General features: G+C 42.9%; 3 protein-coding genes across 4 annotated transcripts; 2 read left to right on the top strand and 1 right to left on the bottom strand.

The window, feature by feature from the left end:
• Positions 1-5,292: 5,292 nt before the first annotated feature.
• rxrgb (retinoid X receptor, gamma b) lies at positions 5,293-32,436 on the top strand. Of its 2 annotated transcripts, XM_084548384.1 has the most exons (11): positions 5,323-5,406; positions 20,790-20,855; positions 21,269-21,504; positions 25,346-25,490; positions 25,796-25,975; positions 26,778-26,938; positions 27,392-27,521; positions 28,419-28,551; positions 28,880-28,971; positions 29,205-29,310; positions 31,513-32,436. In XM_084548384.1, the coding sequence occupies exons 1-11, from the start codon at positions 5,376-5,378 to the stop codon at positions 31,658-31,660; spliced, it is 1,428 nt and encodes a 475-aa protein (XP_084404510.1). In that variant the 5' UTR covers positions 5,323-5,375; the 3' UTR covers positions 31,661-32,436. The 2 variants fall into 2 exon arrangements, with proteins under 2 accessions (XP_084404511.1, XP_084404510.1); XM_084548385.1 differs by lacking the exon at positions 20,790-20,855 and having other exon boundaries at positions 5,293-5,406.
• A 676-nt stretch (positions 32,437-33,112) lies between these two features.
• Positions 33,113-42,265, top strand: lmx1a (LIM homeobox transcription factor 1, alpha; the record flags this gene model as incomplete). The annotated part of the gene is made up of 8 exons (XM_084547625.1): positions 33,113-33,140; positions 33,525-33,705; positions 39,104-39,324; positions 39,909-40,084; positions 40,571-40,648; positions 41,034-41,118; positions 41,293-41,472; positions 41,720-42,265. 8 exons carry the CDS (start codon positions 33,113-33,115, stop codon positions 41,860-41,862), a joined length of 1,092 nt encoding a protein of 363 aa, XP_084403751.1. The 3' UTR covers positions 41,863-42,265.
• Positions 42,266-43,794: 1,529 nt separating this feature from the next.
• On the bottom strand, positions 43,795-59,011 carry selp (selectin P). The gene is made up of 27 exons (XM_084549005.1): positions 58,973-59,011; positions 58,795-58,855; positions 58,263-58,667; positions 58,061-58,165; positions 57,785-57,976; positions 57,468-57,650; positions 56,875-57,054; positions 56,556-56,759; positions 56,240-56,428; positions 55,961-56,140; positions 55,686-55,865; positions 55,445-55,577; positions 55,323-55,350; positions 48,485-48,962; positions 48,295-48,402; positions 47,662-47,847; positions 47,380-47,571; positions 46,819-47,004; positions 46,542-46,727; positions 46,260-46,445; positions 45,937-46,119; positions 45,610-45,795; positions 45,304-45,489; positions 44,944-45,132; positions 44,675-44,863; positions 44,315-44,431; positions 43,795-44,225 (listed from the first exon to the last, which is right to left on the bottom strand). Exons 1-27 carry the CDS (start codon positions 58,973-58,975, stop codon positions 44,164-44,166), a joined length of 4,677 nt encoding a protein of 1,558 aa, XP_084405131.1. The 5' UTR covers positions 58,976-59,011; the 3' UTR covers positions 43,795-44,163.
• Between the last annotated feature and the right edge of the window lie 5,979 nt (positions 59,012-64,990).

Below are 64,990 nucleotides of genomic sequence, written 5' to 3'. Positions count from 1 at the left end.
ATTTCTCCTGTCAGTGGTTTTAATGTTGTGGCTGATTGGTGTGCATTTGTTATACTGACATGCATATTCTCATACTGATTTACAATTCTTTATTGTGTATTGATGTATAACAAGTCTTATTATTTAGTCTTCAAATAAATAGTTGACTGAAATCCAGAGAAACCTGCATATTCTACTGCTAAACAAGTGACCACAAGTGAAGACACCAGCCATCAAAATATATCCCCTCTGCTGTAATGAATGTCAGTGATAAATCAGTGTAAAGCAATCAAATATTTATATTATCACAGATATATACAGTGTATAGTTACATTATTACATATAAAACCTCTCCACATAGCAGAAACAGCAACACAGGAACATGATAAATGTAAATGTAATATTTCAGTCACTGATTTCGTTAACAACACCTCAAAGAACTGCAACAAAGTGGGTTTAATTAATTCAGTGTCATTTTCATAATCCACAATCGCGTTTATCTTCTATAAAACGACAACACACACGCAAAAATCGCCAACAGCAACAATCTTGGGCTCCGTGGGTGGGCTTTCCTTTCAGTCGCCCTGGTACGAGCAAAACATCACGTGAGCGAGCTTTGACCTGAACGCGCGTCCACGCGGTCAGAGGAGGCGGGACAATTGAGGAGCATATTCCGACTAGAAACAGATTTCAGACGGCGCTGCCTGTCTAGGCCACAAGACGGCAGGATAGCACTGTAGACAGGTATCGCTCCCCAGTTGACCCCTGTTCTAATGAAGGCACTGAGTTCATGACCTTCATCAGAAGAGCTGAAGCGACTCAGCAAGACCATGATGACTTAAAAGTTTAATTCTAAGGTGAATTACTGAGAAACCATTGGATTTTATGGGTGCGGCCAATTTTGTCATACAGTATGACACAGGACAATATCAAAGCAGTGTTAGTAAGTACGACAGTGTATTTTGCGAGAAGAGTGTAGGAAACGTTAATTCCTGAGTCAGAAGTATTTTGTTGAAAGCGCAATGTTCTTTTGGCTATTTTGAGAGCCCACGCATCGAAACCTCTATGGGTCATTCATGCTTTTTCCTCTCATAATGAGTCATGTATTCTGTGAGCGCATGTCATGTGAGAGTTGTCACAGTCACACAGGTCAAAATCAAGATGGAAACCGATCTATTAAGCTATTATTTCTAAATATATGTATATATTCAATACACCCACTGGTTTGGCAGTTGTTTTTTTTTATTTTACCACAGTAGTTTAGGGATTGCCATTAATGATGGCTGCACTAGTGGCCGTAGATGGATGGATTGCTTCCATGGAACTCGTGCTGCTGAGGTGTCACTTCCCTGTGCATTGTATCAGTGTGTCATAACAGGGAGTGCAAGCGTCCGGCTGAGTAGGCACATTTTTATTGTGAGAATATTAAAAAGTGTACAGATCAATAGATAGATAAATAAATCCCCTTCTAAAATGAATATTCTAGGGCTTCCTGATTTTGAAAATACACGGTTACAGTATTAAGTGACACTGTTTGTTAAAAATCAGCAGCAGGTGAACACTGGTCCTAATCCCTCGTGGACGTGTCAGGCCGTGGTGAGATTAACCTGAAGTGGTCTGGTTGATTCCCTGCTGGACTGGTTCTGGTCTTTGGAAAAAAACAAAAAACAAAAACAAGTCTGTCTTAACTTCTTACTGCACGGTAAAGACTAACACAGACGTCAACCATCTGCCTGCAGTCTGCAGCCCACTTACAATGTAATAAACTTATCAGCCGTTTTGGTCATTTGAACCACATGTAAGTGGGTAAAATAGCCTAAATGGGACAATACACCTTATTGGAATCTGAAGTTGCTCTGTTCGCATACTATATAAAAAATATATTTGATTTTGCTGTCCTGATTATAATCACAAAGCAAGCACCTCCAGCTGGAGTGGCAGACATCTTTAGTCGAAGTTCAGGGCTCATCATATTGATTGTGCGTAAATCCAGTGGACAGCGGATTAACAGGTTAACCTGATATGTTGGCCGAGCGGTTTGGCAGAATATTTGCTTAAAATGGATTAGAGGCATTTGGTCACATTGCTCCTGTTGTTGTAAAAGCTGCTACAATATGCCTCCTCTTTTCTCTGGGACATGATGCTGATGGTTTGCATGCATTTCCTTTATTTTTTTTTTCACACTTTTGTAGAGAATTATTACATATATAAGACAATACCAACCATACTATTTGTGAATGTCTAAAATCGTTGGCCTATGAAGCAGACTTGATAAAATCACATAAAATTACAATACTGCAGCGCTAATACATTTATACCAATGTTTTGTGTTGGTAATTTTAGACTTTTGTAACTTTAAGTAGCATTTACATGCACTCCAACTTTTACAATGATCAAATATAATATCAGTGTCACTATTATGTTGCTTGGATGCTCTTCCCACAACATACTCACAACAAGTTTGGTGAGTCTCTATCAGCAACCAGACTGCGGAACAAAACAATCACCCAATTTGAAACAAACTTAAATGCCGTGCCAGCCGCGCTCTGTCTCTAGTTATCTGTAGCCATGATGGCTAAAGATGATAAAACGCTAGGTGCACATTAGAGAGTTGAGATGAAAAGAGATAAAGCAGCACACTGTCGTTCCCAAGAATCTATTTACCACGTGCTTTAACTCACAAATAGCAACCAAGTGTTCTGTTATAAAAAGAAATGGCAAAAGAAAATGGGGACCCCACTGTTTTCACAGATAGTGAACAAAGACAGAAAATCCCATGCTGGTAATGAGAACTAATTAGGCACAGAGGAGGAGAGACAAAAGGTAAATTAGGTTATTCATTTGACACTGGGTTTTTAATTTGAGTTTACCACAAGTCATGTAAAACTGGCAGAGGCTCCTCGTTGTGTCACTTCAACACACTTGGGGGATTAGCAACTGTTTTCAATCAGACTGAGTTCATCTGTCACTGATGTTGAAATTATGTCTGGATGCTTGTGTTTTTGTGCAACTGCATTCACGCGCTCGTGTTCTAAGAAAAAAAAGCTAACATGCATTTGCCACTTTCATCCCATGTGGCGGTGCAAGGGAAAAGAAACTGCTGGTGAGCCACTTACCCAGAAGTGAAAAGGAGCGAGAGAGCTGGAAGATGAGCTCCTTCTGAGCAAAGAGAAACCCCTTTGCGAAAGGGAGTTCGAGCCACATTTCATCTTTTGTGTGCCAGATTGATGACCTACGAGATGGATGATGTTCTGTAGTGCTGTGTGGCATTGTCTTATCCCGGCCAGCACAAAGAGGGGGAACACTTATCATCTTGGGCTTATGTATAGAGCAAGGGGGCAGGGGTTGTCAGAATGGTGAAGAGGGTCCGTGAGGGAGGGGGGTGGCGGAGGTCCCTCCCGATGGAAAAAAAAAAAAAAAAAAAAAAAAGCATGATGGAGATGGGCTAATGACAGTGGAGGCAGATGGAGAGAGGCATCTCCCATGACGACGCAGCCAGAACCTCCATCCTCAAATCACGAGGAGGATGGACACAGAGAGGGAACTGGAGAAAAAAGAGAAAATGGGCCAAAAACGAAGGAGATTGCGCGCTTGAATGTGTGTGTTTTTCCATCGGTGCGTTAATGAGGTGGTGCTCTTCGCACAAACACATGTGAAAGGGTGTTTTAAGGTGACTTGATAGCGATGGCTGTGTCGTTAAGGTTTGTGTTGGTCTTTTAGCCGCACTGTGACTTGCTAGCAGGTGGCCAAGGTTTGTTGAGCTTGGTTTAGGATTAGGCTTTAGGACATTGTTTGGTGGGAATGGGGCTGTGAATACAAAGGGATTAGTGCGAAGGGTTGCTTCACTAACTGTGAGTTTGTATGTGTGCTGGAGGTGGGGGGAGCAGGAGCCTGAAATTGATGGATGGATTGGGTAATCAGCAAAATAATACATTTGCTGCAGTTGGGCAAAAGGAATCAACTAACTCAAATTGAAATAAAGTCAGTGTAAAAACACGACAGAATTAAAACATGATTGAATAAAAAGAAGGCGTTAGGAAGCAAAGGTTTATCATGAGTTCATTTTTGGAGAGCGCTTCAAAATATAAAGCCACAATTTGTTAAAATTTTTAAATTTTCAGGTGACTCACACACCTTAATTTCCAGTTCCCACGTCCCCCCTCTAGATGCACTGGGGAGAAAAAAAGAGCCCCACCAAAACCATCTCAATGCCTTGAACCATGTGCCACCATTAGGGACACACAAAGAGAGATCTGACAAATGACCATTTTAATGCCCCTCTTTGACTTTAATGAATTTATACGTTATCTGGCCCTAATGGAGGCTGCAGCGAGGGGCTGGCGCAAGGCCATAACAAATGAAAAGCTCTGATTAGTGTAGAATGAGCTTGGGGGGGAGACGCCATTCATCTTGGTTAGCATCCTCCTGCGCTCTTTTATGGGTCGCTGTTACAAGGACGGTGGAGCTGGGGTGCTTGTCCCATTAGCGGTGCAAAGGGCCCGCTGAGTGGTCAGCAGCCCGGCGTTGACGGAGCGTCTGCCCGCTCGGCAGTTCAAGACTGTGAATGCCTCAGTGCGGCTTGACTCCTGAATAACCTTCTGAGGTACCGGGAGCCTCACCCCTACATGACCCCGCACTCTGAACAGGGGAGAGGGGGGACCACGGGGGGGGATGCCAGACCAGGACTCGCACTAGCTATTAGGTAAACACAGGAGAGATCCCCTCAGTGAAAGACGGCAGGAGACAAAAACAATGTTTTGCATTTCCTGCAGAAACAAATATAATAGTCTTTAAGCAATAACCAATGAGGGAGAGTCTGCGTAATTTTAATCAGTAGCGATTAGTTGGCGTCTGGTCGCAGCTTTTTAGTTGCACTTCAAGAAATAAATGTAAACACTGATTAAATGCACAAGATGTGAATCAGAAATGAAGCTACTAGCACTATTCTACTCAGCGGTATCCACGGTATTAGTGCTATCATACGTCTTGGCATAATGTTGTTTAAATGTGCTAATTAGACTCACTTACAGCAGTTGTTCTTAAGCAGATTTCCAAAAACTGAAGCTAGAATGTGTATTAAAACAATAGACTGAATGAAACGCGTGCTGCATTCAAATGCTCCATTTATTCTCTCTGTATTGAAACATTATTTATTTATATTTTATTTTTTTTCTGAGAAAATGTTGTGTCCCTGCAGGAGAAATGTTTCGTCACGATCGTGTTGGAGCTTGATATCGACCACTGTTGTCATTGGAAGAAGCCCTGTTTTGCCGCCCCCTCCCTCCCATGGCCCCCGTGTAGAGCCGCCTTGCAGAGTTCAGTCGGGCTGGGAGCGGAATGCGCTGGGATGCGGAGCAGCAGCGACTGTAGGGAATCGACGCAGCAACTCGCACAGTATGGACACTAATGATCCGTATTTACACCTCAGTAAGTACGCTACAGTGATTTACATAGAGCCCGCTCTGGCTGTTGTGTTCCTCCCGAAGCTGCTGCATTTTGTTTTGACTTAAGAGGGAGTGCGTTTGTTTCATGGCGTCTTCTCTCCAGTCTGCGAGCTGTGCGCGAAAGTGCTGGCGGACTTTAACCGCCTACTCCTGTCTGCCAATGTTGCTCTGTTAAAAAAAATCGCCTCGCAACTCTGCGGTTTCAAGCGAAAGCTTCGGCCACTGCAAAATCAGGTGATCGCGGTTGTGCCGGTCCGGCAAGGTCAGAGGTTGGCACTTTAATTGCGCTTATGTAATTTATGGCGCTTGTCGCGCGTCTCTTGCTAAACTGTTTGAGACAGAAACACAATTTATTGGTCTGGGATAGTCGTCTGATCCACAGAGAACTGCGTGTAGCAGCTCGGAGGAATGGCGGATTTCCACAGATAAACAAACTTAAAGCCCTTTAGTGGTAGAAAGGAGAGTAACATGTGAGACGCGCCCTGGTCAGCGCTGTGGTTATATTCAGCTGGATGACAGCAGGATGTGAATTTGCTCATAAAGCTGAACTCTGGTCTGACTAGGTGACTTTGCCCTTGAACCAGCTGATGCCTCTTTTCTGTTATCCTTTTGGTGACAGCTTTAAATCCGCAGAGACAATGAAGTGGGACATATGGAGTTTGCAACATGTTTGCAATACACCGTCTTCTCCCTAGTGCTTGGCTGTGTGCTAACTAAATCTTTTAAATCACACTGTATGCGGAATGAGGGTCTCCGGCTTTCGCTCTCATTGAGTCACACAATATATTCATCACTTACCATGTGATGTTTTTTTTTTTATCCATCCTGAAAGATACACTGATTGTCGGATCGCGGCAGTAAAAATAGGTCTTGCGCCTCAAAACAAGTCCTCTGTTGGGGGAACATGAAAGATAATGGCGGGGCATTACAAGGAGGCAAATAAAAACCAGTCTTTGAAGACGTAATTAGGCAGCCCCTTTATCACAGATATATCTGCACCATTTGGAGGGGCTGAAAATTGTTTCCATAATGAATTTGGCTCCCAGGGGAATGACAGAGACATCTGGTTGAGAGAATGTAGAGGGAAGCCCACAGTGTACAAAAGTAACACAGCAGTCCCCCCAGGGCTACGCAGTCTTTCCTCTCTGTCTTTAAAGGCCTTCTTTGTTAAGGCAGTAGTGGCATCCCGAGATTTATGCAGATATGGCAGAGGCAGACCAGTGTGTTTCAGACACTGGTCAGTCATGTAAAGACATGTCACATGTGCTGTGAGTGACACTTTGCTGTATTAAAGTTCTAGTGTACCATATAAATAGAGCTTTAGCACCCCATCACGGTCTCACAGTAATGTTGTTTTTCACACTACCCAACAAAAGCCAGCAGTCTGAACATTTGCACATTGCTTGTGTAGAAGTAGTGCACATTGCGCGTTATGAGCAAAAGTCAAAGTGCTGGTCATAAACCAGCCCCATTTGAATCACGCTGTTTTCGTGCATTTGCTTTGTGAAAATTGGTGGTAAAGCGATTGAGCTGAGCGAAAGCCGCAACCCCTGGTCTGGTTTTGTCCGTATGTTTCGGCTCACAACTATGATTTATGGTGTATTTTAACACCATCAACCTCCACAGCAAAGCATGCATGAAAACAGGGCAATAAACAGCTCCCGTTTCTGCACTACGATATGGTCACCCTTTGCAATCCGTCATAAGCCAATGCGAAGCAGTGTGGAGTCAACAAAAATAAAAAATAAAAATAAGACAGTCTGGTGATCATGAGTGGATTGCTTCGTGATCCACCTCCTCAGCTTTTCCCAGACATGTTATGTTTCAGCAGGTTTGATGCAGTCCTGCCCGGAGGCTCATGAGTAGAATCAGCAGTTTTTCTCTCTCAGCACTTCAGCATATTTTATTTTCCGTCAGTGGAAGTGATTCCAGACGAGCTGCGCCCATTCGCTACTTTTTGACTGCGCGAACTTTTTTTAGCTTGTGAATCAGGGAAGTCATGACAGAAAAGGAGAACGGGACGGGAGAGCGAAGGGAGAGAAATAAAGGGGAAATGGAGAGTGTGGAGGGAGGTGGGGGGGGGGGGCGGGGGTGGAGTGGGGTGTGGTGGAGAAAGAGGTCACCCTAGTTGATGTGAACTCTCGTCACTTGCCAGGGGTCAATGATTCACCTCCCAGGACACACACAGACGCACAAAAACATGCCTTTGCCTCATAGCGGCAGATATGCAGACTTCCTATATGCATTTCTGTCCGTGCAACAAAGTGTTGCGGTCACATGTGACTTAAAGAATGTGGGTTGTACTGTTTGAGCGTGAAGTCAGCAGCACTGAAACCTGCTCCAAAACTCTGATCCCTGTGCAGGTCATTTGACATGCAGAATTAAACAAACCACACAGGTATAGGAGGCGAGGCCCTCGGCAGGTATTTGCTCAAGGATTCTATAGAGAGAGGGAGAGAGAGAGAGAGACAGAGAGGCCCGCAATGCCTCGGTGCGGAGACATGCATTAGCACACAGTACATACAATAGGTTTATTTTAGGGCACTTGGATTGGTATTTGCGTCTCAGTGTAAAATAGTCTGCTTGTCTTGATTGTGTTGGAGTGGGTGATGTGGGAACAGGATGAGGTAAAAGAAGGGATGTAAGGAGGCCATTCTCTGGGCTAATTGCCAGTAATTAGTCATTAACGAAGAAGGTCAAAGCCTTGATTTAATTCCAGCCTTAATCAAGCAGAGAACCTTGAAAGGCTCATGTGCTGCAGCAGTGTTTGGTTATATGATGCATTAAAGTTCTTCTTCGCTACTCGTGAAATGACAGCATATATTTTCCAGCATATATCTGTTTTGGATGTTTTATTCATTCACCAGTTTTAAGGCAGAACATCTCAATATGTGACTCCATTACAATATACACACATCAGCCACAACATTATGACCACTGACAGGAGAAGTGAATAACATTGACCATCTTGTGACAATCCAGTGTTCTGCTGGGAAACGTTTGGACCTGTGGATATAGGTGGATGTTACTTAGACATATGTAGCACCCACTTAGACCAGACCAGACCAGGCACCTCTCCTTGATGTGCAGCAGCCATCCCCAGCAGGGTGCAGCCTGACACAGGCACGCACACAAAAACAGTTCAGGGGCAACTCAAAAAATCATGAAGAACAGCACAAGGTGTTGCTTTTCAAATTCACCAGATCCCAAGCATCTGTGGGATGATCCACAGAGGCCCCTCCCCTCAACCCATAGGACCCAAAGGCCCTCATCGGTGTGTTGTATTTATGTTATGTTCTGACAGTTTGCAAATGATAAGTCTATTTATTTGTTACAGCCCTGTGAGGATTATGTGAATAGAAAGTTTTTGCACCACAGGGCTCATTAACACCGTTACACAGGAGTGTGTTTACTTAGAAGAGGTTTACTCACTAGACTCCGTATTGACAGGATTGGGAGAAGAATTCTTCATTGTACTCTGTGCCCCACAGGACCACAAATAGCAGCTACAGGTTACAGCTAAGTACATTAGATCTCATTGAAACCTCTCCATTGGGAGACATGAAGAACATGCTGTAAAATGCGCCTGGCTATTTTCAGTGCTCTGAGTGCCGTTTTAGTGTGCTACTCCCGCCTCACGTACACAAATGCAAGCAGGCATTACTGTTTGGGAAAAAAAAATCTGTTATTTTTTTTCTTTTTTTCCCCTGTAAACGTAAGCCCGGATAAGTGTTCCACAATCATGTCCTTCACGCTGTCAAAATTGACTGCTGGCAGGGAGACGAGGGCTTAAACATGAGACGTTTCTCCTGAGATGACAGCATGCTGATTAGATTATTAGAAGTTCAGATTTAAGAGTGTACCATAAATTTAGGGCTGCCAATTATCTTCCTCCTGCGTCTTCACCGCTCACGATACATCTATGATTGCTAATTATGGCTCTCAGGGTTAATTTGGCCTGTCTTATGTGGGCCATGACACACTATTGTAACATAGCATGCTTTTAAGAAGTGCCGCATTATTTTAATTTAACCCCGTGGGATTTGTTGAATCTGAAGGTGAGCGTTGCCTCTCCTTCGCCGTTTTCCTCTTGTGCCGGGCCGCCAAGTCTCTTGCCAAGATACTGTCACTGGGGGGGATATGGTTACCGGGGGGCTCTCCTTCGAGCAGCGTAAAGACAGTCGATCCAGTCACATGCAGGTGCCCTGCACAAGAAAGCACTGTTGAGTCATGGAAGTAAAATAGACGCACACATGCCAGCGAAGGCTTCTCAAGGTTTTATTTCAATGCAAATGTCTGTTTCAAAAGGTGGGAGCGTGTAACTGGAGGAACACTTGATAGGATGGCAGGATAAATTAAAAGGAACAGCTGCAGACTAAAAGCGTCAATTTCACATTTATTGGCTGGGGCCATTTTCTACTGATAGTAATATGTCATACTCCCATGGCCAAGAATCCATGCGGCCTCTGTCATTACTGAACAAGATGAACTCTTGCAGTTTTTTTTTTTTTTTTTTTTTTTTTTTTTTTTAGAACTATGGTATTACTTTTTTCAAAAGCCTGTCCGGACAGATACGGTCTTGTAACAAGGGTTGTACTCCAGATTGAATCCATCTCTGCATGGGTTTAGTAGTTTATTTAGGTTCCCCCAGGATTTGTCATGTATTGTTCCCATTTGCCTTTAAGGTATATTTTGGGCCTGCGTTTCCATCTGGCTTTTCACTTTGCTGCGTGTTTTCTCGGCCATCCTAGAGCATTGAGAAAGACAATTCCTGACTTCCTGGAATGCTATAACCCTTGTTAAACACACAAACATGCTAACGCAACACAGAGGCAACTCGACACGCCATCAGCGGTACCACTAAGAATGCATGCTGATATGGCTATTTCTTGGCATGAAGGGGAATTACAGATGTTTCAAGGGAGATAAAAGAGAGAATTCTTTAGCCTCTGGCCACTTCTTTTTACTCACTTTCTCACCTCAGATCCTTTTTTTTCTTACACCGTCTACATATTTTACAAATAGCTTATATTAAGGAGGAAAAATAGAACAAAAAGAAGAAATGTCACTGATGATCAGTGTCTTAATACTGTGTTCCCATGTTCTCCCGTCTGGATCCCTTTTAAGAGGTGGTAATCAGAAACTTCTGCTCGTTCTGTACTCTGGAGCGCGTACACCCTGCTCCACCATGAACTGCCTCCACCCCCTCATGTCAGACACCCTGGTTGTGCCACTACAACAGGTGTCTCAGTTTTACCAAGACTCAGAGAGAGAGAGAAAGAGAGAGAGACATGAGTTGAGTGGGCGGTGGAAGAGCTGATTTGTGCGGCAGTCGCGCAGCAAACAGTTCCTTTGGGATTGATCTCTGGGGAAGGATAATCTGGGTAATCCTATAACCGGCGCCGGTGGACTCCGCCTCTTTTTCTCTTCACTGATGGCCCCCCCCGCGCCCCCACACCCCTCCTTCTCCACGTTGACCCTTCAGTTCCTGTCCTGAAAAGTGTTTGATTGAGTGTCCAACGATCCAGCACTTTGTCCTGAGTGACTGGCGTTCGGCCAGCACCATCCTTGCACCCAAAGGCATGTGGCACCCCATAGCATCACCCGCAACTGGAGGCAGCCCTGGCAGGGAAATAGGTTATGGTCACTGTGAGTAGATGGGTTTTGTCTTTGCCTGCGTGTGTGTGTGTCTCTGTGTGTGTATGTGTCTGCTGTTGGAAATCAGTCAGACTGCAACGCTGTTGTTCTGTGATTGTCCACAGAAGTAAAGCTTATGCACTAAAAGCTAACGCTGCACAGATGTATTACTGTAATGCCTCTAATCCCTGTGCACTCTCTGATTAAGTTATTTAGATTTTTTTCCTCCTATTGGGAGAAAACTCCAGCTTGCAGGGGAAATTCAGCTGTGGACGTTTTTCCGCATTTTCACTTCCACACGGTTTATATTTGATGTTTATTGTTATGTTTTTCTTAAAGTTTGGACTTTATTTTAGTAGGAATTTGTGATCGCAATTGCTGCTATCAGTTTAGTTCCTGCTTTGAAAATTGCTAGATTACTGTAACCAGTTGTGACAGTAACAAGGCATCTCTGCTGCATGTTACAATTGAGAGCTTGTGACTCACTTGTGGTCTCAGATGTGGTCAGCGCGGATGCCACTCAACCGAAACGACGCTTCCAGCTCTCTTTGCCTTGTCCTTCGTTATCTGTGTAGCCCTCAACACTTGTCCCTTCATATTAGCCCTCTCTGTCCTGCTCTCTCTCTATGTGTGTGTCTGCTGCCTGTCACCCTGCATCCTTCAGTCAGCGCACAATCAGCTGAGGCGTTCTTCTTTTCTTCAGCATATAACACCCATGCATTACAGTCCCTAACTGAAATCCACGAAGATGCCCAATGTCCAGGTTTGGGATCAGGATTAAAACTGATATAGACTAAAGAGTACCTTCCATTGCAATCCCCGTGATGTATGTTCATGACAGAGGGTCAGCTTTGCTGGTCCCTCCACTGAGAGCACAGCAGGACACTCAACACGGCTGTGATTAAATCCATATTATTCTGAGCTCCGTAATGTCGATGAAATGCAAAGTGCACTTGACTCTCTAATTTAATATTAAGAGTAATAAATATAAATAAACTGTCCTAAAAATAAAACCGAACAATATAAATGCGGTGGATCATAATGCACGGGTGATGCTGCTCATTTTCAGCAAGTAGAAATCAAACGGTCTTTACAGTAAAACTGGGCACACCATATGCTTTTGTACTGATTCATGTCTGAGACAGGCATTATGTTGCATAGCATTAAAATGGCATTTCACGTCATGGTTGCCTGGGAGATATGCTGTGCATCAAAGGTGGAAAATATGCTGGATGTGGATGTGGATGGATGTGCTGTAACTTGAGATGCAGTGTAATTTAAAGGGTTAAAACAACTGTAGCAGTGTGATACAGTGATGTGGCTGTTGTTTGGTCCATTGCTGTGGTGCAGACTGAAATATTTAAACTACTAATGAGTGGACTGCCATATATTATTATTGCCCCTAAGTCTCTCTCACCACTAATCTACAGCCCTTACATGGAGTTCCTTCATCATGAATTCATGAAACATCTGTTTGTCCAGTATTCAGCCTTTTGGGTTCTGATCAAATACCTGCAAAAAGTTTGAGTTTTCCATTAGTTGGCTCCATTGTTTTAACTTAGTGCTAAGTAGCAAACCGTATCAGGGCTAAACTGACATGGCAAAAATGGTAAACATTATTGATTCTAAAACTCAGCGTGTCCGACTTCAGCATGTATCTCGAAGTGTTGTGGCAAAGCAACGCCTCCGGACTTATGTGTACATGTATTGTACTGACCACCACAACAAATTCCTCATATGTGTGAACGTACCCTGATCCGCCACAACATTAAAACCACTGACAGGAGAAGTAAATAACATTGACCATCTTGTGACAATCCAATGTTCTGCTGGGACACTTTTGGACCTGGCATTCGTGTGGATGTTACTCAGACATGTACCACCCACCTAGACCAGACCAGGCACCCCCACCTCACATCAATGACACTCCTTGATGGCAGCAGCCATCCCGAGCAGGATGCAGCCTGACACAGGCACACACACAAACACGGTTTAGGTTCAACTCGAAAAACAGCACAAGGTGTTGACCTGGCCTCCAAATTCTCTTGATCCCAAACTGACCAAGTATCTGTGGGATGATCCACAGAGGCCCCTCCCCTCAACCCATAAGGCCCAAAGGCCCCCACTAACAACATCCTGTTTCCAGACACCACAGGACACCCTCAGAAGGACCATGTCCATTCTCTGATGCGTCCCAACTGTTTTGGAGGCACAAGGGAGACCTACACAATATTAAGAAGGTGGTCATAATGTTATGCCTGATCAGTGTATGTGACAGTGAAGAGAATCCTGATCCTGATTAGCATGGACGTAGTATGGAAGGTTAAGCTAGATATATACTTCTGCATCAAAAGCAAAATGAAGCTATAAATGAAGCTCTAGTCTTGTTACTACGTGTCTCATTGTCATTTAATCAGTTCAATCTTATTTCTTTTTTTTGATGAAGAACACATTTTATTTTCCAAAACGCTGGTATTGCCCTGAGGCTAAACTCAAGTTAACTCTAAGCTGGCTGTGAAGTCTGGCTGACTTTCTAGGATGTGCTCACAGGTCCAGAGGTCAGGTCGCTCTGATTACACTCTCTGGGTCACAGCGTGAGTGGGTTAGCGTGTGTGTATCGAATGTGTATTTTGACAGCACGCAGCTTCGTCTCTCCGCGGCCCGGCGTAACCGTAAAACGAATACTTCTAGGAACTGATGTGAGTCAGCTCATCAGAGCAGATGCTTTGATTTGCACTGGGCCCTTTTCTGTCCAGCTGTTTGTTTGTTTTCCATGACTGCTTGGTCAGCCTGTTCTGCGTTAGCTCTTGTTGTTTAAGCTTCAAATCTTTTTATCACTTGCAAAACCATCTTTATCTTGTCCCTGTCACAGCCCTGGCCTCTTCATTGATCCCCCCCCCACCTACCTCTGGGGAAAACGTATCGCACTGGCAGGTCTGTGTTTGTAGATTTGAGCTCAGGAGAGCGGTAGAAAAAACATGACATTTAATGTTCATGTGAAACTGTTTAGAGGGACACTGGTGTTAGAGGTGTGTGTGACTGTTGTAGAAAGATCTATAGCGCATAAGTCACAGAAGTTCAAACCTTTGTGTTGTTGTTGTGATGTATTCTTTCTCGTTTTAAGTTTTAACAAAGAGGAGTGATACTCATCTGTGGCGCCTGTTCAAGCGATATTGGAAGTTTTAATAATTTTGAGCTGAAAAAGTGGTCAGAAAGCAGAACAGGTGTCCTTGACGCAGCTTTGTGATGTTTGCTGTTTATGTAACAGTTAAGCGCACCTTCATTTTCTCTCACCAGTAACCAATTCTAGCTCCTACACTACAGCTGTGCAGAAAATAAACAAGGGCTTTTCTCAATTGATGATCTAATGTTCTCAGCCAGGCGCCCAGATTAGTGGTGTGTGTACTGGTGGGATCATTTGAGCACTGGGGAGGGACATGGGATAGAGCCCACCCCAATCCATCCATCCATCCATCCATCTTGCCATCCATCCTTCCATCTCACCAACCATTGCTCCCTTTCTTCCTCTCTGGCTCTGTTCTGCTCTCCGTCCCCTCCTCCTCCTCCTCCTCCTTCTCCCCCGGCCTCCCACCTTCTTGACAGCTGGCCCGCTGAGCTGCAGATACTTACCCGAGGATAAGAGGATTTTCTGACACAATTGATCAGACATCAACCTCATTTAGCAAAGAAATGAATGTTCAAAGTGCGGTGATTTTTCTTTTTCTTTGTATCTTCCAGTGTGACTGTGTGTGTGTGTGAGGGTTTGCGACCAGAACAAGCGAGCTGCACTGGCACTGAGCGGATTTCTTAATTACATGTCCGCTGAGTCTAATGAGCTCCGCAGGCTGTCCGTCTGATTACTTTAGGATGCATTCTGTTCCATGTCATTTGGTCGCAGCGCTGTCAACTACAGATGGACACATACAGACACATACAACAGTATTAAACAAGCTAATGCACATGCTGAGGAGTCTCCTTTTATGCGGGCTAATCTGATATATATATATATATGGAGACTTGTGTTGGTAAGGAGAGGATCTCCTGCTCAGCCCCCTGTCACTTACTCCTCACTGATCTCCACCTCATACTGTACATTCCTAGTGCTGGTCTGCTCTCCAGACGGGAGATATTATTAGTTAGTGGGCCATGGTCTTATTGAATTAACACACATGGAGCACTCCATCCAGTTACAACCCAGTAATTAACAGTATGGCATTTAGACGGTTTGTGGTCTATGATGTTGCTTTAAAACCTGTTGATCATGAGATCAGTGTGGTACAGTTGTGGTTTTGGCTCTTGTCTGCCATTGCTATCAGAATAAAGACAAGCAGCAGCTGGGTAATGGCCTTTTGCACGTAGGAGAAAGAGATAATCTGACGCTGACAACACTGAAGTTCATAGGAAATCTAGCAGTCATTTTCAGTACTGATTGATCTGTTTAATTGATTTGTCTATAAAAAGCCAGGAAACAGTATAAAATGATAATCATTATTTCCCAGAAACCAAGGAGATGCCTTCAGGTTGTTTGTTTTGTCAAATGTATTTTAATGGAAGTGACGCAACACTGAGAAGAGCAACAAATCCTGATCTATTAGAAGATGTGGTTTACCGTTTAACTAAAGAAAATAGATTGACAGAGCAATGGTGGCACAGAGCCAGAACCAGAAACAGTTTTTACTCAAATCGCAGCTGAAGACAATAGAACTGTAACGTCTGACAAACCAGAGAATTGAACATGAGCAGCTTATCAGAGGGGAGTCAACAAGAAAGTGTTATTGACACGGCTGTAAATCTTTTTATTAATATGACTTGATAAATCACAGTGGCTTTGTCAGGCTTAGGAGCCGGCCGTCCTTAATTCAAATCAAACTGTCTTTCATGGGTCATCTTGTGAGTTTCACATCGCCTCTGTGCTGCGATTTCCCAGAAGGATCAGTGTCACTCGGCTTCTGCATATAGAAGACTCGTTTGAACTTGGTTCAGGAGTTTGGCAACAGGCGACCTTTGATTTGCGACACCAGCGGTCAAAGGTGCCCTTCGCTGCTGCGTCTGTTTGCTCTCAGATAGATGCTTGAACTGCTGAAGCAGTGTACAAGTTTAAACAAAGACTGGCAGCAACCGTTGACGCTAGTGAATTCTACACTATTCCTGTGGTGATGTGTTTATTAGACCATCTTTGGAGAAACCCCCCAGGGCGTTCTAACGTATATTACTCTGAAGTGAAACAAGGGACAGGACTACATTCCAGAGTTGGTGATTTACATAGAATGGAACAGCCGGTTGAGGCGGGTCGTTCAAGGATAGGCCCCTCTGAGCCGCTCTGGGCCGAGTAATTCTCTTCCTCTGCTGAACATGTTGTCCTTCTTTCACGCACACACACAAACACATAAAGCATGCTCACCTCGCCTGCCATTCGCTTTTAGGCATCCCACCAGCTGACTGTCCACGTGCCTTTTTGTTCTCCCCTGTGCTTCGCAGCCGTGAAGATTCTCAGCTCTGGATAAAATGCACAGTTTTTGTTGCTGTTGTCTGAAACGTGCAGGTTTTATACAGGCGGGAATTTTGCATTTTCAGGTTCCAAACAGGATGACAGCCAGTGACTACTGTCATTATCTACACATGAGTTATTTTTCAATTTCACCAGTAGATGTTTAAAATAATTAGCAAATTTTTGGTCAAAAACGTGACCTCAAGTGGAGGCTTTAGCTTGTTTTGTGCAACCAGCTGTCCAAAAGATACTCCTTTTACAGAGAGCAGTGAAAGTGACTCAGTCTTCAAAATGAAAATGTTGTAATATATTTGGTTTCTTTTGACCAGTTGATTTGCTGTCTCAGCGTTAGCTTCACATTGCTATTCTGCAACAGCATAAAATAATAATACTTTCTAGTCCGCTGACTGTGTCTACGTGCTGCTTTTTTTTTTTTTTGTACAAATGCGTGCATTAATTATTGTAAATGACTGCTGTCTTTCTTGTTTGTCCTGATCGTATTGTAAGAGTAGAGATAAGTTAGAAAGAAAAAGACTTTGATGAACATTTTTTTTTTTTTGAGGTTTAAATCTTTTTCTAGTTTTTTTATCGACCGTGTTAAAAAAACAGGTATGGACTCTTCAAGTTGCAGCATGTCTACCCCGCCGGTCTGCTCTCATATCTCCCAGTGTAACCGTCTTGCCGTTTATTTCATCTAGATACTTGTTGGTCTTGATGCTTAAGAGAGCTTGTTGCCAAACTGTTGACTGTGCTGACGATAGGCCTGACAATATATCTCCCGACTCAGCACTAGAATAGCGTGGATCTTTGCGAAGCCCAAAGGGAGTGTGTCTTGGACATGCAGAGAGAGGTCAGTGCACAGTGAATTCTGTACACTGGTCAGTGATTACATAAACTTGCTGGCTGTAAGTGCTCTCTCATCGTTGGTGACTTAGGTTGTGCATTTTTTTCATTACCGCCTGTAAGGCATACAGTACGAAGAGTTGAATGATTCGAAGCAGGGAATCCAGTTAGCTCCGTGGGAGAGTGAGAGGGAGGCCCTGATACATTTTTTGCCTGCCAGGGATCACTCATGGAGGGCTGGAGAAAGTGGGCGAGCAAGAAAAGGGGTGGAGGCTAGTGTCTCACTGCTAAACAGGAAGTTGCACAACATCTTTTCCTTGGCATACAGAGAGGGAGTGGATGGCCAGCTGCATTTTAGAGTGTGTCTTCATGCAAAAAGTGCTGCAATCAGGCAGACATGACATTCCCCACTGTTTCCCAATTCCATGAAATCTAAAAGCAACTGTCCTTCGTTACCAGAAGTTTCCATTTCCTTTAGTGATTACACCAGTGATACCCAAACTCCATCTCTGCCAGAAGTTAAGTAGCCCTCAGAGCAGCATTTCAGAACTATTGCAAAATGTATAGCAAGCTGTTCTTTCTTGCTGAAGTCACGTTTTTAGTAAACTTGTTGGGCAAAGTACATCAAACACTTTGTGAATAAGCAAATATTTATCAGAGCAGAAACAGATCTTCGTGTACATAAGAGTGATTCTTGTGGCAACCGCTGCCTCTACACATGAAATACTCTTTTCCAATACTATCTTCTCATGGAGTTTGTATCAGTGTTATCATTTTCCTCAGACCACATAAGAAGGAGCAATGATAAACTCTATTCCAAGTAGTGGCTAAACATTTTAGTAATACCACAGAAAATTTTTAAATTAAAGTTCCAGTTATTGCACAAAATAAGCAATGGTGAGTCTTTTAAGAAAGATCACTAGTTTAATCACGGCAGGGCCTAGAATTGAAACTAATTATTATATTTCTTATGGATTCATTTGCCTCAAATGACTATTTGCCAACTGAATTTCTTAAAGCTCAGGTGGACATATCAAGACATGTGTGTTGGTCAACGGTGCAAAATATTTAGGCTGATATTGTAACTCGTCACACCTGAGCAGCTGCATCTAGCTTAGGAAACTTCTTCTTGACAATCAGGTCAACAAGTTGATAAATTGTTGCGGCTACATATTCTTCAGATACTTAATTCTCAAGTCTTGGGAGCATTGGAACAAAAAGTCAGATGTATTGGATGTTTTTTGTGTAATTTTTATTTCATAATTCCTTGGTAGTGGTACACCCCCATGAAACCAGTGATCACTGTTTGCTCAGTTTAGGTTTGAGGTAGAAAAAAAATACTTAAAAAACTTTTTCCAACCTGGACCTTATTTCTGTCATAAAATACGGTCGTTTACTCATCCATATAACTTTTGTGTAATTCGTATTCCTTCGGGAGATATTTAGATCAGTTTATATCCATGTAGTGGGAGTGACTGGGGCACCGAAACGCAGCCTCTACATAACGTATTATCTGCCGCGAAACGCGTTCATTTCACCAATATTTTGTTATCGTACGCTAGTGCTATTCCCCGTTGAGTCCGGAGTTAGCTGTTATCATCATCTGGGGTATGTCTTCTGACCTGGATGATGTCGTCTCTGAGCGCTGCTCACAGTCAGCTTGTTTACCTGTAATTTGCTACTAATATGGTTCGTCCACAACCTCAGAGTCGGAAAAATATTCAGCCATGTTGCAAAAAAAATAGCAGTAGTTCAATGGGGAATAGCACTAGCGTACGATAACAAAATATTGGTGAAATTAACGAGTTTCGCGGCAGATAATGCATTATTTAGAGGATGCGTTTCGGTGCCCCAGTCACTCCCACTATATGGATATACGCAGATCTAAATATCTCCCGAAGGAATATGAATTACACAAAAGTTATATGGGTGAGTAAACGACCGTATTTTATGCCAGAAATAAGGTCCAGGTTGTAAAAAACAGTAGTTCCCCTTTAATTTACTTGACTTTAAGCAACAAAAACACAGGTGGTGCTCATTGCGTGTCAGTGCCAACAAGCCGCTACCCACCTTTACACACACACAGGATGCAGGTATGTGACATTTAACTAAGAACAGTGGAATCTGGCCCGGTGTCACACTGCACATGAAAGTGTATGGGTAATGCTGGGTGGTTGTGGGTGCACTGACGCACAAGTGGAAGCTCCTGTAGACCAAATTAAAAGGTTTACATGCGTATGGTGGTGTTACTCATCGCTAGTAACATTTTCCACAAGAAAACACAGTTTTATATGATTCGTCATCATCAGCCTAGAGCACTATTGCTTAATGCATGTTCCTGCACTGTGCCAGCCTGTGGCATTTGTACACATTAATTAAGTGCGTGTTGCTCCATGTTTGTGCATACTGTACAGTATGTCTGTGATGGTATTTGCTAAGATTTGTGTCGCTCACAACGTGTTCAACACATGCACAAAATTATACACCACACCCTGATGCCCCAATGACTGACATCTTTTCTAAGTAGGTCATCTATGTAAATGCCACCCTGTCAGTTTACATCAGTGGTGGCAAGGCAAAGTCAGCACCCTGTGACCAGAATCAGTTAGGCTTCACTTTGTGTAGCCATATTTAAACTGCACTGTCTGCATAGACACCTTGCACCACTGGCCAACAATATATATTCTCTAGTATAGATCCTGGCCTGATGTTTTCTACTATGTTACTTGATGATATTTGAAATTATTTCTTGTGCGCTGCGGGAACAGCTAATTTAAAAGAATAATTATGTGATGTATTTATTCACATGGGAACTCAAATCTGCTGAGCGCCTGCAGAGCTCACCTAGTTGAGGAGGCACACTATAAACAGAGGTTTCACTGCAGGTTTAATTTCAGCCTCACACCACGACTTCCTGTCTCTATTCGCTGACACTATCAAAGAGAACGAAAACCTGCTGTAATCAATATTTCACAACAGATCAAAAGACTAATGGATGGTAGTGCGAAAGGTGTTGCTCTGACTGACAAATCCACTGAGAACCATCACCCACAGTTCAGTATCTCTCTGCTCGCTGTTTTAGCTTTATGGTGCACAACTGTTTTGGTTCTCAGGCAGTAGTGTTGTTGTTTAAAGCTCTGACAAGTCCACAGCAGGCCACCTGCTCAGCACCAAATGAGTATTTACTAGCTAAAGAGCAAGATTTTATCTCGAGGACTTAGTAGAGAGCAAAACAGAGCTAAAAGGGGTGTAATAGTAATATTAGGGGTGTTCGTATTATTATTATTATTATTATTATTATTATTATTAATATTAGTATTATTAGTATTATTATTATTAGTCATTCATTCATTCATTCATTCATTCATTCATCTTCTGTAACCGCTTGTCCTATGAAGGGTCGCGGGGGGGCTGGAGCCTATCCCAGCTGTCATCGGGCGAGAGGCGGGGTACACCCTGGACAGGTCGCCTATTATTATTATTATCATTATTAGAAATTGTGATTCATAATTATTTTGTGTGTCTGTTGTATGAGGATATGAGCTAACTTGTTTATAACACAACAGTATTGTTTTATAGTGTATTACATTGCCATCTCACCCACATAACCATTGCCATTGCACTAGAAATCATTGCAGGAGTCAGGAATACCATTTATTTTGGCTGTGATTTAAAAACATTGGCTCGTTTCATGAGACACTCAAAGTTCCTATTGTAGTAGGTCATTCATGAGGCCAATGTAAGCAGAGTTGTTGTTTTCTCTCATATTGTACCTTAAATATCCTGTCCACAGATATGATTAGAAATAACTTGAGGTAAATACCACCAGGCTTGTTTCTACTTGTCTTTTTTGAACGCACTCTCCCTCTCCTTCCAGACTCTACAGGGCCAATGGGCGCGGTCCACACCCATCCTCCTTCGATGGGTGGCATGGTGGGCCACCCGTCAGTCATCAGCACCTCCAGGCCCCTACCTTCCCCGATGTCTACCTTGGGCTCGCCGATGAACGGCCTGGCCTCGCCGTATCCCGTCATCACATCGTCTCTGGGCTCGCCCTCCGTCTCGCTGCAGTCTACTCCCAACATGAACTTTGGACCACTCAACAGTCCACAGGTGAGAGCGTGTGGGTGTTAGATGGTCCTGAGATAACAATGAGTTGTCTGACATTTGTGACTCAAATTTAAACTATGTTTTTTTTAATGTGTGAAGAGAATATACTGTTTATTTAACACTGATAGGTTTATGACTATACGATGATGTTTGATGCAGTCGAAGTGAAATGTTATCGTAATCTAGCCAATATACTGTATTTCAGTACATGAAAACTTGCTCTATCCAGAACAATACTTGGAGAGTGTGGCTTGAAGTATGTGTTTAAATTACAGTAGAATCCAGCTATGACCAACTACATCTGCTGGTTTTGGCTTAAGTCCACATGTGTGGAACGATCATGTTCTCTGGTTGATCATGTGCCTTTCATTCTTGGAATCTCTGGCAGGGGGTTGAAGGTTAGCCATAACCAATGTGTTTGGCGGGCATACCTTGGCTTTCCCGTCACTTTCCTGACCTTCTCCTGACCTTTAAACTTCTCATCCTAAAGGTCATCCCTGAGTTCTCAATTACTGGTGTCATGCAAGGAGAGTTAAGTCGTAGTCTGACTGCTAGCCCTTTGAGGGATTACTGAAGGAAAAGATCATTTTCCCTGGTTTCTCCTTTCGCTTTTCCTGACATTTTCTACTTTTTTCACTTTTCTGTGTTCATCAGGATCTACTTTCATATTGTATCTACTATATAAGAAATGTTCCCGATCCTAATACGGCTTTCTTTGTGAGATTGAGAGAGATTGAGTTTTTTTTTTTACAATTCACTAAGCACTAAACAACAACATGCCCAAGACTGTGCTTTTTACCGTGTGGTACAATGGATTATGAGAGAAAGGGAGAGAGGGAGATCTAATGGAGCTGCATTCTTAATGTGGTCTGTTGCATGAAATACAAAAATCACAAAGCTCAGTGCTTTGATGGTCAGCCGCACATACACACATGTGGTGCTTCAGAGGCTGGATTGAGGCCAGTGCTGCAGGGCACAGCAGACAATGATATACATTGCTTCAATCATTGTATGGATCTTGGCCTATAGAGACAGCCCGGGTTAATATGATTGTGTGCCGTAACAATCTTTTCATTGCTCGCCAACAGCTAAGTGGCCAAGCCGCTACCAGGTCATTGTGTCATGTATGTTTTTCACGGGTGAACTAGAGTTCATGAGCAGCGCTGGGTGTCAATATTATAGATGTACTGGTGGCCCATTTTGATATCTTCTGAACATGTACTGCTAAATTATATTTAGTTTTACATGTGTAAGATTGAGACTAAAACAAAAGAATTCTAGTTTCTTCTTCAACAGATAATATGACAATTTTACTGATGGATTTAGTTGTAAACAAATCTATAATAGTGGAGAGAGTAAACGTTTAAAAGTAAACTTTAACATTCAGTTGTTTTAATAGTTATGTAAATGACTTAGCTCTCAGTCAATAAATGAATATTTTCAGGTTTCACTTTGAGTTTTATATAAGTGCGAGTGGGCATTCGGGGATGGAAATAAATTTTATTTTCATTAACACTTTATTAGTTTTCTAATCATCATAATTTCCTAAAAGCTCTTTTAAACCCCCATAATTGTTCTCTCTATTCATGATGCTTTAAAAAAAATCATATTCAAAACTAAAAAGTGTATTCACTCATTCATCTTCTGTTACCGCTTGTTCCTGTGAAGGGTGGCAGGGGAGCTAGAGCCTATCCCAGCTGTCATCAGGCGAGAGGCAGGGTACAGTCTATCGCAGGGCTAACACAGAGAGACAGACAACCATTCACACTCACAGTCACATCTACGGCCAATTTAGACTCACCAATTAACCTAACGAGCATGTCTTTGGACAGTGGGAGGAAGCCGGAGTACCCAGAGAGAACCCACGCAGACACAGGGAGAACATGCAAACTCCACACAGAAAGGCCCAGTCGGCCCATGGATTCGAACCTGGGACCTTCTTGCTCTGAGGCATCAGTGCCAACCACCTCGACACTGTGCCGCCTAAAACTGAAAAGTTAAAAAACAAACTAATTCATAGATTTTCATTACAGATGCAAAACCTTCACTAAATTCGTGTGGATGTTACATGTACCACCCGCCTAGACCAGACCAGACACCCCCACCCCATAGCAATGACACTCCTTGATGACAGCAGCCATCCCCAGCAGGATGCAGCCTGACACAGATAGGCCAGGTCAACAGCACAAGGTGTTGACCTGGCCTCCAGATTCACTAGATCTTAAACTGATCAAGTATCTGTGGAATGATCCAAGGAGGCCCCTCCCCTCAACCAATAGGACCCAAAGGCCCAACACCAACAACACCACAGGACACCCTCAGAAGGCCCATGGCCATTAATATACTGTAGACAAAATAAAGAAAAATATAGAATAGTATATGTGCAATGAGTTCCACTGAGGGATTGGGTGTTATGACACAAGTCTAGAGTCCAAGCAGTGTAGCACAATGTTATTGTCATTTGCTGACAGTATCGTCATTGTTAGGTCATATTGTTATGCCTGATCGTGTACATTTTTGGCCCGATGAAGACCCAACGTTGCATGTATGATGCCGTATGCTCATCTTACCATGCGTTAAATAAAGAATGCATGATGCATCAATAATCTATATACAGTGCTCGTAGCCCTTTTCTACGGCAGTGTGTTATCTGCCTAAAGCTGCACGCTGTCTGAACAACTGTTTGAAAACACCGAAGCACTCGTTGTTTTTTTTTCAGCCCACATGAAATAAATTATTTGTGCAGACGGCATTGTGCGCAGAAGAACAATAGCCGCTCACCACTGACTCACCGGCAATTAAACAGGCAGGAGGTGACTATCTGGCTATAGGGCATCTACGCTGGGAGAAGGTGGCGGCCGCACAGAGGACCAGTGCGGTCAGAGAAAGAACATCTGTTGTACCTCCGCTGCTGTTAAGGTCACAGCCGTGGTGTCCTGAGCGCAGTCTGCCATTAGAGTATATTCTTAGTGCACATTGTAAATAAGTGATAGGAAGAGCCTGAGGTGACTGTGGGAAGGATGTCCTCTATGTCACACAGCATCAAATATATAGGACAGGAGTGCATATGTAGGTCAGCCTCCTTGTTTCCAGTCGCTGTGCAGATGTTCGCACACGAGCAACTGAACAAACACGAATGCACGACAAACTTATGGATTGCGTCTGTCTCTCATCGATGCACGGGGGGGGGGAGAAAGAGGTGAACATGATGAAGTCAAAGGATTTCTGACTTGTTGCTCTTTCACTTCTCCCTAGTCCTCAGTTTACTGTAGAGGGGAGTTATCTTGATGTCTTTGGGTCAGACGTGAGACCCTGTGTTGTGATCATTAGTCTGTCTTTAAAGTGTGATGCCATTAAGTAGCCGATGAGACAAAAATGCACTGATTAGAAGTCCCAAGTCTTATCATGTATTCTAATTTCCTTCTCAGTCTGAGGTCAAACCACGAGGTTCCGCACTGGCGCCCTCTGCTGTTGGGTCTGAGAACTGCACCCACAGCACACGTGATTCCTCTCCAACGCCTCTCCCTGTCAACAAACATTAAAAAACCTGTATGACAAGCCTCAGACACAGGCCTCGGCCCCTCCCACCGACTGAGCATGTGATTGCACCCTGAGACGCTTTCACAATAAAGAGCGTGGGTGGGAAGGAGAAAAAAAAGATATGAGCAAGCGGAAGACTAAATGAGAAAATAGGGGAAGGGAGACACTCTCACCAGCCTGCCAAAAACTTTTCACTCTTACTTCCCCCCTGCTTCCTCCTCTGCTCTTTTGTGTTCAGCTCGGGCCACCTCAGCTTTAACTCTTGCTCTCTGTTCTCTCTTCTGTCTCTTCCTGTCGTTCTCAGATGAACTCTATGAACAGTGTAAGCAGCTCAGAGGACATCAAGCCTCCGCCGGGCCTGCAGAACCTGGGAAACATCAACTACCAGTGTACGAGCCCCGGGGGGATGTCAAAACACATCTGCGCCATTTGCGGAGACCGATCCTCAGGTAATGCGGTGAGGATGGAGGAGAGGGACGGGCTGACACACTGGCACTCATGTATCAAACATCACCACCCAGATGAGCGCAGATAGGAAAGACAGATGTGTTTCAGGGTTACGTTTAGTACTGCATTCATCCTGTTGCAAATACTCATTGTTCTGCTGTTGGTATTTTTACACATGTATTATTTGTGGCGCAGAAAATGACAACACGTTTTCAGTCCTAATTGCAAAGATAAAGAAGTTCACAGGCATCACTGTGAGACACTGTGAGATAAAGGCATAACTGTCGTGGGTTAATTTTGCACACAGGAAAGCACTACGGCGTGTACAGCTGTGAAGGATGCAAAGGCTTCTTCAAGAGGACCGTCCGTAAAGACCTCACCTACACGTGTCGAGACAGCAAGGAGTGCCTGATTGACAAGCGCCAGCGAAACCGCTGCCAGTACTGTCGCTACCAAAAGTGCCTGGCCATGGGCATGAAGAGAGAAGGTGTGTTTGAGAAACTTGCTGTAGCCTATAGCCTTGTGTTCTCCCTCTTGTTCGTTTAAATATATAAACTGAATATAATGACGTTAGGCTCCAGGGCATTTTGATTAAAGATTCAAGAATCGAGTTGTGTTTATTGTCGCTTCCACAATACACACACAGGTGTGAAATACTGTCTCTCCTAGTCCCCCGGGGCTACGTATACGCCAACAAGACTGCAACTACTGCTGCACTACTCTACTACACTGCTACACTATGTTACGACACAGATTACAGAAATAGTTTCTAAACCACTGATATACAAGAGGAACCTTTAATTATGCAGTGAATGTACACTGCTATTGATAGATACGCTACAACTACACTGTGTGCAAAACTGTTGCTACTTACAACTACACAGGATAGCTGCAAGCACAAAACCTGCCTATGCAATGAATGAATACTGCTATTAGATACAACTGTACATGTATAATTGTAGCTACAATATATCACTAAAAGTGAGCATCATTATTGACACATACACAGAGGGAGCATTATGTTTTGTTAGCATGGCTACTGATAACAGTGCTAATGATAGGGATTTGTGACAGTTTGTGACATTTTATAGCCGAGTAATTCAATTAGTTGTGAAAACAGTTTGTCTTTATGAGGGTGGGTCTTGTTCTGTGTCTGCATGGGTTCTCTGTGGGCTGTAGGTGTGCATGTGAGTGTGAATGTTTGTCCGTCTCTCTGTGTTAGCCCTACGATTGACTGGCGACCTGTCCGAGGTGTTAAATATGCGTTTTGCGTGTGTCTGTGCGTGCAGCGGTGCAGGAAGAGAGGCAACGTGGGAAGGAGCGAGGGGAGAACGAAGTGGAATCCACCAGCAGTTTCAACGACGACATGCCCGTGGACAAGATCCTGGATGCCGAGTTGGCTGTGGAGCCCAAAACAGAGACGTACAGCGACGGAAGCCCGGGGAACTCAGTGAGTGTCACAGACGCTATTAATCAGAGATATTAATCACTGCACATGCTCCTTCACAGTGATTAGTAAAACACAAGTACCCACGGCAAGAAGAATAGGGAGGAATGGATTAACGAATGGAATATAATCAGTCCAAGTGAAAATAAATTCAGAAAGGCGTCTCAGATGATGCTCTGATTAATGATTTAATTAAAGAATAACACAAAGAATAAATCCAGGCTCCATAATTTAGACAAACTCCTTTGTGCTGGTCATAAGATTGACCTATGGTGACAGAAAAAGTTTTCCGGTCTTCTATTTCAAGAACTTGTTCATACTTCCACCGGTACTTCCGAGTACCGGTGGAAGTGGAAGTTGAACCTGCTCCCACTCACAATCTGTTGTTAGAAACTGTTTACCAGCACAGCTATTAACGGCCTTGTTTTGGCGTCCTTCCACCTTGTTCATCTGCAGACCAATGACCCAGTCACCAACATCTGCCAAGCAGCAGACAAGCAACTCTTCACCCTGGTGGAGTGGGCCAAAAGGATCCCCCACTTCTCCGAACTCCCCCTTGATGACCAGGTCATCCTACTACGAGCAGGTAGGCACACACACACACACACACAAATCCATGCTTGCAGTAAACGTATATGTACACACCTGTATGTGCACATACACTGCCTGGCCAAAAAAAAAAAGGTCACACATTCTAGCTTTGATTACAGCACATTCGCTGTGGCATTGTTTTGATAAGCTTCTCTAATGACCGACCACGTTTATTCCTCAAAGACGATGGTTCTCCACTATCCTTCCAGTTTTTAATAATGCATTGGACAGTTCTTAACCCAGTTTTAGTAGTTTCTTCAATCTCCTTAGATGTTTTCTCTGCTTGATGCATGCCAGTGATTTGACCCTTCTCAAACAGACTAAACCACAACCACAGGATGTGTCTTTCAATGTGGTTATTTAAGAAATGAGAAGCTACTCATTGCATCAGTTTGGATTAAATAACTTGTTGCCAGCTGAAAGATAATCACCCATGCAGTAATTACCCAATAGGAGGCTCGTACTTCTTTGGTTAGTTAAATCCAGGTGACGACTTTTTTTTTTTATTTTTTTGGCCAGGCAGAGTAGAAGTACACACATTTGCTAAAAGGAGTAAATGGCCTCTTTCTGCAGCCATCTGGGCTCCTGCTTGTGGAGTATTTTCTTCAGGGTTGTTGCTCATTCCCACACAAGGAGTCTATTTAAATATTTTACATTTACTTAACACAATATTGCCTTCTAGTTTAACGGTGCAGTGAAACCAAATATAACTGGACTATTTACCAAGTCCCAAGAGTTCAGTTTGCAGCCGCGCCAGCGCTGACCTCTGCTGGAGAGAAAGTTCACACACATGCCCGGAAGTCAAGAAGTCGCACATAAAAGACCTAATAAGAGCTTTAAATAATGCGAGCGAATACTGACAGATTTTTTTTCCTTTTTCTTTTGAATCCAGGCTGGAATGAGCTGCTCATCGCTTCGTTCTCGCATCGATCAGTCACGGTTAAAGACGGCATCCTGTTGGCTACGGGTCTTCACGTCCACAGAAGCAGCGCCCACAGTGCGGGAGTGGGCTCCATCTTTGATAGGTAGGAAGCATTCAAAGATGAGACAAGAGTTGGTGCACTGCAAATGGATTTACACAGGGGCAGCCGCCTGCTCCAGCTTCTTCCTGTTGAGGTGAAAATATGGACTGAAAGTGATACGTAGACTGATTTGTTACTGACTTAGCGGCTGTATAAAAGTGCACAGATATATCACAGTTGTCTTGTGGTCAAAAAAACTTCTAAATGAACATCTAAATATGTTGTACCTTTTTTTTTGGTACCACTCAACAGATCAGTAGATCGCTGATTTGTTGAGGTGTGAAAACACCATACTGATTAATTTAACTGTCATTTTCTTTATTTCCTACAGAGTTCTTACAGAGTTGGTTTCTAAAATGAAAGATATGCAGATGGATAAGACAGAACTCGGGTGCCTGCGAGCCATCGTCCTCTTCAACCCAGGTGAGTGTGGACACCTGTCAGCCTTACACTAGAAGGACATGACATGAGAATTGCTGTGGGTTGAGATTGACTCCTGTGTGTTGGCCAAGCATAATCGATTAGATATCTTAATATCGTCGCTACCTGGAGAGACTTGGCCTCTCGACATTAGAGCTTTAATTTCAGTTTTGACCTGATAAAAGTTTGACCAGCTGGTACGCCTGTGTCTGATGCGGAGTTTGTGTTTGTTTCAGACGCAAAAGGTTTGTCAAACCCACCAGAGGTTGAGGGGCTAAGGGAAAAAGTCTACGCTTCACTGGAGTCGTATACAAAACAGAAGTACCCAGACCAGCCGGGCAGGTAGGAAATGCATTACGTTACAATGAGCGATCAATATTAAACACCACTGTTTAATTGCTGCTTAGGCTATTACAGAGCAGTGAAGATTACACTTTACAGTACTTTGTTACAGAGCTCTTACATAGAAGTGAAATACTTAACCGCGGCATGTAAAACGATATGGGCGGATAGATTGATTATTTATGTTTTCATTTGGGAGTTGAATGAAAGCAACAGGTGCTTGTGATGAAACCCCATGGTAACAGCTTACTGAGTGCAGAACATGCAATATGATTAAAAACACACCATACACGTATACACCTGAACTTGCCAGTTCATTAGGTACACTAGTGAAAACGAATGCATTCTAATATGACAGTCCTGCGCTACAAATTCCCCTTCATGACTGTTATTATGTTCAGTTTACGTTGAAGCAGTATAAGAAAGGAGGGAATTCAACTGTGTGGTCATCTTGGAGGATGTTAGTTTGTGCTGCTGTTAAACTGGATTAGATTAAACATAAAAGTGTCCGCGTTGTTTAGCCTAGAATAAAATGGGGTTGTCAAAATAATAGAAACATGTGTCGGAACAATATTTGAACAAGTACTACAAACCTGAGCCTACTACATGAAAACACAGTTGAATCAACAGGTCTCTTGGTTATTTTAAACTGATGCCGATAACCATAACCTTCATGAAGGTAAGATTTAATGCAGGGCTCTTATATTAGAGTGTATTCATTTTTCACTAGTGTACCTAATAAACTGGCAAGTGAGTGCACATCAGTACTGTGCAACGTTTTAGGCACTAAAGATAGAGTGAGGATGCTCTCAAAAATAATTCCACAAATGCTACCCTCAGTGCTGCATTGCTTAAAGTGCTCCTAACATAATGGCTTACATTCACATTTGTATTCAAATAAAATACGAGTTGCGTTTGTGTTATCCGAGGTTGGAATTCAGAGAAAATTGAAATGAGGGGAAACTCTGTGTTATATTGGTTTCAGAGAGAGAGGTAACTTAAACTCTGGGGCAGTTACCACGGTAACCGACTCGGCGAACCTAACCTGCTCGCCGGCAGGTTTTTCTGCAATAAACTCGGATTTTGCCTCCTCCCACCCTGTTAAGCCTGCGGGAGCTGCGTGACATTCATTTCATTTCCTCATTCTTTAAAGTCAATATCAAACCACATACCGGGCGGTGTTATCTGCAGACGTTTACATCTTAAAAAACATCAAAATTCCGGTTTGATATTAGTTTGTTTGTTTGTCTGTTAGCCATGGTTTATCTTGACCGGTTTTACGATCAGTCTGTCATTCTTCATGCAAACATACATGACTGCTTAAATACGTCTAATGTGCATGAAGCTTCGTACACATTAGACGCTGATCAATGATTCATGTTGTGACTGGTCGCACTGATCCAGCGTTACTGTCGTAGTTAAAACAGGTGTATCTTTGAATGAGGAGCACCGCAGTGCAGCTGAAAAAAACCCGATGACTCTAAACCAGAGCCAAATCTAAAAGAGAGATTTTGAATATAGTCTGAATGTGTTTTGGCTGTACTTTAATCTCCAAAGGCGACCGGAACAACTGAATTCATCATACAGTAGGGCTCCAGCAGGATTATCATCCATTAAGGAACATCTAAGTCAGGTATAAGATGAATGAGCGGACTACGCTGAATGAAATGTTAACAGTGCAAACGTATCGACTCCTTCCTCCACTCCACAGTTATTTAAGATGAATGTCGGGGTCTGCATTGGCACACACACGCGCTCACATTTCCAGCTCACTCGGATTCAAATAGAAGCTCTGCGCTTTATTTACCTGTTGCCGTGGTAATATCGGCACACCGCTGATGTGGCTTTTTTCCATTACCCATGCAATGCACTTAACTCAGAGTGAACATAATCAGAGTGGATTGATATAACTCAGATCAGCTGTTCTGGGATGGAAAACTCTGGGTTCAGGGTTAGAGTCATACTGTAGTTTCTAAGGCTACATACGGCATACTACATCACGTTTTCAGTTTATTTATGTGTAAAATCTTCATACAAGTACTTTGTAACCTGTAAGACGAGTTCTCCTTTCACTGTAGGCTCATCAAAATCTAAATAAAGTCACTTAAGTCCTTTTGTAACTGACTGCGTGCACATTTTCTTCATAAACAGTTTTGACTGACAAATGTAAAAAGTGTTTCCCTCTCCTTTCGTGGTTCCCAGGTTTGCCAAACTGCTGCTCCGCCTGCCTGCCCTGCGCTCCATCGGCCTCAAGTGTCTGGAGCATCTGTTCTTCTTCAAGCTGATCGGGGACACACCTATCGACACCTTCCTGATGGAGATGCTGGAGGCTCCTCACCAGATCACATGACACCAGTCTTCCCCCTCCCCTGTACATATTCCCGCACCGTGAGCGACAAGAAGACGGAATAAAAAAAAAAAAAAGACTTGATTGAAATTGTAAAACAACTTATTTTGTACCAAGTAAAAACAAGAAAACGTCATAAAAAATGTTATTTTGTGGTTGAGGGGAGGTTGAGACAGACGACGGAGTGCGCTGTCGACATAAATTCTAATAGAGTTAACAGATTTTGTACATAGGTAATTTCAGGTGTTCCCTTTTAAGAACCACGCGATGCAATTTGAAAAGAAAGAAATCATATTTTATTCAGCACAATTGTATAAAAACAGAAACCAACCCTGCATTTCTTAAAACACGTTTGAGAATTCTTACAGAATAAAGTTATTTAAAACGTATTCGAGATCTGTTGTGTGTATTTTCTCATGGACTGGTGTGATCAGATTTGTGTTTAACTGCCTCTGCAGCTTAGCGGAAAGCAGGGGGGCGAAACTGTTGTTCCTTCCGTCCACCAGGTGGCGTCCACAGAGTGTAATCAGGACGGGGCAGATGCTGCTTCACAGCGTGTTTGAGGTCCATCTGTCTGCAGATTCCTGTGTCCTGCTCCTGCTTTTAGTCTGACAGAGCTACGCGGACCGAGCCTCTGTAGGCTTCAGCATCAGGCCTCCTCTACACCTTCACAAAGACCTGTGATACTGGAAAGACTGCTGGTTGTGTTGCATAGAAATATACACAGACCAAAAGAATGAGGACAGGACTGTATGGAAATCAGTGTTGACTTGTCAGTAACACAGTTTGCAATAAAAGATCTTAATTTTATTACTATTCTTTCTTAGTTTCCTCATTAATTCCCTCTGCATCACTTTTCAGACACTAAATATGACATTGTGCATAACTGACATCTATCTATCTATCTATCTATCTATCTATCTAACTCTACATGCATGGTTTGTGAGGACTGTCCTCTAGCTCGGAGTGAGAGAGAGAGGGAGAGAGAGACAAAGAAGGAGAGAGAGAGAGTGGCAGAAGGGGGAGAGAGGGGAGGCAACCTGCACCTGCACATAGAGGAAGTTTCTCTCTCTCTCTCTCTCTCTCTCGCTCTCTCCTTCCCGTTCACCCCTAATAGGATAATTGATAGGCAGCCTAAATAGTCAATAACCGTGGACTCAGAGAGGTCGTCGGAAGCACTAAGGAGAAACTTTGATGCGCTGCTCTCTGCTCCGCTCCGCTCTGCGCAGCAAGTTGCAGCAGGACTGACTTTGCGCGCCGCAGATGCTCTGAGGAGAAGAAGAACTCCGAGCGTGCGACCAAACTTCTTCTCTGCCGTCAGGAATCTCTCATTTCACCGGTATGTTTGCTTTGAACTTAAATATGCACTTTTTAAAATGAATGTTGACTAAATTTTGTTCCTTCGTTTAACTTGAGTCAAAAATGTATTTCGCAGTGTTTCTTCAGAGAAGTGCAATGGTGGATGTACCGGTTCTATCCTTAGGTGAGTAAAATAAATGCTTATAGACTGTCAGTGGATTGTACATTTCGTTAGGAATTGCTGGAACTGAAACAAAAACACTGACGCTTGATTTCTTTTCGGTTTTGTGTTTGGCATGGTTATCACAAAATTAAAACGCTTCGCTATTTGGTCAATTTAACCAACAGTCAAGCAAAATTTAAAGAAAATACTTTTAATTATATAAAATAACTAACTGTTCAATATTTAATTTTCACTTTTTACAAAGAGTTAAAACATTTAAATGATTGCCCATCTGAATGAGTTCAGTCCCTTCAAGTAAGCAGCACTCACTGACAGATATTTCACCTGCGTCCTGGTGATTTGGGAAAATTGCGTCAATTAAAGGATTTTATACTCACTTTGCAGATGCGGATCGGAGGGCAGTGTGCGCCGGATGCCACCGGCTGATCAGAGACAGATTCCTGCTCAGAGTCACTGACGGCCTCTGGCATGAGGAGTGTGTGCGGTGCGCAGCGTGCGGGGAAGCGCTCAGGAACTCCTGCTTTCTGCGGGACGGCAAACTTTACTGCAAGCGGGACTATGCAGAGTGAGTGATCACATCCGACTAAACCCTCATTAATGTTTTTGTTTTGTTTTTGCTTTTTTTTCCCGCCATGATGCAACTGAAATGATAAAAAGTACTTTCAAAAAGGGGGGATTTATCATTTCACCCGGTAACTAAAGAGAATTTGCAGTTTAGTCACATCTTTTTTTTTATTATTTTTGTTTTTTGTTACAAACAAAAGATACAGTGTACTTTATATGGTCCTTCATATACTTCTTTCACATTATCACTATTAGAAAATAATTTAACTTCGCTCATGAAGTTAAGTAGCACTACAGTGATTTAAGTTTTTGTGCAGTTTGCAAATATTTTAGCCATCTTAGAAAAAAGTAAATGCTGCACACTTCATTTTTGGAAATTTTAGTTTTGTTTTAAAATGTTTGACATATTCAGTTTAGTTTAAATCATTTTATTTCATTATTTCAGTGTCCACAAACGATTAAGTGTCATTAAGCCACAACAGAACCCTTGTCCAGATTTGACCTTGACTGAGAATGTGCGTCTCTGCTTGAGAAAGAGAGAGAGAGAGAAAATGAAAGAGGGAATCGAGGGGTTTCTCCTAATGCCAGCATAAAAGTACCTCTGCATTTTATGGCTCATACAGCCGGTATCTGTGTGTCTATACGCCGTAAGCCGGCTTCCAGGAAACTTGGCACGGTGCGCCGAGCGAGCAAGGTGACTGTAGGAAGCAGGGCCGGTGAGGGAGATGGAATGTAAGAAAACCATTGTTTAGTCTCCGTCCGTGCACGCGCACACACACACGCGCAGTAACACGGTCACACCTTCACACACAACCAGGGGTAGGGCTCAACTGACACATTGTCAAAATGTGTTAGAATGCTGAGGCCCATTGGCGTGGCAACTGCAAGCTGGGGACAACATATGGTGCCCTATCACCACCACCGCCACCGCCGCCGCCGCCACCCAAAAACACCCACCTGACTCCCTCCTCGTCGCCCACCACCTCGTCCCATCGTTCTTCCTTCAAACGTGCTCTCACCTAAACGAGAGCCAATGTCAAAACTTGAAGGCGACAACTCGCATTATTTCTGAACCACTGAGTGATCTCTGTTCTACCAAACAGGCAGGGAAACTAGAAATGTTGCAGAGGTCCAAAATACTCCTCATCATCATCTTCCTTGTCGAGTATTTTAGACTTCAGTGGTGTTGGAAGCCTATTCTATGTTGACTATTTGAAAGCCTAAAAGGAAATCAGAGTTGATTATCGTAAAACTAAAAAGTTTTTAGAGTGATCGGTGGACGTAACAGCACTTGGGGCGAAATGCAGAGGACTGAGCAGGACTGAGAGGTAATTAGGAGAGGATACGCCATATGTCAGAAGGTCTGGTGCACCCCTACAAGGTAGACGGTGAGGGTGGTGTGAACTTATTTCGGGGGACAGTGCGCTCCATGAGCCCTGGCGTTATGCGCCGTGGCATCTGGAAAGCTCTTCTCACAGCAGCCCCTGTGTGGAGCAATGGGACGACGCCCAGCCGACCGTGAGATATCTGACCTGACCAATTAGCAGGAGGCCTGGTGCCAAAGCTCCGCCTCGGAGCCCCAACCCTGCCCGTCCTGTCTGGGCTTGTGATAGCCGCCCGCACACGAGCGCCACTTTTGTCCACGATGAGGGATTTTTAAAAACCTGTGCCAGTGTCTCTCTTTTCTCGCCAAGCAAAACCTTGTCCCACTGCCCCCTTTTTTTTTTGAAGCAAGTGTGAGGATTCCACACTGAGACAACACTTGTCTCTTACCACACACTGTACCACCTCTCTGAATCCCACATTGTTTTGATCTTTGCTTGAGCGCCAGCCAGACCACCAGTTTTGGCTATAGCTCATGGAGCTTTAAGACAACAATGCCAGGATTTTCTTCCGGCTGAATTTGCCATTGCTGGATGCAGTTTCATAGTGTGAGAAACAGGTACCAGAATGCTGCTGATGTTAATATGGTGCATACATTATTATCTAATTCATGACTAATATGTAGATTAAATTTGCACATATACACATGAAACAGGACAGTACAAGAATTACATTAAAAACAAGAAAAAAGCAACAATTAAAAAGAAAAAAGCAAATATTAGACATATTATTACATTACAAATAATGAAATATTCACACTTGGACCTTGCTCTTTTTAAATAGGTAATTATTATTGATGCTTGTTCCTGTTAAGGGTCGCGGGGTCTGCTGGAGCCTATCCCAGCTGAGGAGGAGGGGTACACCCTGGACAGGTCGCCAGTCTATCACAGGGCTTACACAGAGAGACAGACAACCATTCACATTCACACCTACGGCCAATTTAAAATCACCAATTAACTTAACAAGCATGTCTTTGGATGGTGAGAGGAAGCCGGAGTACCCGGAGAGAACCCACACAGACACAGGAGAACATGCAAACTCCACACAGAAAGGCCCATGGATTTGAACCCGGGACCTTCTCGCTGTGAGGCATCAGTGCTAACCACCTCTCCACTGTGCCGCCCTTTTTTTTTTTTTTTTTTAACATAGCAAAAAGTTTTAGCAACATCCCAAATACCACAAGCAGTCTTGGTATTCATTACGGGTGAAATAATTCAAACGTGTTGCAGAAAAGCTTTTACAAAACTACAGATTTTACAAAAGAAACGCAGCTTTCAACTAAAAGTCTGAACATGTGAAAACAAAAGAGTGAATCATTTTACTGATCTAGTGTCTTGCGAGAGATTTCTTTTACCTTAGAATGAGATCAAAACCTCAGGTTGATCTGATAAACCTGACGACGGACTCACAGGGGGAAACAAAAGATCATATATCTACTAAAACCCATTAAAATAACTGATCATTTCCATTTCAGAGATGCGCGCTGGGGCACTTCTAAATTGATTATAATATTAAGTTTATTCAATATAGACGACTGGATCGGTTTTATTCCTTAGTAAGTCATGCATCTCTATCCCCGTCCTGTATTATTCCATATTTTAAAGAATGGTCTTTAAACTCAACTGACTAGTGTAATGAAGTATAATCATTTATGTACTTTCTTTCCCAGTTGTACAAAATATTCAGCTCGTACAACAGACTTCATTGTAATCTGATGAGGCAGTATGCAAATTTCTGTCTGACAACGTGATGTTTAGGTTGGTGAGGCTGTCAGCAGACTTAGATTGGATGAACAGGTCAGCGGGCAGGCGGATGGGACAGCAGATTGGTCGTCAGATCAGCGGCGGTGCACTTGACCCAAAGATCCGTATCTGATACACGGCCTCTGTCGCGGTGTGTGTTCAGCAAAGGATCCAGGTTAACCTGATCCAGAAACAGGATCCGTCTCCCTGCTTGTCCACCAGACCAGCAGTCTGTTTGCCTGACTGCCAAAGGTCAGGCCAGTGAAGTCAGTGCAGGAACAATGACAGGAGGGCTTTGAGGATAAGTGTGTGTGCCTGTGTGTGTGTGTGTACATTTCTGCTAAACACTCATCTTATTATGCAGTGCATCTAGTCTGAGAGTGCCTCACCCTGACTGTGTCGGTGGGGAGGAGCAGCGCAGGATTTTGCTGACTTCTTTCTCTGTAATGATCTTGTCACTAATTGCCATGTCTAAATCCAGCGTGACTGAGTGTTCCCGCTCTACTGGCGGGGCCTCTGGGCCAATCATGTCAGCGGAAACTCTGAAATATTAAACACCTCGAGCTGCTCCATAAGTATTGGAGGTACTCTTACCTTTGCATTAACAACGCTAAGAGTACTGGGGGATAATAAGACCAACTGGACAAGGCGCGTAATGGAAAAGCGTTTCTCGAAACAAGAATCTTCTCAAAACATCAATGCCCGTAGTTTCTTCTCCACTGACGTCTAGCATTAGCGTCATCAAATTAAGTACCCTGCTGTATCACAGAGACCTAGAGACATTCCGGGTATTTCCTCTGCCATACTTCCTTTGAAAATGTTTGGTTGATGCATCTTGTGTTGCCACAGGAATGCACATACCACAGACGGTATGTTGGCCATATTAAAGCACATACCACGGAGGCAGACGACTCTGATGGGTCAAGGAGCTCGAGTGACCCTCTTGAGCTTCTGGGAATGGGCTTTAGGGTTTCCATAGTGACCCCCAGAGCAACGGTGAGGGATCCCAGCAATGTTTGGCTTTAGGATGCTGCAGCTCCGGACCTTTTGACAGGGACATCTCGACACGGTTCTTAATATTGCGCTAAGTTTCCGCTTTGCACCTTGACTGCGTTCCACTTTATGTATTTAAATGTCCATGTAAAATATTTTTAGTGTTCACTACATTTCTGCTAGAACTGCTATTATTTATAGCATTTAAATCTCTTATTTATTTGCTTCTTTGGGTTATTTTGGGGCGGGGATTAATTTTTCAGGAATGTGCAAATGCTTCCAAAGAGAACTTCACGTCTTTTACATGAAGATTTTATTTCTATCACTAAAGTCGGGGAGACAAAATATGTAAATGAACAATTAAAATATATAATTATATATGTAATTATTTATCTGCACATTTTTCTAATGAAACCTTTGGAATGATTGTGGTTCATCTTATCTGCAGCTTTATTTCAATGCCAAAGATCGCACCATTCACCTTTTTATAAGACTCTAATGCTCTTATGTCTTTCAGTGGTTTGAAAGTAGTAAGAAATCTTGAATCAATTCTATGCGTGGATTCTTTTCTCGGGCCACATGTAGTATTAGCAAGTGAAAACAAAAAAAAGGGGAAAAGCTGTCACTTTCTCATGCCTCTGTGCTGACTGGTCTGGTGACCCAGTCAGGTCTGGAGACAAACGCCAGCTCCAGAATGATGACGCATCATCCTGCGTGACAGACCCAAAATGTGGAGGTGCCAGCCACCAGACAATGGTCCTGCTGCTTGGGGGCTGGCTCTGTCTTTGTCCACTTCTGGTTAAGCAGACTTAGGGATAATTCCACGGATAATTCCTGGGACCAGTGGCTCAGTCTCTCCCACCGGGAGATCTGATTCCCCCCCTCTGCCTGGAGCCATGGCCTGCCGAGAGCCTTTTCTCCTGCGTCCCCGGGAGCACAGCCTCGGACACGGCAGCCGGAGCCACGGCAACAGTCTCTGAGGCTATAAGCCCACCAGTCGTGGTTGCCAGGCGCTAAGACACACACCCTCCACGCTAAGGGTATGCGTCTGAGTGGTCAGGCCCGGAGGAGGAGAGGGGAGAAGTCAGGCTGCCAGTTATTTTGAATGACAGCTCGACTCAGCAACATTCCCCGAGTCTACCAAGCAATTTTTTTTTCTCATAGAGTCCCATCTTACTACGGTTTGAGGGGGCTTCAAGCCTCCAAGCCAAACAAAAGCGTCACATTCTGTTATTTACTGAACTCTATCTTGTTTGTTCCTGCCCTCCTCTCCCTCTCCAGTCTATTTGCGGTGCGCTGTGGGGGCTGCGCTGAGGCCATCTCTCCTGCAGAGCTGGTGATGCATGCAGGGGCCTCCGTGTTCCACCTGCGCTGCTTCACCTGCAGCGTTTGTTCCTGCCGCCTGCAGACTGGAGACCGTTGCGTCCTCAGGGAGGGACAGCTACTGTGTGCTAGGGAGGACTACCACCGGTGTTTGGCCAGTCCTTCGTCTTCTGACACAGGTACAGACTGTGCACGACTTTACGTTGCTATTTTTAATATCTTTGCCATAATTATTTGGGAATCCTTTACAGTAATTAATAGCTGTTGAATAAATCTTTGAAATTTTGAAGGTAAAATATGACTTCTTGTGCGCACCACTGAGTCAAAATAACTATTAATATTTACTTTTTATTAAATTACCTCAGTGGTAATCTGCAAATAATTTCATAAAGTTAACTCAGTGTAAAGTTTACCAAAATTGCATAGATATATTCAGTTTATTGTGTTTTATTCTTGCAATTAAGCTTTTAAAATGACTATGTTGATGTTTATCATGATTAAAACTGCTGCTGGCTTACATGTAATCATAATTTAATTAAAAGTGCTGTAGAGATTCTGTCTCTCTGTTAAAAAAAAAATATATATATATATATATGGGAATGAAAGTGAAGCTGAGATCAGGCAGCTGTTTTTAAAAAAAAAATAAATAATAATAATAATGTTGTAAATGTTATTGCCGTCTCAGAATGACGGCGTTAATCTTTTCCTCAGCGCTCGCCGACTCATAATTTGAAAGTCTCTTTTAATTATGTCCGCCCACTAGGCAAAAGTGACGAAGATGAAGAGGAGGAGGTTGAATCCGGGCGGGCTGCAGGGAGACGAGTCAGATCAGACGACGTGGAGAGCAAGCGTCCCAAAAGGCCTCGCACTATTCTGACCACCCAGCAGAGACGGACTTTTAAGGCTTCCTTTGAGGTCTCCTCCAAGCCTTGCCGAAAGGTAGGGATTGTTTTCTGTGTTGAGTAGTCAGGATGAAATGTAAAAACTCCCTGCCCCACATGAGCGCAGCGATTAAAGAATTAACCAGGCTCTTTCACAATGTATAGAAATCAAGCTCCTGCTATTTTTGGATTTAGTTTTTTTTACAGAAACAGATATTTACCAGAGAATATGGACATGAAACTTTGAGTCATGTGGCACTTTGTCAGGAGGAACACTGAAATAAATCCTTAATATATATTAAACTAGCCCAGAAGTGACATGTTCTCAGATATCTGCTGCATAAAGTTAAATTCTCCACAAAGCAGACCTGACGTTAAAAATCCAAAAATGATTGTTATTTTATCAACAAATAAATGTAATAAATGTTCTTTATTGCAGGTCTCTTTTTTTTTTTCTTTGCTTCACCTTCAAATAACCTCGTTTCATTCTATGTTTCATTTCTGTACCCTCCCTTTCTCCTTCCCTCCTGAATCTTAATCCAAGGTAAGGGAGACCTTGGCAGCAGAGACTGGCCTGAGCGTGCGGGTTGTGCAGGTCTGGTTCCAGAACCAAAGAGCCAAAGTAATACGAAGTACACACACTCACACACATACACACACACACACACACAGAGTCATATGCGCTGCTAATAAAACCACTCTTTCTGCACTCTGTTTGTAAGCCAGAGTGGAAATCAGCCTGGTTATCTCCTCATACAGGAAGCTGATGACATCTCACAGAGAGATCACTGTAGATTAAATCCAATATTTCCTCGCAAAGTGGGCTCATGTGTGGTTTCCCTCCTTCACTGACAGATGCCCTTTACCTCACTGTTAATACTTTGCAATTGAGCGAACGCGCTCGTACGCCTGGGTGGCAGAGGGACTGCGGAGTGGGTGGAAATTTTACAATGGACCGGTATGTGCGACTCAGGTAGCCTAAATGTCTGTTCCGTGCATGTTTTTAGATGAAGAAACTGGCCAGGAGACAGCAGCAGCAAGAGCAGCAGCAGCAGACACAGGAGCAGTGTGAACACCCGTCACATCACACAGGTAATACCCCAGCATTATGCAAAAATTTACTTTGTGCAGTCTATGTTTTGGTGTGTGGGAAACAGCAGAAACATTAATGCATTTGCGACTTTCCTAACCCTGGAAGAGTGGAGTCATTTAAAAAGCACATTAAGCCTTAAACGTGATCTCCTGTGGGTGTCCTGTGTTCCACAGCGCCCTCCTGTGGCAGCTTGTCCACTGAGCTGAAGCACCTGGGGTCCTCTTATGCACACATTCAGCAGCAGCAGCAGCAGATGGGACTCACCACGCTGGAGCAGCAGGACTGGGATACCGACCCCTTCAGACAGGGCTTGACCCCGCCTCAGATGCCAGGAGATCACATGCACCCCTACGGTAAGAGACAGTTGCCCGGTTCATAAAACAAACACCAAATTACAGTGATGACTTGTGATTTGGAGACTTTTTTTTTTCTAATATGAAAGTTCAACCTTGGTACTGACAGCTTAAACATGCCAATGGCAGAGTACCAGTAAATCCTAGTTCTTTCACTGTATGTACATATGGTGTCAACTAAAAGGTAGAAAAATTGCTGAAACATAGTGATTACCCACTGATCACTGATGCCGTGTCTCTTTTTTAGGTTTTAAAGGTTTGTACGGCGACATGGACAAAGACCCTCTGTGTCACATGGCCGACAGCGACTGCCTCTCTCTGGGCGACTCCTCTCCGCTCACTCCCATCGATCGCCTCTACTCCATGCAGGACTCGTACTTCACCTCCTGAGGGGCGGAGGTCGGACTCAGTGAGGAGCATGTTCCTCGCTCTGCAGCGGCCACGTCGCTCGTCTCCAGAGTGCTAGGATAAGTTAAGCAAGTGGATGTGAAATGTCGAAAAAGGGGACATGTGCACTGTGATACCATGCAATATACTGTATTCACCTCTATACAAACTTGATTACACTACTGCCTCTTATGCTTTACAACCCCCTCTGTACAATGCAGGCTCTGTAAGGCCTCCCGTGTACTGTACTGTATGCATGATACTGTCGGACCTCTCTCAGTAAGTTTGAATGTTAGATTGTGAGAGTATAACTGCATCTACTCGTGTAAATAGCTGTTCGGATGTGCATTTGTATTTATTGTCACGATGTGTGCGTATGCCGTTCATCTTGAATGAATCAACAATATTCGAAAAATAATAAAATAATGAGTGTAAGTGATGTAAAGCACGGGCTGATGAGTATGAAGACGGGGCATTCATGCTGAGGGTTAGAGGCGGGTCAGTCCATCCTCGGTGCTTATCAGTCCAATCTAGGTGACAGGTCAGCGAGACATCTTCCTCTGGCTGTTGGGTGAATCATCAGATTGTAAAACGCTGGGCTATGACAGCCGTATGGGTCAGTGGCAGGTAAGCATCACATCCACGCCGCCATCATCAACGCTCACATTGTGCTCCTCGCGGTCAAAGGCCCTCGCCGCATTTTTCTGCCTTTTCCTTCCTCCAGTCAAAGACGACGGGAGGCGGCGAAGGGGGGGGGGACCACCCAGGCACTGTGCCCAGCTGGAATGCACCAATCCTGGGAAGGGAGACTGAGAAAACCCAGGGAGGGGGCTCCAGACAACGGAGGGGCTGAAAGCTGTGTCAGGGGAGAATGCCCAGGGTGACACAAAGATATGAAGCCCCACTGTATGGAGTGCCTCCTTGCCCCAGCCGTGAACCCTCTCCTGGACCCGTCTCATATTTCCCACTATGAAATCAGACCTTGCGGAGCAGAGAGCGCAAGTCAATGGTCAGGAACAATCTAACTGTCTGTCACCGTAGTACGCTGCTGCCAAGCAGAGCTGAAGAAGTGTGCAGCAGAGTACACCCGTGCTTGTGTTTCTGTCAGTCCCACAGTTGTATCTGTGTCTGTATCTGCTCAAAGTGTCTGCTGGCATGCGCATGTGTGCACGCTCATGTGTTAGGAGGAACAACACTCTTTGTTGTAGGGACTGAGGCATCATAATGCATTGCCTTGTACCTTTAGGTGGATGAAGGGAGAAAAGCCAGACTTAAATATCGGGGAAAGAAGCCAAGCTGGTCACCTGCGGGGCCTTTTCCCTTCTAGTGCGCGAGTCTGTGCACAGTTGGCGTGCGTACACCGCTGCCAGCAGCAGTGGGGTGGGGGTGGGGGGTGAATAATCAAACCGTGATCATACGGCCGCAGCAGGTAGCAATAACCTCATTATTATTCTGATGCTAGCCAAACCGTTTCCTGTCAACAGTTCGGTTATTTATTGCACCCCTCGTGCCAACCACAGGCCACAAACCCTCTGTCTTTTAACTGCTATAATTGGCTTCATGCTGTTGCAGCGCCAAGACAGATGCACATGCTCTGCTGAAGATACCCCAAAGCCCATTTGCAGCACATATATGAAGTTTGCAGCACATATATGAAGTGTGAGGAATATATGCTTATAGACCTCATTCAAATGTAAACTGGTAAGAGTACGTTTATTTAGTATTGATTGTACATTAATTACTGCTGGGCCCCTCTAACTGTGGATCAGTGCCAAGTTTGACACAATAAGCTGAGACTGATAATAGTTCACCTCTTATGAACTATGTGGCATGAGCTTCCTTGTCACTAAATTTGCTAAACTGACACTTTGTGGCAGTCTGGCCAGCTCAGAGAGTATCTGCCAAGTGACCCAGCAGCGTCCAAGTGTCAAATGTGAGTAAACGGAGCCGGCGGCGACAGCACCGGCAGGACAGGGTCACCCCATACATTGCACCATATGATGCTGGACATTGTTAAAAGAATGATTAAATGCTTGATTTGTGGCACAGTGTGAGCCAGTTAAAAGAAAAAGGAAATAAAAACAAAAAAAGGGCACAGTTTTTCAAGAACTGTTGACGGTTTATTGATCATTAAGCGATAAACAGGCACAATAAAAAGCAAAAGCTGCATACATTATTATTTATCATTAATTTGAATTATCAGTTTTGGGACAAGTGCCATGCAATACAAATCTTTTTTCTATTAATTATACTTGGAAGAAAGAGCACGCATCAGACCAAAGAAAGAAAGAAAGAACGAAGAAATCAGAATTCAAATGCTGGGTTCTCTCTGTCCTCCCACAGGGTGTCAGACGTGATCATATTTTCTGCAAAGACCAAAAGTTAGGATTAGATACTGGCCCTGTGTATGTGTATAGTGCGCATGATTCAGAGTCATTACGACGACGGGTCTCACCTTTCTTCTTGAATCGCGTCATGACCAACAGGACCAGTCCCACCGCGATAAGAAGCACAACAGCAGAGGCTCCCCCAACACCAGTATACAGCAACATGGCAGTCCCCACTGACATACCTTCCACAGATAAACCCACAGAAAGACTCAGATGAATGAACGTCTTTGAATTTTCTGTCTTGTTGTCACTGTACAGTTTAGGACCACCACATATCATTGTATAGCTGGTTACTTTTGCCTCTATTAGATAGCACAACGTAGAGGGAATAAATGTTGGACACATCTACCTGAGAAATAATGTAATTTTATAAATAATAGAAATATTCAAACAAAGGATCAGTTTAATTCCAAAAATGTATTTACCCACGCAGCTGGGCCGGCTGTCACTCCAAACCCCAGTGGAGGAACAAAGCAGTTCTGCTGTCCCGTTCAAGGAGAATCCTTCTTTACAGGTGAACGCACACTTAGAGCCAAAGCTGAAATTTCCCAGTGGATGAGAGCAGTTCATAGAGAGGTGTGAAGAGAAGGTGCTGATGGTCTTACACTGTACAGCTGAAAGGGACAGAGGCTGTGACTATTACATGTTTAAATACAAGTACAGGTACGGTATACAAGTAATGCTGGAGGCTCACGCTGGCAGGTGGGTAGATCTCGACTCCAGCGTCCAGAGTTGCTGCACGCCACTGTTGGTGACCCTCTGAGCAGGAAGCCCTCGCTGCATTCAAAGTCACAGTTGGAGCCATAGCTGAAAGGAGAGTGTGGATGGCTGCAGTTCACCTTGCCATGGTGAGGCACATTGGCCAGCAGAGGGCATTGACGTGCTGTAAGTGACATTAAACACAAACGGGATCTCAGTTCATCTTTTCATCGCCTCAAACATAGTGACACAGAAGGGTATTTCCAAAAGGACGTGACTACTGATTCAAGATGTGACGGGAACTGCCGTGTGGATGCATGTAGGAGGAGGATATTTTTGTCAAATGATCCATTACCCTGACAGCGAGGTATTTCTCTGCTCCACGTGCCAACAGAGGTGCACTTAGTGTCAGCCGTCCCGTTCAGGAAAAAGCCGTCCTCACAGGCTGTTGTGCACCGAGAACCGAAGCTAAAGTTTCCGTGGGGATCAGAGCAGACTGTGTACCCGTGAGAGGGAGAGCTGAGGACGGGGCATCTTGTGGCTTAAAGAAAATCAAAGATAGAGAGGAACAGAACAATTCAGTTACTCCATTTACCGTATGCCGTGAAGTTTTTAAGCTTGTACATGAAGTTTGGACCACTAGACAGAGATATGTTTTTACCCATGCATTCTGGGATGTCTCTGCTCCACGTGCCCAGAGATGTGCACTCAGTTTCAGATGCCCCACGCAGTACAAAACCCTCCTCACATGTTGTTGTGCACTGAGAGCCAAAACTGAACTTTCCATGGGGTTCAGAGCAGATTAAGGACCCTTGAGAGGGACAGCTGAGGACGGGGCATCTTGTAGCTTAAAGAAAATCAAAGATCAAGAGGAGCAGAACAATTTGAAGTCTGTACATGGTAATGGAGTTCAATTATGCCGTCTACCGCAAGCCATGAAAATGTGTGCTTGTGTGCGGAGTTCTGATTAGACAGAGATTCTGTTTACCAATGCAAAGTGGAGCGTCTGTCCATGTGCCCAGAGAGGTGCACTCTGTGTCAGCTGTTCCATTCAGAAAAAAGCCCTCCTCACAGGTTGTTGTACACCGTGAACCAAAACTGAACTCTCCATGAGGATCAGTGCAGAGCAAGGAACCATGAGAGGCGGGCTTCAGTGAGGGACATCTCTTAGCTGGAGAGGAACGAGAAGAGAGAGAGATTAAAACCACGAAACGGCCGTTTGTTTGTTTGCTTCTTCAGTAAAGTGGCATCAATCTAAACCATCATTGTCTCTTTTAAGGTATGTAGTTAGACATTTAACATTTGCTTTACCCAAGCACTGTGGAATGTCTGCGCTCCACGTGCCCAGGGAGATGCATTCAGAGCTGGAAGTCCCGTTCAGCACAAAGCCCTCGTCGCACGTTGTCGTGCACCGAGAGCGAAAACGGAAGGGGCCATTTGGGTCAGAACAGGACAGGGAGCCGTGAGGAGGAGATTCAATCGGATTGCACATCTTAGCTTGAAGAAAAACAGATAAGGTTGTACACACATTACAACTGCGTGGTATTAATTGTGAAGATTTACTCTTCAGCGCTTAGTTACGTGTGGTCGTACCCAGGCAAAGAGGAAGGACATGACTCCAGTTGCCCTGTGAGGAACACTGCGTCACATTTGCACCAATCAGATCGAACCCCTCCTCACATTGCACGCTGCATGTTGAGCCATAGCTGAACTCTTTTCTAGGATCTTGGCATTGCATACGGGCGTTGAGTGGAGCCTTCAGACTGCTGCACTGCACCACTAGAAAAGAGGAAACACTGTCGTTTAACTTTGTTCATATTCAGGCAACGTGCGCCGCCCAAAAGAAGCCGCCGAATAATTTGTGACCGACCTGTGCAGTTCGGTGTAGGTTTGCTCCATTGTCCCGATGCCGTACAGGTGAGTGTGTCGTCTCCAGTCAGGCGGTAGCCCTCCTGGCAGGTGAAGTTACACTGTGAGCCAAAGGAGAAAGGCTCCACGGCGTCCACGCATGTCATGTTGCCCGTAACAGGGAAGACAATGGGGGAGCACTTTTTCACTGTGGTGGGAAACATATACGCACAAGATTCGGATCGATGTTCTCATGAAACACGTTAACAACTGCGTGTTATGGCTCCACTAACATAAACACAGCACATGCATGAGGTGGAGGTATGAATCATCACGCAGGCATAAGTTATAGCAAAGGAAAACATTAACTGCCTGCCGGTGTGAAAATCACAATGTTCAGTGCTGACATAAATGACTGTGAAGCAAAGTGATAACAGCTGTGACCTGAAACTGCTCTGTCCTACGGTCTGGACAGGATGTGACTACATACTGAGGCCTGCTTTGAACTGGTGAAATGTGGCAGTCAATCTATTAACAGGTTTCAAGCACTACAAAAAGAAAGTAAAAAGAAATGCGACTTTACCTGTACACGCTGGTACACTGGCTGACCACTGGCCGGTGTGGTCACAGCGTATCCGGTCCCGTCCGCTGAGCTCATAGCCTTCATCACAGCTGAACTCACAAGTGGAATTGTAGCTGAAAGGCGTGATGGGGTGGCTGCAGTTCATAGCACCATCTCTGAAGCTGGTGTGGTCCAGTACCTGACATTTTTCGACTATGATGGGTAGCAAAACATATTTTCCTTGTAGCTTTGGCATCTGAAACAACAGCTATTTTGACATGGTTGGTATTTTGTTCGCCGTACCTTGACACAGCGGAAAAGGGTTGCTCCAGTTTCCACTAGCTTGGCATTGCAGCTGCGGCACGCCCACCAACCAAAATCCAAGTGCACACTGGAAACGACAGGAAGAGTTGAAACGATTGGTTCCATAGGGATGGAAACAATGTCGGTAACCTTGATCGAGATCTGGCAGAGGTTTGCATGCCATAGCTGAAAGGAAAACATGAAAATGTGTTATTCCATCCATCACGGAAAAAAAGATAGGGCTTTGATGAATGGCGATGATGAAAAGTAGGTGAGTAGTCCCTGAATAACTCTCAGTCCAGGAGTATACTAAACAGCGGATACTAGAGCACAGACCGGGAGATCCAACATTTTATTTTCATTTTTTTAATTGTCCTGATTTATTTATTGTCATGCAAGAAGAATATTTATTTTACAATGCTGCTGTCTCTGGCTCGGTTGGAAATAATTAGCATGAATAATTAGCAATTAGGTGATTGATCTGTTTTACATATATTCATGAAGTTATCATTACCCAATTAGATATTAATAAAATGTCTCAGTGAGTGCTCTATCCTTTTATTCATTATAATATTCTAATTTGTTCCTCATTTATATGTCACATTTCACGTGTTACAGCCTATATTGGCTCACCATCTTCACAGCGTGGACCTGTGAAACCAGGATGGCACTTGCAGGTATAGTTTCCTACGGTCTCCACGCAGTCTGCATGAACACTGCAGGACTCGCGTCTGCAAGAGTCTACAGATATGCAGAGAGAAAGCTTACATCAGTCATGAGGTCGGTATATTTCTCCATCAGACAAAGTAAAAGAGTGTTTTACCAGTGTAGCATACGGTTCCTTTCTTATTGCGGCATTTCTCGTTGTTCCACTTGGCCGTGTCTTCATTCCTCTTGATGTAGATCTCCACGCAGTCCTGCCCCGCTATGTTATCAGGCTCTGTTGGTGCCCAATTTTGAGCCTCTTCAGGCACAGTCTTATTAGTATCTACCCAGGTCCACACTCCAGACACTTTCTGAATCCCTATCCAGTAATATTTTGGGTGAATCGGCAGCAGATTGTTGAGGAACTCAGTCTCCTCCTGGTTGTGGATGACCACCATGTCGGTGAAGTGCGTCTGGCACCACTGGCGGGCCTCTGGCCACCTCCTGTTCGGACTTGCGCTGTAGTTGTATGTCCATGCCTGTGCTCCCCATCTGCTGCTGAAGTCTAAGAATCGATACATAAACAGTGAGATCAATGTGAAAAGGTGAAGATGGGGTTTTGTGTCTGGATCATGCAGACTTACCTTGAGCAAACACTATCAGAACAGCTATCAGCATCTGGTGACGCATGCTTTTTCTAAGATTAACTGACATCTGAAATAGAAAAAAAAAAGCGTGAATTCCCTGAAGGTAAAGTACAAATTCATACAAACCTTGCACTGACATTTTACGTCTCACCATTTGTCCTCAGACACTTATTCTTGTCTTGCCTTTTCCCACAAGGTCAAGGAGTATTGTTAGTCCTCCAGCGAATGAGTCAATTGCCAATTTTGTAATATCACTTGTACCATAGCTTCCTTTCAGGAAGGGTACGTATCTCTCAACCACCCATAATGCTCTTAACAGACACACACCCACACAACCCAGAAGCACAAGTAGAGAGACAGTCATCAATATCAATGCCATCACATTTATTGTGAAAACTTTCTACTCTTAGTACAACACTAATGATTGAGAGACACCATCACATGGACCTTTACATAATTTCATGCACTAAATTAAACGTTACCAAGAGCATATTGGATAAAAAAGCTGACGTATCTGAGAGAGTATTTGGGTTTATATATTAATTGTGAGTTGTAATTTAAACGAGTAAATAAACATTTGAAGGAGATATAAACGACGTTCCTGACGTTCATCCCTCCACATCGCTGGGTGGACACGTTGCCTCCTCGGGCTGCCTGTATAAAGTACAAGTAGACTGAGATTAATGCAAAAGTCTCCGCACAAACCCTTAGTGTGTGTGACAGGGTGGAGCTGCTTTGGGCAAATGTTTAATTGCAACACTGACCTTCCTTGGGCAAGTTTCTTTCCTGTGAGAAAAGAACAGGCAAACAGATATTTATCGAGGCGTGTCGCAATGAGACCATGTTGCATTTCTTAGTTCTATGTAGTGTAATTGAGAAACACTGACTTTTTCTGTGCTCCATCCAGCAAAAACAGAAGCAGCAGATGGTGGAGATGCTTCCACACCCAGCTACAGCCAACAGAGCCTGTTTATAGCCTGAGGAAGCAAGACACCGTGACCTTTATCGTGCAGCCATGCAGCACTTGGTTTGACCGTGACAGCGTGTTTACAGCGATTACAATAATGACAACTAATGAGCCACTTGATGCAGTGCAGTTGACTTTGGTTTGCAGTGCTGATTGATATTTCAATGTCAATTTAAACTTTTACATAACTTCACGCAATTACTTGTACAAATAGGTCTTGGTCCGCTCCATTCCCTGGTGGCCTCACAAGTAACAGCAGACGAGCCGATCATGAGGAAACCTAGGTTGCATCTGAATCGACATGTCGTGTTGAATGTCTGGTTTCCTCCAGAACAGCTATGGGATCCGTTATCAGGCTTAGACAGAGGGGGGCATTCCACAGCTGAGGACACAAACAGGTTAAATAGCGACCCCCGTTATGTAAAGTCTTACAGTATCTTCCTAAAATAGTATATTTTTAAAGCACATAGATGATGATTCATGTATTATCAGTATTTTGAATATGATCCTGAGTCAGGCCCCAGGAAGCATGGGAAACAGATGCCGGGCATATGATGACCAAGTTAAAATTCTTCAGAAATGATTTAAATGTTCTGAATAACAAGTCAGTCAGTGAACTATTATGAGGACATGATGATAAAATGTGCAGATGACAGTTGGAAGTGAATTTTTAATGTGATATAAATATTAGAGGTGGGACGTTAATTACAATTAATTAATTACAAAAAAAATTACTGTGTTAAAAAATTAACACATTTAATCGCTTTTTGCATTGCAAACAACGCAGAACTTTTGTCGGTGCACAATTTCCTGGTACACCGATTACACTGATGCACACGTCAGAGCTCGGCTAACGGCTACCAAAATGGAGGAATCTGATGAACGCACGGATTGATGGAGGCCTTGATAAAAGCGGAATTTTGTGCAAATTGTGCAAAAAAAATAAAAAAAAGTAGCAGTTTTGCATACCACTGAAACACTCAAACCCTACGGTGTCATCTAAATGCAAAGCATGTTGCAGTGAGCACAGAAACCGCTGGAGCTGTTAGAGCTAGCAGTCCCGGTCGGAGTGGCAGCCCAAACTTATTTTTTTTTTAACTTTGTTTTATTTATTTATTACCATTTAAAGTCAATAGTGTTCCGAAAAAGTACTTAAAATGGCACTTTAACTTTAGGTCTGTTCAGTTTTTGCCAGGGATTTTTTCTTTCTTTTTCTACTGTTTTGTATTGAAATGCAATATAATGCATTTTTTTTTATAATATTCATGTCCGTGTCTATTATCTGATTCTGTCTTCCACTAAAATCCAATTTAATTAAAAAATGTCGCTTTTTGGGGCAAATATTGTTATGCGATTAAAATGTGATTAATCAAGATTAATTAATTACAAAGCCTCTAATTATTTTTTTAATTGAGTCCCAACCCTAATAAATATATAACACCATATACAACTGTTCCTTAGTTGATCTTATGATTTACTGGATTCAGGTGTGTTTGTAAATTGTGTGTTGTTTCACAAATGACTAAAACTTCTGAGTGGTCAGTGTGGACACAATTACTTGCACAAGTAGGTCTTGGTCCGCTCCAGTCGCCGGTGACCCCACAGGTAATAGCAGGCGAGCCAATCATGAAGAAACCTAGGTTGCATCTGAATTGACAGGTCGTGTTGAATGTCTGGTTTCCTCCAGAGCAGCTATGAGATCCGTTTTCAGGCTCAGACAGAGGGGGGCATTCCACAGCTGAGGACACAAACAGGTTAAATAGCGACCCCCTTTATGTAAAGTCTTACAGTATCTTCCTAAAATATTATATTTTTAAAGCACATAGATGTTGATGCATATATTATCAGTATTTTGAATATGATCCTGAGTCAGGCCCCAGGAAGCATGGGAAACAGATGCCGGGCATATGATGACCAAGTTAAAATTCTTCCGAAATGATTTAAACGTTCTGAATAACAAAAGTCAGTCAGTGAACTATTATGAGGACATGATGATAAAATGTGCAGATGACAGTTGGAAGTGAATTTCTAATGTGATATAAATATTAGAGGTGGGACTTTAAAGCGTTAATTACAAAAAAATTAACACATTTAATCGCAGTTTGCATTCCAAACAATGCGGAACTTTTGTCAGTGCACAATTTCCTGGTACACCGATTACACTGATGCACACGTCAGAGCTCGGCTAATGGCTACCAAAATGGAGGAATCTGATGAAAGCACGGAAGCCTTGATAAAAGCGGGGTTTTGTGCAAAATGTGCAAATAAACAAATAAATAAATAAATAAAAAATAAAAGTAGCAGTTTTGCATACCACCGAAACACTTCAACCCTACGGTGTCATCTAAATGCATAGCATGTTGCAGTGAGCACAGAAACCACTGGAGCTGTTAGCGCTAACAGTCCCGGTCCGAGTGGCAGCCCAAACTTTTTTCTTTTTTTTTTAACTTTGTTTTATTTATTTATTACCATTTAAAGTCAATACTGTTCTGAAAAAGTACTTAAAATGGCACTTTAACTTTAGGTCTGTTCAGTTTTTGCCAGGGATTTTTTCTTTCTTTTCCTACTGTTTTGTATAAAAATGCAATATAATGCATTTTTTACAATATTCATGTCCGTGTCTATTATTTGATTCTGTCGTCCACTAAAATCAAATTAAATTAAAAAATTTCGCTTTTTGGGGCAAATATTTTTATGCGAATAAAATGTGATTAATCAAGATTAATTAATTGCAAAGCCTCAATTAATTAGATTAATTTTTTAAAATTGAGTCCCACCCCTAATAAATATATAACACCATATACAACTGTTCCTTAGTTGATCTTATGATTTACAGAATTCAGGTGTGTTTGTAAATTGTTTGTTGTTTCACAAATTACTAAAACTTCTGAGTGGTCAGTGTAACCCCACCACCGCTGTTCACTGCTTATGGACAGGACGAATAGTAACAGTGACAGAAACCTGGCACTTGAGCATGCGTATATAAATGTAGAAAACAAATGTCATTCTATCTTTTATTTAAAACCACTCACTGTAATAACTGGTCTCTGCTCACCTGATTGGCATCTGTCTCCCTTAAAGCCAGGTTCACAGATGCAGGTTGTGTTTTCTATGGTCTCCTCACATCTTCCACTTACACATGATGCTGCATTGCATTGGGCTGTTAAGATAACAGCAACAAAATCTAAAACATCCTCTACCACTTTGGAAGCTGTAACACTTGTATTCAGTTTTGTGGCTGCTGACGAAAATGCCTCAAACTCTGCTTTACGTACCTTGATAACAAAGTGGGTATTTGTTTGAGTCACATTTCTCATCATTCCACTTTCCTCGTTTAAATCCGCTGTTGACGTAGATCTCTACACAGAACTCTGTGTCGTGGTTGTTGTTAGGCTCATTTGGCGCCCATGAATTGTCACCAATCCAAGTGCTGTTATTACCAATCCAAGTCCAACTTTCATTCTTGTGGTTTTTGGTGATTCCAATCCAGAAATATGGGCTTGAGTTTCTAACTGGCAGCAGGTTAACCAGATAGTCGTTCTCTTCCTGGCTTTGGATCACCACCATGTCTGTGTAGCTGTTCCGGCAGAAGTTCCTGGCCTCGGTCCAGTTGAGAGTGATGTTTGAGTAATGATAAGTCCATCCCGAGGAATTCTCAGTCAAGGACCAACCTAAAAAACTCATAGTGTGAATTTATCATTAGATGTAACAGAGTTCCCACACACTCATGTCCGACAGGAACAAATCTTTGCCGGGCAATTATTCATTTTGTCAAAGTATCAAAACTAATACCCACCAAGGATGAGGATTAGAGCCCACACCATCTTCAGTGAGCTACCAGGCTGTCTGTCCAAAGAAAAATAAGTAGCAATGTAAGTATCAATGAATACCAACCGTGAAAATGACTGAAAAAGACATGTCTTACTTACCTAGAATTGTGATTGTAGCAAAACGCTCTTTACAGGCTGCTGCTAAAGTTAAATCACAGTTTTTTCCTAATTGTGTCGCACGTGAAAGATTAAGGAGGATCTGGTGGAAGTGGCTGGGGAGAAGGCTGCTGTCTGCGACCCGGACCCGGACAAGAAGAAGAAGTGAAAGGTTAAAACATAGCACTGCAACTAGGGATCATTGTCAGGCTTTTATATTTTCTCTTTGGCTACTCAGTCCGACATTATCATAGAATACCTGGATGTTTACTGTACAGACTGAATGCATGTGATGAATGGTTTGCTGAATGATTTAATGTCGAGTTGTACTTGGAACTGAACTTCACGTAACGCTCACATAGCAGCATTGATTTTACAATGATCTTGGTTCTCTGCTTCCTGACATATTCCACTGAATTTGATAATAATACTGTAGCAGCAAAGTCACAGAGGGCCGTCAGCCTGATGTAACATATTAGGCCTTTTTCTGGCCCCGCTAAGCTGCTGACACAGAAGACGCTGAATACGTTCAAACAAATAATGTTGATGATGTGGAAAACCCCAGCAATATACTTCTTCCTTCCCCACATAACTCTCACTGTTATCTAACTACCCTGCCCTGACCTTTATAATGGTGAGGGTGACAAACACAGACAATAGGTCTGTGCTGTTTTCGAAAAAGGTTCTTCCTGGATCTCTGAGAGGATGTATGTCTTGCAACGTCAGGATGAATGTCATTGCTCTAAGTGTGGGAACAGGTTGGTGTTGTGTAGATCTGATGACTGAGCCATCAAGGTTGTCTGAACCTTTGTACCAGTGTGATGACACAAGAGACTATGTATTTTTTTTTTTTTGTCGTTTCGTTGTTTTTGTATAAGTCATAGTGCTGGAACATGCAGAAAAAAAGGAAAAGAAAATGACAGTTTTTATTTGACAGTGTTTATTTGTTTTGTGTGGATACCAGAGCAAACATGCACAGATTCAGATATAAAACATGATAGGCTGAAGTGTTACAATGAGTAAAAGTCGGCGCTGCTTTAAACGTGGAGAGTGGAGAGATCTGAATAACATTTAATATGCAATAGGCATGTTGAATAAATAGCACATAAATACTGTAATCCATATAAATGTGAAATAATTCACAGTTAAGTAGTGACATGGCAATCCACCCGCAATGTTATTCAACATTTACAGTGACATGAATAGAGTCACCTTTCCAGCACATTCATAAGGTTTTAGAACAATGTGTTCGATTCAAAACTCCCCTGGGGAGGAAATACAAGTCTGAACAACATTACAGGGCAACCATGGACGTTGTGTTCATGGAAAAGTCTCAGTCTGGTTTTTACCCGTTAACGCATTTCATGCTAATGGTAAAAATATTCACATTACTATGATGGTTATGTAGTTGTGTTTAAAATATTGCCCTTATGCGAATGCGATCTAAATGAGGCTGTCAATGCTGCTCTTGTAGACCTGCTGGGGAGCCTCTATGTCGGAGTTGCTGTAAGAAGAAGACAGAACATTTATGAGCACTGCTGTCCTTAGCAAATATTTGAAAAGGAAAATGTGTGATTAAAGAAAGCTGCTTAACTGACCTGCTCAGCTCAAACTTGCTTGCCTTCTGCTTCAGTCGTTTCAAGATCCACCAAGTCAGAGACACGCCAGATAATAAGGCAGTGCCCCCTGCTGCCACGCCTGAGGTAATGGCAGCAACTGGAGCCGGGGGAGCTGTGGAAACATTTAGACGTGTGAATAATTTGACCTGTTTAATTTAAATTTGTACCTATTACATTTAAATTTATTTGGCCTTTTTTTTCTTTTTTCTTTTTTTTTTACCTTGACAGACGGGTTTCCCGCCAGTCCAGTTGCCATGATGATCACAAATCAGCAGCTCGTGCCCGTCTAAGGTGTAATCTTGATCACATGTGAAGGAGCACTGTGTGTTGTAAACTGTTTCATCGCTTGAGCAGTTCACCTGACCGTTTTCTGGAGACTCAAGCATCGGGCATCTTACAGCTGTTTAAAAAGACAGTGAGAGAACACATATTGAAAAATGATGTCTTGTTTTAGTGTCACCACATTTTCCACTGTATAAAGAAAGGCTTACAGACCTTTGCAAGTAGGTATGGCTTCACTCCACTGTCCGTCCTCAGAACACTTAGTGGTTTGTGCTCCCTCTAGTTCAAAGCCTTGTTCACAGCTGAAGCTGCAGGTGGAGTGTGGCCTCAGTTCAGGTTTGCTGCACTCTGGGATGAGGTGAGCTTCTCCCTCTGGATTCTGGCAAGTGATCGCTATTCAAATATAGGTTCAAAAACATATATTTAGTGGGCTTGTTACAAAACAGAAAGGTTTTTATAGACCATGGTTGGATTCTTGAATGTTCCCCTTACCTTCACAGTGAGGCATCTGCTCACTCCACTCAGCTGCAGATGTGCATGTCACGCTGCTCTGTCCCACCAGGCGGTAGCCGGAGTCACAAGTGAAGCTGCAAGTGTTTCCATAGCTGAACTTCACGTCGGTAGCATCTCTACAGTTAACAGAGCCATTCTCTAGGTACGGGAGAGCAGGGCACTGGACGGCTGCAAAACAGAGAAAAAGGCAACAATTTTTTAATTAAATCAAATTTAATAATATAAAAAACGTATAGAAATTTTTGAGCGTGCAAATAAAGTAGCACAGCACATGTAGTCGAGGTAACGTGAATACCTGTGCAGGTTGGAGGTGTGGCGCTCCACTGGCCTTGGTAAGAACACTGCATGCTGGCTTCACCTTGCAGCTCATGGCCTTCACCACAGCTAAAAGTGCATACGTCGCCAACTGCATGGGTGGTGCCGGGTGAAAGAGGCGAAGACTGAGAGTTGCAGCTTATCTGAACGCTGGTTGAGTGCTTTGGAGCCGGACATCGCAGTGCTACAAAACAAAACGTGAGAAAAGATGAGATGATATAGCACAAAAGCGCACAAACAGACTGGGACACTGCTGTAGTGAGTGAACAGTGATTTATATAACAGAAAGGCTTACAGACCTTTGCAAGTAGGTATGGCTTCACTCCACTGTCCTTCCTCAGTACACTTAGTGGTGTGCACTCCCTCCAGTTCAAAGCCTTGTTCGCAGCTGAAGCTGCAGGTGGAGTTTGGCGTCAGTTCAGGTTTGCTGCACTGAGGGATGAGGTGAGCGTCTCCCTTTGGATTCTGGCAAGTGATCGCTATTCAAATATAGGTTCAAAAACGTATATTTAGTGGACTTGTTACAAAACAGAAAGGTTTTTATAGACCATGGTTGGATTCTTAAATGTTCCCCTTACCTTCACAGCGAGGTATCTGCTCACTCCACTCAGCTGCAGATGTGCATGTCACGCTGCTCTGTCCCAGCAGGCGGTAGCCGGGGTTGCAAGTGAAGCTGCAAGTGTTTCCATAGCTGAACTTCATATCGGTAGCATCTCTACAGTTAACAGAGCCATTCTCTAGGTGCAGGAGGGCAGTGCAATTGACGGCTGCAAAACAGAGAAAAGGGCAATAATTTTTTTATTAAATCAGATTTGATAAAATATGTACAAAATAGTACTGCTATATTGAACTACAATATCTTACAAGGTTAAAACACCAAACGCGGCCTTACCGACACAAGTTGGCTGTGAGCCGTTCCACCTTCCTGACGCTTCACATTGCAGGGCGTTAGAACCAGTCAGCACATAGCCTTCATCACAGGTAAAGACGCGGGTTGACTGGTAGCTGGAGGGGCCCAGGGGGTCAGAGCGGCCCACGGACCCTCTTGCAAGATCAAGCTCCGGACACCGAACCACTGCAGACGAGAGGACAAAAAGCATTGGAGAAGACTTCATCACTCTGGTAATGGATTTTAGTTGATCAGAATTTTAGTAGCCTGCTTGAAAACATAATAATATTGGCGGAGCTTTGCAGAACACTTGAACTCACATTCACACGTAGGAGGCTGCTCTGACCAGTTTTTTGTGGCGGTGCATCTCAGAGGTCTTGGCATACTCAGCTGGTATCCCTCATCACAGGAATACGTGCACAAGGAGTCGTAGGAGAAGTCTTTGTTCTTGTGAGTGCAGTTTACCCTTCCATTTTTTGGGACGGTCACCTCGTCTTTGTTACACTCAACGACTGCCAACAACAAAGAAAACAGGGTTAGATGTAAAGTCTTGTAAAGTGGCTTAAAACTAGCGTGACGCCACTGTATTTTCTTACCCTCCTCACACTTTTCTCCATAAAAACCTTCGAAGCATTTACATTCGTGGCTGTTGATGGTTTCGACACACTCTCCGTGGAGGCATGAGTCGGTCTTGCAGGCAGCTGGGGAAAGAAAAAGGGAAATTTAAACATCTTAAAACTCTTATAAAGGCACTTGAAATGAGGTGCTTTGGTATCTCACTCCCAGACATTTGCTCACCTGTGTAGCACAGAGCAGTCTTCATTTTGTCGCATCTCTCATCATTCCACTTGCCTGCCTGATATTGCCTTTTAATGTACATCTCCACACAGTCCTCACTTGCTCCAGGACTTGACCCAGACTTGCCATTGTTTGGTTCACCTGTTGCCCAGCTGCTTGCTTCTTTTGTCAGAGACTTGTTGGTCCCTACCCAGGTCCACACATTATTAACTTTGCGGATCCCAATCCAGTAGTATGTGTCTTTCTTGGGCAGCCAGTCGTTAAGATGCACAATCTCTTCCTGATTCTGGATTGCCACCATGTCGGTGTAGTGCTGCTTGCACCAGGCTCTAGCGTCATTCCAAGACATGGTGGTTTCTGAGTAGTAGTAAGACCAGCACTCTACACTGGTCCACATGCACAGCACTGAGGGTGAAGAACAGAGGTGCATATTAGATGGTGAAGCAACAAGGATGGATTTCAAAAAGTTCTGTCTGGTTTTAAAAGTTGAAAGCAGCACAATAAAAGATCTGTTTACATTAGATGCACATACTTGAACATAAGAAGGTAAGGTTGATCCATGAGGTAGAGATCTTACATCCAAAGCGGGAGTCCTATAAAAAATTTAATGAAAATGACACATCAAGATAAATTGATACCATATCATGATCTTCAGCTGAATGAATTTCCATTAAAGACAGTAACATTTAAACTGATATTTCTACACTCACCATTTTTTAGTGGTATGCGTGATAATCTACGGAAGATTCTTTGGGTTTTTTCGGTGTCAGCCTCAGTGTGTCTTAGGATGAAATGACTCTGAGTTTTATGTGCTGAGGTGGCTGCTTTTATACAACCCTGGCCCGGTCTGGGTTTCCTGGAAGCTTTCATCACAGTTCGGAATTTCTGCGGAATTCCCCCACCCACCCACCCTCCTCCTAGTACCCCATTCCCTGGAGCTCCAGAGAGTTTTGCACTCTAGCTTTTCTTCACACCATGATGCAAAAAATAAATCTTTCAAGTAAAATTCTCTGTTAATGTTACCATTTTGTAACAGGTATGCATTTAAGAATGATTTTGAGGGTGTTACTTTACTTGAGTATTATACTTAATACTAGTATTTGTAATGATTATACTTACTTATACTATAGTACTCCATTACATTTCAGGCATAAATAATAATAAATATTCTACTTTTTACAGTCATTGGAACACGCTGTCAATTAATAAATCATGCCGTATTGTTTGACATGAAATTAGTTATCCTGGTCCCGGTGCAAGCCAAAGCAGAAACAGTAAAAGTAAGAGTATAAAAACAGTACAAAATTAGCTAACTGAGTATAAAAAATAGGGAAGTAAGTAAATTAAGTATAGAAAGTGAGAATTGTGCAATACTTGAATCTGTGTAAAACGACTGCATTCAGTGCAAAATGTATTTGTGGTTGGTTGTTGGGGAGGGTCCACTAAGATGCCACGGTCTATTACACTACATGAGCATCTTAAGTTGAGCACAGTCACTTATCAACATAACACCTGATATACTTAATCAAAGTAAGTACTAAGTAACAGTTTATGTGATGGTCCTGGAGCTTCCTGGTCAGGAAGTTGACCTTAGGTTCCCTAGGTTATCAAGCAAAATAGATCATTAGCACATATTCCTATTTTATAGTTGCAGTGATGTTGCTGTAATACAGAACATTTAAATAAATCTGTTTTTATATTAAACATTGTGATGTACAGTGTACCCAGTTACAAAGTTGTCACTTTTAAGACTTTTCTGCATTAATTTACACATAAGGTTAGTGAAAGAAATAAAACTAAGATGAATGATCTACTGGCACAGTAGTCTAAAATAAACACAATGCCTATTTACAAAAGACAAACCTTTAAAATATTTATTTAAATTATAAAACAGTAGAACAATTTTAATTAGAGGCCTATAAAATACACACTAAACTTGAAAATGAATCCTAAGTAATGCTAAAATAATGTTAAGTGTCAAATATCTGAGAGAACATTGACGCTGACAGAGCAGTGTCTCAACTTAAGATTCTCACGAAAACAACTAATGCAATCGTTTTGCACAGACTCCAGTAGCCTAGTGCACAGTCGTCACTTTCTATTTTTATTTTACTTACTTGCCAATTTTTTATACTCAGTTAGCTAATTTTATTCAGTGTCCAGCCCACGTCACCAACAAACGCCTTTATCTTTTGACCGTTTTTCTTCCTCTGTTTTCTTTTTCTTCCGTTTTCCGTGAAACTGAGATAACTTCTTTTTGATGCCACTACTGTATTTGTTTTGTTTAATATTCTCGCTAACGGGAATGATGAGCAGCTGTCAATCATGCCCATCACACCTGTAGGCTGCCCGCTACATCACTCATGTCCAACGAATGTGACTCAATATTGCCACAAAAACACCAACCACAGCTTATCATTGCAGTTTATTTTATTTATATCCTGACCCACGTTTATTTTGAAGCATATACAGGATGTAACAAACAAAGAGATAGCTACAGATAAAGATGGGATGTTTAATTCTCAAATGAGGATGAACATGCACCTTTGGGGCCCAAAGCATTCGCCAAGTTCACCTATAGCAAGAAATGGCTCTGCCCAAAAATGTTCAAAAAAGGCAACTGGACTTGTAGAGTTTTTTAAGAAGACGTTTCACCACTCATCCGAGTAGCTTCTTCAGTTCTAGGGGACTGGTGGGAAGTCTGAGGTTTAAATAGGAAACTCCTACTGAAACTTGCTTGTTGTGTTAACAACCAGAAACTGGTGCAGCTAATTTCCATTAATGGTTTGGGTACTTACCTGTCGTTGAGGGAGGGACTGTTTTTGTCCCCGTCCTCTTCCCTATGAATGGTGTCCTAATGACCCTTGTCTGTCAGATGCTCCAGTCTCAAGGTGTAAATGGGGTAGAAAACTTTTGGGGACAGAAGTTAAAACTGTATTGTAAATAGATGGCAGATTAAATCTCAGTCCACCTCCTCTGTTTAGAGAAGGTTTTTTTCCAGTCTGACATGGATGGCTTCCTTTACTCCTCTTTCAAACCAATGGTCTTCTCTTGTTATCTTCAAAAGAGTGCCAAAGGGCATTCTAAGATCTGGACGTTGTTATCTTCAAAAGAGTGCCAAAGTGCGCTCTTTTGAAGATAACATGACTCTTTTGAAGATATGAATATTGTAAACTCAAGCTCTTTTAATGTCTGTAAAAACGCATTTAATTGCATTTCAATTCAAAACAGTAGAAAAAGAAAGTCCCTGGGCAAAACTGAACAGACCTTAAGTTAAAGTGCCGTTTTAAGTACTTTAAGTAACAGTATTGACTTTAAAACTTTAAAAGCGGGGTTTTGTGCAAATTGTGCAAAAAATAAAAAATAAATAAAAAATATAATTGGTTTGGGCTGCCGACAGTCTTGTTCGTACTCGGACCGGGACTGCTAGCTCTGACGGTTTCTGTGCTCACTGCAACATGCTTTGCATTTAGATGGCACCGTAGGGTTGAAGTGCTTTTGGTGGTATGCAAAACTGCAAATTTCTTTCTTTTTTCTTTTTTTTTGGCACAATTTGCACAAAACCCTGCTTTTACCAAGGCTTCCATCAAGGCTTCCATCAAGGCTTCAGTGCTTTCATCCAATTCCTCCATTTTGGTAGCCGTTAGAAGAGCTCTGACGTGTGCATCAGTGTAATCGGTGTACCAGGAAATGGTGCACTGACAAAAGTTCTGCGTTGTTTGGAATGCAAACTGCAATTAAATGTGTTGATTTTTTAACGCGTTAATATTTTGTAAAGTCTGTATTTTTAAAGTCATGCTTAAAGTCCTACCTCTAATTTAAATGCAACTATACATATGCACTGACATACAACAGTCCCAACAGTTACAACAGTCCTTACTTTATTATTACTATGATGTAGTAATAGTAATAATAAACAGTTTTTATTAAAATGGTTTAGTCCCTTTAGAAGATTTACTTCATGACGATGTTGAACTGATTCTATAATTTTGTCCTCTCTTTATATAATGCAGTGCAGTTTAACAGCACTACAAAGTTCAACCTCCAAATGACCATGAACCAACATGTCTATGAAACAGTTTTTTGTTTGTTTTTTTTAAAGGAGCATTTCATCTTCATGAAGGATTTGTTGCAGGACTGTTGTGCTAAAGTGCATGTGGTTGAACTATACCTGGCCAAAAACGAAGTCGCCACCTGGATTTAACTAAGCAAACAGGTACAAGCCTCCTATTGGATAATTACTGCATGTGTGATTATCTTTCAGTAACAAGTAATTTAACTCCAGGTGATGGCAATGAGCTGCTTCTCATTTCTTACGCAACCACGTTGAAAGACACATCCCGTGGTCGTGGAAAAGATGTTAGTCTGTTTGAGAAGGGTCAAATCATTGGCATGCATCAAGCAGAGAAAACATCTAAGGAGATTGTAGAAACTACTAAAACTGGGTTAAGGATAGTGGGGATCCATTGCTTTTGAGGAAGAAATGTGGTCGGAAAAAAATCCTGATTGATCGTGATCGGTGATCATTTAAACATTTGGTGAAATCACATTGAAGAAAAACAACAGTAGAACCCAATGCTATGTTTAATATTCCAAGATGACAATGACAGGATTCATGGGGCTCAAATTGTGAAAGAGTGGTTCAGGGAGCATGAGACATCATTTTCACACATGGATTGGCCACCACAGAGTCCAGACCTTAACCCCATTGAGAATCTTTGGGATGTGCTGGAGGAGGCTTTGCTCAGTGGTCAGACTCTCCCATCATCAATACAAGATCTTGGTGAAAAATCAATGCAACACCGGATGGAAATAAATCTTGTGGCATTGCAGAAGCTTGTTGAAACAATGCCACAGCGAATGTGTGCTGTAAACAGAGCTACAGGCCGTGCAATGAAATATTAGAGTGAGTGACCTTTGTGTTTTGGTGGCGACTTTTTTTTCTTTTGAGCGTGTCCATGTATGTTTGAGTGTTTTTCTACATTTTGAACTCAGTCTTAAGTATGAGATGTTTATTAAAGTATTCTCCAAAGCTGTATAAGTACTTTTACTTCAGCATAGAATTGAAGTAATTCCCTGATGATGTAGCTACTAATGTGCTGAACTTGAAAGGAGAAATTCACACGCATATGCACGTATTAAATAAATAGCCACTGATAGGAAAATTTGTTTTGGAAACACTGAAATCCTCTGAGCTGATAAAGCAGTATCTGAGAGAGATTTCAGCTTGCCAGGTCTTCTTTCTTGAACTTGAAACTCTTATATATCATTCAACAAACAAAGTCAAATGGTGTTATTTTTGACAAATGAGCCCTAAAGAGAGATAATTTCCATTAGACCCGCTCTGAACTGAGTGTGTACAATGATTCGTGCTCAACAGACAGAGAGGAACTTGCTTTTCATGGTTCAGAAAAATGAATTGACATGTCCAGTCAAAGAAAGTGTTCATCAGAAGAAGAAAGAGGCCGCAATACACTAGACATACACGTGCTGATGAGTGTCTAGGGATGGGAAATATGTGGTGTGGCAGCAGAGGCGCCTGCAGGCTGCCCGTGTTTCTGGAAGTGACAGTTAACATCCTTCCTCTTGGCGCTCAGACACTGGACAGTCGCCACTATTGTTTGACACCTCTTAACCTCCATGCCTCCTCCAGAGACATAGTATAAACTCTCTGATTGACTCAGACTGAAAAAAAGTCAAGACAGAAACTCACTCGCAACTATGATAAGGATATATTGCTTACGTAGACTATTTATCGTGCATTTAAAAGTGGGCTTTATATAATAAACACAGACCTTATTTCGAGACATCGCCAATCCACCATAACACTAGGAAAGAAAAATCATTTATTTAACTTCTGTATTATCTGTCAGTCTTATTTGGCGTGATAACACAGTCCTTGAAGAGAGGTGTGTGGCTGTCTGATAAACTCAAACTGGGTTCCAAAAAGGCTGCAGGATGGATGGATCCCTGGTTCAAGAGATCGCCCAGCAAACAGAGATGAATCCACCCATACCAAAAACCTTCCATCTGCTTGAATCCATGCTTTTGAAACAAAAACTTTCATCCAGACCTCTGACCTTACAGATAGGCACCAGCGGAAATTAGTTCTCTGCCTACAGGAAATAACTACTTTAGCAGAGAGATAATACAAAAACACAGCACAGTGGTGTGGCGCTTAGCACTGATGCTTCACAGGATGGGTTCAGTTCCATCTGGGGCCTTTCAGTGTGAAGTTTGCATGTTCTCCCTGTGTCTGCGTGGGCTCTCTCCGGGTACTCCGGCTTCCTCTCACCGTCCAGAGACATGCTTGTTGGGTTAATTGGTGATTCTAAATTGGCCGTAGGTGTGAATGTGAGTGTGAATGGTTGTCTGTCTCTCTGTGTTAGCCCTGCGATAGACTGGCGACCTGTCCAGGGTGTACCCGCCTCTCGCCCGATGACAGCTGGAAAAAGGCTCCAGCCCCCCCGTAACCCTTTACAGAAACAAGCGATTACAGGAAATGAGTGAGTAAATATTACAAAAATTCCCTCAGGTTGAGCAATGAATTTTCCCAGTTGGTTCATATCACTGATCTCTCTTCTTTGGGCACAAAATTATGGAATAATTTACCTGGGGAACTTAGACAAGAAGATTCCGTGCGTGTTTCTGCCTGTCCATTTTATCACTTTTATCACAATTATTTTTCATTTGCTGCTTCGCTCAGGAGTTATTTTTGAAGCACTAAG

Source organism: Chelon labrosus, assembly GCF_963514085.1.
Source record: "Chelon labrosus genome assembly, chromosome: 7".
Classification (NCBI taxonomy): Eukaryota; Metazoa; Chordata; class Actinopteri; order Mugiliformes; family Mugilidae; genus Chelon; species Chelon labrosus.
Note: the sequence above shows the minus strand (reverse complement) of the source record. Positions and strands in the feature narration are given on the sequence as shown.

Excerpts from the sequence above, each read along its gene's own strand:
- rxrgb (XM_084548384.1), top strand. The coding sequence starts at position 5,376 with ATGGACACTAATGATCCGTATTTACACCTCA. Across the intron at positions 25,491-25,795 it reads TTGCGGAGACCGATCCTCAG|GAAAGCACTACGGCGTGTAC; the intron begins GTAATGCGGTGA and ends TTTTGCACACAG. Across the intron at positions 27,522-28,418 it reads GGTCATCCTACTACGAGCAG|GCTGGAATGAGCTGCTCATC; the intron begins GTAGGCACACAC and ends TTTTGAATCCAG.
- selp (XM_084549005.1), bottom strand. Across the intron at positions 57,977-58,060 it reads TGGAGAAAAGTGTGAGGAGG|TCGTTGAGTGTAACAAAGAC; the intron begins GTAAGAAAATAC and ends TGTTGTTGGCAG. Across the intron at positions 46,728-46,818 it reads ACCTACACCGAACTGCACAG|TGGTGCAGTGCAGCAGTCTG; the intron begins GTCGGTCACAAA and ends CCTCTTTTCTAG.